The 72089-nt window shown below is 46.4% G+C and overlaps 1 protein-coding gene and 1 long non-coding RNA gene across 2 annotated transcripts; both read right to left on the bottom strand.

The window, feature by feature from the left end:
* Positions 1-17363: 17363 nt before the first annotated feature.
* On the bottom strand, positions 17364-20563 carry LOC311203853. The gene is made up of 3 exons (XR_014617987.1): positions 20374-20563; positions 19957-20011; positions 17364-17465 (listed from the first exon to the last, which is right to left on the bottom strand). It is a non-coding gene; the product is annotated as an uncharacterized lncRNA (long non-coding RNA).
* Positions 20564-30394: 9831 nt separating this feature from the next.
* Positions 30395-60246, bottom strand: RCL1 (RNA terminal phosphate cyclase like 1; the record flags this gene model as incomplete). The annotated part of the gene is made up of 11 exons (XM_084278390.1): positions 30395-30759; positions 35639-35742; positions 41522-41678; positions 44460-44585; positions 47468-47592; positions 48798-48872; positions 54260-54435; positions 55174-55245; positions 57622-57800; positions 57939-58063; positions 60187-60246. The coding sequence occupies 11 exons, from the start codon at positions 60244-60246 to the stop codon at positions 30609-30611; spliced, it is 1350 nt and encodes a 449-aa protein (XP_084134516.1). The 3' UTR covers positions 30395-30608.
* Between the last annotated feature and the right edge of the window lie 11843 nt (positions 60247-72089).

The raw sequence follows: 72089 nt of genomic DNA, 5'->3' as shown, positions 1-72089 counted from the left end.
TCCCCACACTTGAAGACAAATTCTAATCACAATACTAGACCCTTCCCCACTGAGGCCAACAGAACTGAGTCTTCTCACCATCTATTTTTCACACACAATTTGTTTCTTCCACCAAATCAAAGCTGATTTCCTCTTCAAAACCAGCAACAGCTATTCAATTGACAATCAATTTTCCCGCCTCCCTGATAACTTCAATATAGTTTAGCCCAGCTTGCAAATATATTTGTCAAAAAGTTTCTGACCTTACTATCTCTTTTATGTAATGTGGTTTTGGATTATTTTATTTTCTTCCCAATTTCCCTTTCAGGAACACATAAAACTTGTCTGGGGAGTTTACGGCAGCAAATCTGAGGACAACAATGGATCCAGAAAGACAAAAGGTTGTTTCACCAATGTGAACTGAAAGATGAAACACTTGGCTGGATTTGAGCCCTGAAGTTTGCCTCCAAGTAGGTCAAACTTTGACTACTGTCAAGATCAGAAAGATTTCTTAAAAACTACTTGACTCTACGAACAGCTAATGGCTCTTTTATTAATGGAACCAGAGGAAGGGCTGCAGGAAAGCAACAAACCCACCGTAGGAGAGATGTGACTGAACATGGCAGAAAAGTTCTGAAAAAGAATAGTAAGAGGTAAGGACCACAGAGGTATCTGGAAGGATGAAGGCACTAATACTTGCTCCCTCCTTTACCTAAAGCCATTTTATTTCCAGAATCCTACTGAGTTCCTGCTTCTGCCTGCAAATACTCCTGCTTCACTACTGTGAGGAAGGAAAGCACCAGTATTTTTAGTGCTGTGGGAAAAGAAGAAAATTCATTTTCTTACAGCACAGAAATCTTTCATTCAAAACACCAGAAGCAGGAAGGATATGTTATGGTCTCCCCACAGTGCCTTTGACTGAAATTGTCTATTTCTGTTTGTAAGTTCAAAACAGTTATCCTGTGCACAGTGCAGTATCATTCATATTAGAAAAACACATTTTTACAATTAAAAAAAATAACTACTTTTTCTAGCATCTGCTTTGTACCCTTAATAAATTAATATACAAGTTCATTTAACTCTGTTGCTGCATACGTTTTAGTTTTGGGTCTTCTCGCCAGCGAGGCTTTTATAATGTTTTCATTCCCCTAGTGCCTCTTTCCTCCCCATAATGTGTTATCAGGGAGGATGATTTCCCATCTTAGTACCCTGACAGCAAAAGGATGTCCATCACTTGTTTCTTTCTCTAAAGCCTCAGTGAGTAACTGGAAATTATGTCAAGATGAGAAAGATACTGCACACCAAACAATAGGTAAGTATTCTCAATGCGTTGTAATGGGTTATAGTGAATTAACAGTTAGATGAGAATTTATATTTGCTTTTGATCAGAAATAAGCAAAGATGGCTTTCAACTAATAACACCACAGAAGTAACACATGCATGCTTACTGCTTCAGAGCAGATAATTCTTTTCCTCTACTTGAGAAATACAAGACAAACATCTGGCTTATCAATTGCGATTTCTTAAAATTTCCTCTTTCCCCATTTGAACTAATCTTAAATAATCAAGAAAGCCACACAATATTTCAGCTCATCTTAATTTCATAATAGAGGCAACAACATGACATTTTAAAAGCAATATAAAGTGAAGAGGAAACAAAAGGCAAGTTTTCTAATATTACATACATAATTGTCTTAAGTACAAGAGTAAATCTCAGTAAGAAATAAAGTAATTTTAGGAATATGAACAGTACAAGTACTTATTAAACAAATTTAGATAGTATTAAATGATGCAAAAAATGGCATACTGACTCATGATTCTTTTATGTTCCTCAAGGGAAGAAACTTATATTTCACAATTAACTTTATTAGTAAGCAAAGAGGTTATAAGCAACTGTTAATAAAGGCAAATGTTAAAGCTAACTTGACTTACAAACTGATACTCAAGAATCCACCCTGATAAAAGAAGCAAATCCCACCAGCAAACCCTTGTAACAGGCTGCGGAAGGCATTTTAGCAAAACAGAACCCATTTGTCTCAACTGGCTGAAGTTTAATGACTTGACAAAAACAAAAGGCTGCAAAACTGCAAAAGTTCTTAACAATCCAAGAATCTTACAGCACCAAAAAAACCCCAAAACTATCACATTTATATAAACTATATATAATCAAGTACTCAGCAACCTGAGGGCAAGACTTATTTATTCAAATTAATTTAAAATAGCTTAAGTTATTATTTAAATTTAAGATAATTTTAATATAAACCGCACTTTTTGCACATTTATATTTTTTAAGCTGTTGTTCCACACATTTAATCAGTGAAGCTTCAAAAAGTTCTTTGAACTAATTTTTTTTTAATTAAACAGGCACATTATATTGCATTTTTATATAGTAAGTGGTAGGATTTACTGTATGCTATCTTTTACTTTTAATTATGCATATAAGCACATTGGCTATGGTTTTCAAGACAGTAATTTTATACTTATTTCTGGCAAGCTGCATTTAGAAAATTGAAACATAAGAAATCTGGATAAAACACTAAAGAAAGAATCTACAGTTAATGTTATTAAATACATTTCTAAAGAACCACTGCATAACCAAATACATTTATCAAACCACATTTTACATTTCAAACAGAGCAATTCATTGAAGAAGGAAAACACTATTAAATATATGAACTGAAAAGATTGCATTGGTCACAATGTCGTTTCAGGATTTAAAACCAATCTCTCTCATAATCTTATGGTTACTTTTATACATAAATTGGCAGAGGAATATGCTGCCAGTTTGGCTGTTGAGAAGTCTCAACTGTCCTAACTTTTCTTTAAGAACTTTGCCAATATTCCGATCTTATCTGAATTAAGGATTCTGCGTCCACTCCTCCAACACAGAACAAACACTGACAAACAGGAACGAGCTGACAGCAGAGGCCACCAACACGGCTGGGGACTGTAGGACAGACCATGTGAGGACAGGCTGAGGAGTAAAGCCTCCTCCACCTACGGAAGAGAAAGAAGCCTTCTGGGAAACCTGACAGCAGCCTCAACTACCAACAAGGAAGTTTCATAAGACAGAGCCAGACTTTAAAGAATAAGAGACAACAGGCCTTGTGTTGAAACATCAGAGGTTCAGAGAGGACATGAGGAGAAAGTCTGTCATCCTGAGGACAGCCCAGCAGCGGATGTGCTGTCTCCATCCTTCGAGGTTTTTATCACCTGACAGGATACAGCCTCGAAACCCTCTGTGGCAGGAGTTTGGAACAGAAACCCACTGAGGTCCCCTCCACAGTAAATTATTCTGCGATTCTATGAATAGTGTCTCTATTTAATCAAAAGTTAAATTATTTGGCTAAATTACGGCCTCAGCAGGACTGCAATAATAACCACCTCCAAATGGTTTTCTTTAAACACTAATTTAGAGAAAACCTTTACATCCATATTAACCTCTGCTCCTGCTTTTCTTCTGCAGGTTCCCTGAGCAGGAAGAGACACCACCCCTTTCCCTGGGTCCACACATATTTAACCCACTGTTTTACAGAATGATAAAGGGCACTTAAGGTCACTTCCCCTTAGGCGTTCTCGGTCACAAATACTTCCACTACATTGTGGCAAGTCAAAACAATACTGGGTTTCTTAGCTAAGACAGACTTCAGACGTGGGAGAAGGCAAAAAGTACTTTGACAGATAGACACAAAGTACCAAGCACCCTGCATGCTGTTTAAAAGTAAAGCTTTCCCCTGTTTCCAAAAATGGTTTCAAGCAATCTAAATGTAAAGGTCCCAAAGATGCTTCACAGAACTTGGCAGGTCAGTCCATATGGCTGACCTACCACGGGAAGAGGAAGCCAGGCAGACAATGCTTTCCAGAATACTACAATATATGGCGAACTTGCTGTAATATCAGGTAGTGACAACCTTCAAATTCTCTTCAGAAAAGTCTGACTGTTAAACAAGTTATTTCGCACCCTGCACAGTCTTCTAATCACAGCATATGTTGAACGTTGAAGAGAGACAACATGTATTATCAACTTGGCAAAAAAATTTTGCCTCAAGTTCAAGAGTTCCAAAAATCATGTCAAAACTCACCGTAAAAATTGACAAATATTACAATTGTTTTTACAAAACAAAGTAAAAACATTTTAACATTTTAAAGTTGGTTTAAAACTCAGTTTTGTGAGTTCACAGGCAAAAATATTGATAAGTTATCAGTCTGAGCAAGTGGCAGAGCTCCTAGAAAATAGACTTGGAAGAGTACCAGAGCCTACGAAAATTATGCTATGGCTCAAGTCTGCTGCAGTCAAAAGATATCCCTCTAAGCACTCTTAACATACCTGAATGAGCTTGGGTTGCAAAAACAAGGAATTTGCAGTATCCTGTGCAATTCATGCTCTCTGACTTCCAGCTGCTGAAATATGAGCTAGTTCAGGTACCTCCATGTGTGACAGAGTCATGCATGCAACTGCACTGCAGAAATAGCTTCAAATTTACTTGGTTCTGACTTAAACTGGTGTAATCTCATTAGCCTCAACCAAATACAGCTCCTGGTTTACTAATTCTCCACTTTGGCCTGCACGCCTATTTCATCACACCACTTCTAGGTTTGCTAATGCGCCAACACAGAAAGAGTCCAGCTTTTTACATCCACCTTGCACGGGGCCGTAAGTCCTACTAACAGTTTTACATTCTCGTTTTCACAAACTGAACTCTAACTTGTTTCTCCAACTTCTGCAAGCGTGTTTCCAGAACGGTGGAATTCGATGCAATGCCTTCACACCTCCAGTGCCCAAAACACCATTTTAGTGTGTTAGGCTCCAGTTTTAGGAATCAAGACTCGTAGGAACATAATGTAAGCCAGCTATCTTGAAACCACCTTTAGCTAAAGCCAGGTTAAGATGAACACAACCAGAAGTATTCATTCACAGACCCCCTAACAGCACAGTTAAAGGTTTGTGAAGACCCAGGTATACAGCAATTAAAAGATAACCATGCACCTATTTACACAGTTGTTAGAATAGTTCCAAAGTCTCAATCTTTTGGAAGCCAGCTGTTGGACTGACACATACTTTATTGCCCACAGCTGAGGATCTGAGTCTTATGCAATCCTATGTCCTCAGATTCCACAGGGAACCCAAAATTTCTTTTGTAGCTCAGCCCATCTTTGGGGTTATCCAGGATGTGGTTACACAACATTTCTCTGGCACTGCAAACCAGCTTAAGTAGATATCCTGTCCATTCCCCTTCCCTCACAGCACTTGTTCCAAAAGAAGGGGAAAAAAATAGTAATAACCTAGGTCACAGTTGTGATACAGTTTACAGCACAGCCCTACAAAGAGCTGTTGTGTTTACAAAGCCAATGGAGCAGCAAATGCCATTGTTACTGAGAGGCTGAGGCAAGAAACATCTTGTGCACCAGAGAGTTTAAGATGGCACTTAAAACACATAATGAAACTACAACAACTACCTTACTCTTAGATCTCTGCAACGTTTAAAATTCCTGACAAAAAGGACAAACCTCTTTCTCTGTTTGTATTCCCACACATTTTCCCTGGCATTAGGAATTCTCCTGCCCCTTGGTCATCAGCTGCTAAATAGGTAAAAACTGCTTTCTAATGCTCTAAAGAGCAAAACCCCAAGGTAACAAAATATATTAAAAAAGAAACCAAGAGAGTGTCACTAGTTTACTCAGTATAGAATTCAAAAATATGCATGGCATACAATTTGTCACTAAAATAAAAACAAACTTTTCACTTAAAAACTGCATATTAAAACTGATAATACATGGAAGTGGGCAGTCAAATCTCACACAACTAATCTGAGACTCTAAAGAATACAATCTTGTAGAACTGGCTTATATCTAATTTTACAAAACAATAAAAATGGAATATATTCCCATGTACACACTATTATATGACCATAATATATTTCATAGTACAATAAAACCTCTAGTGGTTCAAAAAAATCCAAATATGGAACCTGTACTGCCAGTGCTGCAAGGTATGGCAAAATCATGTCACATGTAAGATCAGAAATGCCAGTTAAAATTTCCAAAGTCATATTGTACGAGAAGCAGTTCTCTCCACATGAGGTACATCTCACAGTGAGGTGACATGTTTTTAGTAGTTTGATGATGAAGTTGAAAAACATGCAACCTTTCAGGTTTACCAGTTGTCTTGGCAGTCTTCACACAACCTATAAAATGGAAATTGTTTGGCTTTGTGTCCACTTCTGATTCCTTCAATTGTAGGGAAAGTGTTGTAAAGGTTTCACCTAATTTGACTCCCTTTATTCCCCGTTCCCTGAGTACATTTGCCACCTTTATCTTTGTAGCCTACAGGATGGGAATAAGAGTGGTTTTGGTTCTGCTTTTCCCTGAGTGAATGCCACCTCATAGAGACCTGTTGCTACTTGGCCTCAGCTCCAGAATGGCAAGCACAAAGGAGCACTCCCTTCACCGAACAAGCACCTAAGCAACTTTATGTTCCTTTGGCCCTCTGGCAACCTTTTGTTCCTTTGCTTTTGAGACAGGGAAAGAGCTGGGGATTGGTCTCCCTTGCAAGTGTAAGATAGGTAACTTACCAACAAAGACAATACAGTGCTGCTAAAATTTGCAGAACTGGCACCAAACACGAAATCCTCTTTTGCAGCACTTCCCAGTCATGGAGAAGATTCCTGCTGGTGTGTATTGCCTGCTGCAGTATGGGCTGCACCAACACCACCACACCTCACAGACTTAATTTTTCTTTTTCTGAACATCATCCTCCAACAGGAACCCCCACTTCAAAGCTGCATTTTTAAAGTCACATAAAGAAACTTCTTTAATGCTTAATTATATATGCAAATAAATGTAATCACATCACTTTGAACTTATATAATACATTCACTTGTTTTAAGAGACTTACGAAAGGCCTCCTCCAACCCTGACATCTGCTGCAACTGTTTGAGGGCACAAGCAAAATGATAAAGTGGTATCAGCCAAGATAGCTCCACTAGGCCAGCAGCAACACCTCTTGTGTCACAACCAGTGCACAGTTCAAGAGCTGAGGTAAATATGAGAAAGAGTTCTACCCGTGGAAGAAGCACCAGAGCAAGAAATACCACGCTACACAAACGTACACAAGCATGTAAGGACTTCCAATGTCTTGTAACCCATCTTCAGTTTAAAAAGTCCATAAAAATGCTCCAACTCGACCTCCTAGGCCTGGCACCAAAGATCTTTTCTGGCTCTCTAGTACATACTGAACAACTACCTAAAGACGACCTTGGTGACTGAGTAGGATCAAAACTGAGGACTAGCTCAGCAGAAAAACAGAAGGCAGGTAACATGCAATGTCAACACACAGAATGAACTCCTGAAGGAGTAACTTGCTGCTATCCCCATGTGGCTTTGAGTTTTATGACAAACGTAAGCAGATAAACAAAATAACCATGCAACAGGACGTGCAGCTCAACAGAATCCCCGCTTAACACAGGCACATACAAGAACCAAAGTGTTCCCATGAAGAAAGAACATTTCACCTGGAATATTGTATTGTGTGACGTCACAGAAATTCATAGATTTGTATAGACAAATGATCATGATACTAGGAAGAAAAAAAAACCCACCAAAACCCCAAACCAACCAAAAAACAGAGGAAAGGCCAGGAGGGACAGCTGTACAGAAAATCAAGACATCAAGAGCCTGTGCTTCTCTTCCCAACAGAAAGCAGCGTTCAACCTGGATTGAGAAAAAGCAATCTACTAGCAACAAAAGGAACTGTGTGATACTACTGTGAAGTCACTGTCGAAGACACAGGTGCAGAGATAGCTCACATCATAAAAGGACAATGCCTGCATTGATTTAAAATCAATAGTTTGCTGCACCACAATGGATTATTTTTTTTCCTACAAGTCGGATTTAAATAATCATATTTGACTGTGTGATGCAGTGACTGCATAACCAAAATTAGATAGACGATTATCTTCCAGGCAAGCCATTCTACTCGTCCACTCAAGAAGTACTTAGATTTTCCTCCACAGAAAATTGCTTTCTAGTACAGATCAACAGGAGACAAAGATAGGAATTGCTTTCAAAGATCAAATCAGCTGTACCTCAATACCCATGATAACACAAGAGGACTGAATCACTGTCCTTATGACTCAGATCTCTCTGCTTTCAGAACTGCATAACTCAAGAGAGCTTAACACTGGAATGAGGCATCAGCTTTTTTTCTTCCAGCATTTCACAGGCTGCAACTGCCAACAACAAAATACCTTACACTTGCACCTTGTAGCTTTCACCCAATTGTTAGGCATATAACCTATTTAAGTGAGAGATATACACACTAGACCAGCAAAGCAGGCAGCAAAAAGCACCTATTTACATGCGGCAAATAAAACTGACTACGGTTCTTCCAGCAGAACTCCTACAAAGAAGCTTCATTTAATACATACATTTTTGTTTTGGTTTTCAAGTCCCCATAAAGACAAATATACCTTATGGAATAATCTGCAAAGGGTCATACCCAGAAATTCAAGAAAGCTCCTCATTTACCTCCTGGATAAAGAAATTACACCTGAAGCAACTGAGAGAGATACAAATGCAAGCCTGAGTTCAAATGTTGACTCAGATCTTACCAGTCTTACTCAAATTAGTCATCTTGCTGGGCTCATGCTAAGAACCCTGTGGGTAGACATACGAATTCATATGGAACCCACTGAATCCAGTACACAGACAGGGCCAGAGGCTTTGAAACAACAGCCCTGTCAAGTGGAAAAAAGTGTAACTGTACATTGCCTAATAACAGTGTTGATATTTGCATAAAAGCCTAAGTAAAAGGGAAGCTGGTGTTGTAACAGAAATGCTAGCCTATAATAGCATAGTAGCAGTAGGATAGGATAATTTGGATTGAAAGGCACCTCAGGAGATCATCTGGTTCAATCTCTGACTCAAAGCTCCAGTTACTTTTACCAAAAAACGCCACGAGGTTTTTGTTGCCTTCTGACACATCAGGCTTATTCCAAAAAACATATTTTTAAAGTTACTGCATGTTTAATTATGTTAATCTGCTTTTCAGTGAAAGTGTTCTAACTTTTGATAGTAGTTGCCTTTTATCTGTAACTAACGCCGTTTAATCCATGTATTTGTTTAATGTCAGTGTATTTCTGAATCTTGGGTATTTCCCTCAAATTTCTTTCAGCTGAGATGCTAGATTATTTCCTGTAACTGCAAACATCATCGCTTGTGTTTACATAAGGTCACGCCGTAAAAACACCCCAGAGCAGAGATAGAGAACAACAGCAAAAATGACAATCTGATTCAGTAACTGCTGGTCTTACAACATCAGCAAGACGACACCGTTGCTAGCACAAGATGCTGGTGACGTTCACTTTCGCAGTATTCTGTGATCACGCATAACATCAACATCACATAGCTTGGAAACGCTTATTCTACAGAGATTTAAGCTTTGTTTCTCGTTAGGCCAACCACCACTCTTAGCAGCTACATGTGGGAAGCACCAACAGTCTCCTTTCATTTTCCATTCTGCAGTTCCAGCCAATCATTCTGTAAACTCCCTACTCATTAAACTTCCCCTCCCAGCAGTGAACACTACTTCCTATGTTGCTGTGCTTGGCATTTAGGAAAACGAGAAACTCTGTAAATAGCTCAGATTTAAGGCTTCTCTGGAAAGCACACTGCTGCTTAAAATCCCCACCATTTCACACTACAATACTTCAGGTTTTTACTACAAAATTTTCCACTTGCACCACTGAAGTCACTTGGGACTCCTTCTCATCAAGCAAAAGAGGGTGATGGCTACTGTGTTCCTACTCAACACTCAAATGCCTGTCACCAACCCTAACCAGCAAAGATAAAGCGGTATGCCTAAGGAACATCCCTACAATATCACTCCCGGATCAATTACTCGGAAGACTAGGCAGAGTGGGATAGGAAAAGAGTTAATCCATGCACCTGATCTACTAGACTCCCCTGTTTCACAGGGCACATAATTTTTCTACCACTTCTTCTCAATATTGATTTTTCCATAAAAGACAAACCATAGAAATATTTGTCTCTCACCAAAACAATATATATATATATATATATTAAATGTGACTAGCAATAGAACCAATAAAGAAGCAGATAAACTGGAAACCTGTACAGGGCTAGGATGTTATGAACACTGACCGTCGAGCAACTATCTCAAGTATAAAATCACACCTAAACCCAAAAGTAGCCATCACTGCCTTCCCAGTTACACTTCTCTCTGCTCAACAACTAAAAAATAATACAGCCTCTGTCTCTCCAGCAACAACTAACTGACGAACAACCAAAGCAAGGTGTGATTTTCTCACCTGTCAGAGGCTGCAGAGGTGAGAAGGGGAAATCTGAGGACGGAGCCAGTCAGGTTCTAATTACACTTCAGTTGTGCCAAGGGGGGGAAAAAAAAAAAAAAAAGAAATAAAAATCCGGAGAAGTTTCATCCAAAATTGCTTTCCAAAAAAAAAAAAAAAAATTAAAAAAAAAATAAAAAGAAGAAGCGTTGCAGACATAAAAGAAACGCACTAACGCACAACCCACATCTAAGGGGCCGTTTCCCCACCCAGAACCAAATTCAATACAGACGTACAGAGGGAAACCACAGATGCTTCTGTGACTGCTCGCCCGCCTCCTGCGCCGAGATGTTTCCTAACGGCACAAGTACGCGTTCTCGAGGAAGTTCTCCTGCCAGGCGACCACCTCCTCCCGGGCAGGGCAGCCAGGAGAGGGGGAGCGGGATTCGGGCGCGCTGCGGCCAGGTCAGACCCGCGCCCGTCCCGCCTCCCGCCAGCGCTGTTTACGCGGCGGGGACACACGCGCGCGGACACACGCACGCAACAGCGACCTGTACACGCGCCGCCAGGCAGGCAGGGAGGGGGCTTCCCTCCTTCTGCCCTTCTGCCGCCCGCCCTGCCCTGCCCTGCCCTCCCAGGTACAGCCTGCAGAGAGGCGGCTGGCCCGCCGAGCGCCGGCCCCGCCGCTCCCCGCCCCCCCCCCCCACTCTCCCGGCGCGGGACCCCACCGCACACCTCTGCCCTCTCGGACCACGCACCCGCAGGATCCGGGAAGAGGCGGCCGCCCGGCCGAGCTCCCCGCCAGCAGGACGGGACGCGGGGCACGCCGAGGTATAACCGACACCACCCACACCACCCTCTCTCTCTCCCGCCCCCCCCCCTCCCCCCCGCACGCCTACTCACCCCCCACCCCCCTCCCGGCCTCTGCGGCCAGCGGGCTGCGGCCGCCGGGCGGCGCTGGCCCCACTCACCCCGGCGGCGGCTGGGCAGACCGGCGCGCAGGCAACTTCCCCCTCGGCGCCCGCTCTCTCTCCATGCACGGCGCCGGGGGACGCGGCGGCGGCGGCGTGCCGAGCCGCGCTCTGCCCACTGCCTCGGCACGGCCGCCCCGCCCTCCCGCGCGGGGCAGAGGAGGAGGAGGAGGGGGGGGAGGCGGGGCACCCCGCCCCTCCCGGGCGGGACGCGAGCCGCGAGGCTGCGTCATCACGCAGCTACTAGGCGATGCGCGGGGCGTGGCGCGGGTGCCGGCCGTTACTCCGCGGCGCCTCCCCATTGCTTTCCCCCGCAGCCGCCCCCCGGAAAGGCGCGGCGGCTCTGAGGAGAGGGAGGCCCCGTCCCCCGCGGCGGGGTGTCGCCGGCCGCGGAGCAAACCCTCGCGGGAGCCGGTTGGCAGCCCCACGGCTGCGGGCGGAGCGGCGAGCGCAGGGCAGGGAGGCGGCCGCCTCCACCGCAGGCGCTAGCGAGGGGGCGCGTAAGCGCGGGCGGGGGGAACCCGCTCCTGTGCGAGCTGCTCCTGCTCCTCTGCCCCGGGCTCCCCGTCCCCGCGGCGAACAAGGGCTTACTTGTCTCCCTCACAGGTTCCCGTCTGCCCTCGCCAGTGGGAGCCGCTGTGAGGTAAAAGCTGAACTGAGGCAAAGGGCTTTGGACTAGCCAGCGCGCCTGTGAGGGACAGACCTCGCCTTGTTCAGCCCTGGTACACAGCAGCCGCGCGTCTGTGCCGCGGCCTGGCTTCGCCGCGGCGTGAGGGTTACCCGGGCCCCGGGAAGAAGCGCAGGCGGTGGGGGTTCGTTTGGGGTGTTGTAAGGAATGCGTGCGGGTTCTGTCCCGGCTCCCGGGGTTTACCGCACGGTCTGAGCCCCGCAGACGCACGTTCTCGTGCCGCTTCGCCGTGTGGTGACTCCGTTCCTATTCTCTGGCCCGTGCCAAGTAGGAATGCTTCGTTTGAGAGCTGTGGGACTAGGCTGCCTGTTACAGACTTCTGCTGCAGACAAGCAGAAAAGGTTTGGCTGCTGACCCGAGGAGATGGCAAGTTAAGGGAAGAACACCGGAGCCAGAGGACTGGACCTGAAAATATACACTGTGAAGTCTTTATCCAGGAGGCAAAGAAAGCAGGGACAGGGATGATCTAAGAAGCCATGTAGAAGTTTGATAGATGATGAGTTTCAAAACTACCAGACTGACTTACGCAAGCTGTTAACTGTCAGCTAACAATCTGATACTGTCAAAGAAAATGTTCTTTAGGTACCAGCTTATCCCTGTCATTTCTACACTGTCATCTGAGTTTTCTACCTCTTTGAGCAGAAGAAAAGAGCATGCCCGTGTTGTATCATCTTGAATACTCAAGTGCAAAGGATACCTGGTGATTTTGAAATAAAGTCCATGAGAGCATATTCTGTGCTAGTGTATCTGGTCCCTGATCTCATTGCGAGTTTCTGTGGTATTATATCCTCAAATAATTTGCTCACCATTTCTAATGTATCCCTTTCCAGGTTGCAGTGTGGGAAGTACACACAAACTGCAGTGACACTGAAAACTTATCACAAGTAGGGAAGGGAAACACTGCAAAATAAAAATGACCTGGTGCCTTCCAAATTTAATCACCTAATATACCACCGCTATCCAGGCGGCTTAAAAGGCTGGGGGAGCATTGTACTATGGTGTTTATGCTTGCTGAGTATCCATGGCTGCTGATCAAAATGTCTCTGGACAGAACCCTGTAAATGCAAATAAGTAGATGGGAATTCCTTCTATCACTAATTTTCAACATTTTGTCTGGACAGTTTTGAAGGTCCAACTAAACCTGCCCCTAACTCTTGACTGGTAAAGCACACCATCATTTGATGAGATTGTGAAAGTCCATCCAATCTATGTTGGGACTCCAAACATTGCAGCTTATCTAATGGTACCAGGCATTTTTACTTCTGTTTGTCTCCTACTGTCATTGGCTTAAACACATTTTAGCGTAGCATAGCAAGAAACGCTATTGTCCTACAAAGTAACTCTTTCACCAGCTTGTTCAGGGTTGTTCATAACTTCCAACAGAGTTCTTGCTACTCTGTTAATTTTTATCAAGCTCTTTCAAAACAGTCAGCCCCCAGAAACTGCCAGTGTCTAAGACTTGCATCTTGCTAGCAGGTAAGCATCCCTCTTTGTTCAGTGACCGTACACGCTCTCCAGAGATTTGCATGTTGAAGTGCTCGGATGTCAGCCCCGTGACAGGTGGGAACTGGTAAGTACTGAAGTGTTGTTTATATACATCCTGTTTACACATTTCACTTCACTTTTTCACACCATGTCAAACGCAAGTATGTGTGGGGTGTAGTAGCAGGCATAACCACAGAATCCTAAATTGAACAGGGATATAACATACCAAACATAGTAAACACACCTCCAAATGATGGATAAAAATACCACTAGCTATACCCAAAATGTGATTTTTACAACTGTTGTAACAACTCCCCTTCAGAGCCAGTTTGCTTTTCAAAGCAAGTTACAGAAGTTGCCATCTGTGCAGCAGGCTGAGTTTTCCTTTCCTGACGGGGTTTGATAATAGCTCAAGTTATTCTGTGCTCTGAATTCTGAGATAAGCATACACACCAGGAAATAGATTTTGTTTCATTTTCATATTTGAACAGCTAAAAATGACAGAAGCGGCAGTTCATGTTCTAGTTCAGAAATTCTCACAGTTGGATTTAGATTTGTCACTTTCGGCTGAAATTAAAATCAAAGCACATTCTGTGTTCAGGATGGGGAGGGATTATTTGCAGAACCTTCACAAATTAGAACAAGGTGAAAGAAATTACTGATTTAGGTCAAATCTATCAAGTCTGTCTGCATGTGTTTCACTTTTCCTTCTCCTTTTGGAGTAAGATACAACGTTCTGAACGGTGTAATGGTTCTTCCCTCTATGTAGGGCCAGAGACAAACATATTTTGGTTGGAAACGCATTTCGCTTCTTAACTCTGTAAAGAACACTTGAAAGAAACGAGCAAGGTGAGCGAACACTCCTTCCCAGAGGAGAGGACCTGTAAGTACAAGTTTGCATATGACTCAGCTCCCGAAAGGAGCCAAACTAGGAAAAAAGCCACCTCGTGGCTCTGAGGGTCCCAGCAGTTGGCCTACGTTTGTCCCAGTCTAGACATTGAGTTGATAACTGTTGCTCTGAGGGACAGCAGAGAGCGTCTGAAGTACCACTGCAATGCATTTCTGCAGAATGCGTTGGGAGCACGTGCCTAGGACTGCAAAATTTACCTCCCCAGGTGCCAGTTTCTACTCTGAACGCCACTCCTGGTGGAAGATGCGCTTCTTGGACGCTGCTTCCTCTGACAGCCCCCCTGCGCTCTCGGTCAGGCACAAAGTACTGCACCATACAGCTGTCCCAGAGGAAAGAGAAAATTTCAAGGGAAAAATCAAAGAAAAACAACCCCCAACCCCCCCCCCCCCCCCCCCCAAACACACACAAACCCACCCCCCAAAAAACTCACAGGAAAAAAACCCAGCCTGCAAGAATGGGCGTCAGTTCAGCTGCTGAGTAACCCAGACGCACTCAGGCGGTGCAGTGCGCGTCGTGCAGCACAGCGGCTTCCATAAACCAGCGTGGAATCAAATCAGATCCCCTCCCCTCTACCAGTACCTGCCACTGCCCTATTTCCCTGCCACAGGGAAGCCCCTGTCCAGGGGCTGCGTAAGCTGTGGCTTTCCAACAGCTCTCTGGGATTCCCTCCAAGCAGTACGGAGATGAAGTCAGTGAGGCAGCCCACAGTGATCAGGAATAGTGCTCTGCCGGACAGGTCCTCGGTTCCTGTGATGGGACCGTGCGTCTGCCGGGCGTGCAGTGGCAATACAACTTCGGTTATTCTGGCTTTGTTGGTTTCAATAGCTTCTGATAATCTTCCTCTCCTTGCAGAAAAGCTAAGTCATTTTTTTTTTTCACTCTGTAGTGGAGCTGATTGCCTCATGCCATCAGCCCGCACCGGCGTCCATGCCACCCTTATCTCCATGAAATGTTCCAAGCCTCAGAAGCCTCTCATCCATGTGGCTCAGCACAGGTTGGTGTGGATCTGATCTGGAGATGAAGTAAATTCATTTCTTGCCAAGTTAGTTGAGTCACAACTGAGCAGCAGCATGGGACTTCCATTTAAGGAACACGTGCCTTTCTCCTATTAGAGGATAAAACCCAGCATGCAGCCAAGCCTTGTGTAGCTGGAAAAAGCAGGCAGGCAAGTAAGTGCAAGCAACTGTCTTAACTATTGAACTTCTTCACAATAAATCTTGAAATACAGTCCACTGATGGGAAAAGGCTTGGTACAAATGGCATTACAAGCAACCACAAATGCAGTATGACTCTAAAAGTCTTTTGCTTAACATGAGAATAAACAGATAAACATGCTAGCACCATCCAGTGAGGAAAGGTGTCAGCAGGAAAAGTTTGAGGTTCTCATTCCTTACCCAAATCTGCTAACAGAATTGAACAAAACAAGATTAATAAAACTGGAAAATGTGTTGGAGAACCTTGAAGAGTACATGCTGCAAACTTAGATAACATTTTTCTTGCCAGTGGCTCTGTGGTCAAAACAGTCCATCAGTATAGGTCTGCACTATATATAGGTCTGTACATATATATATATATGTACAGACATACACACATACATATATATTGGGTTACACTTTATTTCCTAATCAAATTTTTCTTGCACAGGTTTTGTTTTGGGTTTTTTTCCTCCAAGACTATGTCATCTTTAACTGGTGCCTAAACACAATGATATACAATATTTAATATTTTTTTTGTTATACTGTTATACAAATTCAATGTATTTATGTTCATAAGAAAGAGGAGCTGAAGTTGTGCCTTCCCAGGTCCACCTATCACCAGGAAAATTATAACACTCTCCAAAATGCATTTGAAAATCCCTTGTGATTAGGGAAGTCTACTGACTTGAAAATCTCTTGTAACAGATTTTGGAGGGGGCAGGGGTTTGGGTTTTTTTTCTTTTGAAAAATTTAAGGCAAATCACCTCATGTTTTCTTAATGTCAGTCAAACATGGGAAATAGCTCACTTCCCCACATATACAAATATTTCTACTCTCAATCTTGGAGTTTCCAAACATTTAGAGGGACTCAGAAATTGACTAGAAGTACTCAAATACAACATTAAGTTTCCAGCCCAGGTTCACGTACATACCTTCTCTAGCACTGCATGCTGTTCAGTGTTCAGGGATGCATAATGACTTGGGTGGACCTGGCCTCAGTTTGTGGAAAGGAAGTTTGTTAACTTCAAATAAATATTTCCACACCTGTGCACATTATTAGAAGTTTTCCTTATGTTTCAGGGTACCTGTGGTCATTTAGATGGCAACTTCAGTTAAGGATTTTTCAAATTAGGGTTTCTGCAGGTTAAATATTTACTGATCAATGACACCTGATTTTAAATGCAATGAACTGCAGCTCTGTTAAGGTGCTTTTGCTTTGCATTATTATGGGAAGTTAACCTTCCTGAACTTGTTTGGCAGCACTTACCTATCTGTGAATGTCAGGAAGCTTCCAAAATTAGTGTTTACATAAATTCATTTCAGTTAGTAGTTTCTTATCCTGTTGGGGTTTTTTATTATTATTATTATTTAATCTGTTCATGTAATTTAATCTGCTTTAGCCAGCGTGACAGGATGTGAGTGTGATACAGCTAGAAACTAAAAGGACATAAGACAATAGAACAGGGCAACTGAATCCTTTAAAGGTCAACTGTTGAAATTTTGGAATTTCCTCACTGGACAACTCAACCTTAAAGTTATTTTTGAATGGTGTTTTGTTTGCATTTTTTATATGATTAAGATACAATTACAAGGTGGCTTGAATGCAATATGGAAACAAATGTCATAAAGCTGAAACAAGTTTATCTTGTATGTTTTCCAAACTGCCTACTGTGTTCACATCAACCACCAGAGACCTTAAAGAGCAAGAACCTTTAGTAAGCACACAAATATTTGAAGAACCTTTTATGAGTTGCTTCTAAAAACTCCTTAAATCACTTACAGTAAATATGAAGTGAAACATTTAATTTGTTTGTAGTTACTTGTTTTTTGACTCTAGTCTCCTCTTAGTGAAGCAAAGACACGGAGTTTCACTTTTGCTTCTACTCAGTCTTACTTCTGGTTGATGGTATAAAGTTTGGATTCACAGTCCTGGGAAAGGATGAGCAGAGTTTAATTAAAGTCAGAAGCATATTTCAATTTGGGGTAAAATGTATTGTTCTGATTTTCAGAAGCAGTAAGTAATTATTGCCCAAATGATAGTTAGCATGAGATGCTTTGCTTTATCAGTATTTTGGAAAAATTAAGTTACTTCAGGAAGCATCCAGACACCAAGTTGGTATCACGTGTGCACAGGGGCAAAACTGCAACACTGAAACACTTTGTGTCAAAAATAAATTATTAGGGTAGAATAGCTGGTTTGCTTTCAAATCTTTTGCCTGGTTTCAGTTGAAACTAGCAGAAGCAGGGTGGTTTCACATAGAAGTGGTCTCCCTGCCTGGAGTCAGGAAGCTGCCCTGCTGGTACCTGTGAGAGCCACCTGAGAAGCACTTACTGTAAAGGGAGAGGCCGGTCCCGCAGGCCTCCGCTTGGGCAACAGTGCCTCAGTTAATTAATTCTTGGGTCAGGCTCTACGTCATTTTAATTAACTAGTACCTTTCATTGTTGCTTTGGAATTACTTTGGTACAAAGAACATCAAACCTGTGCCAGTCACTGTTCTTTTTTCCCTTCGTTTTTTAATTCCAGTCACATCAGTTAGGTCTTTTCTTTGTAATTAAAACAACAAATCAAGTCCAGCTGTTTTCATTCCTATTTAAAAACAACGGCACCCAGCAACTATTGCGTTTGAAAGCACTGGTTCCTCATTCCATTTTTTTTTTTGTAAAAGAAATAAACCACATATTTGAGCTCTCCGGGAGAGCATTTAAAAATGAAAATGCTTCCACAAACTCCTCTTCTTGGAGGAGGAAGATACTTAGATAAGCAGTTCCAGTAAGTGTTTCCTCAATGCGAGACAAAACATGCAAAATAAAGCATGAAAGTCCTCCCTGGGGTAAAGGAATATGTATCAGTAGCTCCTGAGCTTCCTAACCTGCGTTCTGTGGGATTGTAAAAGACGCTGCTGAGGTAGTTGTATACGAGGCAGAAACCGAATAGAAATTCAGTTTGGTCCTCGCAGGGAGTAGCTTCAAAATATGTCATTCCCAAGGTAAATTTCATGTGAAGGACCAGCCCAATTAGAAGTGTTTACCTAGCTGCTTGAAAGAGTACAACTAGTTCCCATCCACAGAAATGAAGGAAAGCTATTTTTCATCATTGTTGCTAAACACCCTATCCAGTGCTGAGCATTTACCTAATTGCTTGAGAGAGTACAACTAGTTCTCATCCACAGAAATGAAAGAAAGCTATTTTTCATAATTTTTGCTAAACGCCCTATCCAGTGCTGAGCACTGTTGCCTCTGGCATTCCTGGGGCCAGAGAAGCGACAAGAATGCCCTGCAGCCCCCTTTGATGCAACGAGAGCTGGGGTCCAAACCTGGCGCCCGGAGAGGGGTCACATACTTCCCAGTTTTCAATGTCTTCTGCTTCCTCTGCCCTTACACAACCAAGTCAGGCACAGGGTGAGAGCCCGGAGGTACCAGCAAACCCAGCTGGAGGTATTTTTGCTCAGCAGAAATTGTGAAGACGGGAGGAGTTGGTTAGTGTGGGAGAAACACTGCAGCAAGTGGCAGAGAAATACTCCACTGATCTGCAGAAGGACTACTACGGGTAAATGGCAGAGGAAGCAAGCTGTAAAGATTGCAAAGGAGGCTGCTTTTACTCTGAACTGCCACTTCTCTGCTTCCCCTCCAAAAGTGAAACTAACGTATTATGCCACACACAGAGCTTGCTAAGTTTAGTATTTGGCTAGCAGCTGCAGTAACCCAGCAGATTGTCCTGAAAATGGTGGGTGAGATACAGCTACTGAAATCCTTAGCATCTGCATTTCTAGTTTTGATACATGAGCTAGTGCTGAAAAAATATTCTGGCAAGGGTTGTGATTTTGTTGTTGTTGTTGTTTTGTTTTTTACTATTCCCTCTAAAATGTTGGTGTGATAAAAAGCAGTATTTTAAAATAGTTTTATATATTTTACATAGACGAAGATAATTGAAACACTAGTGCAGTTACACTCATTTCTTCCATTGTGTGGTTTCTATCTCTGTGACCTTTTCCCCCACTTTTTTTTTTGCTAATTTGTATTCCCTACCTTGCTTCTTTGAAAAGCAAGCAGCTAAAACATAGTCCCCAGAACTTCTACTCTTAAGCCAATGCTGTCTTTGTTTTGGACATAGTCTTCATCATAGCAGCAGAAGACACCTTATACAATGAAATCCGGTCCTGCTTTCACCAGAGGAAGGTTAATGAGAGAAACCACGCAATATTGCTAAGTAAACACCACACTAGGTCTGCGTCATGCTTTAACTGTGGCCGGCAACTGAGCAGCACACAGCCACTTGCCAACGCCCCCTCGGTGCCAGGAGGCAGAGAATCAGAAGGGTAAAAGTGGTAAAACTCGTGGGCTGAGATAAAGACAGCTTAATAGTTAAAGCAAAAGCCCTGTGCACAAGCAAAGCAAAACAAGGAACTAATTCACCACTTACCATGGGCAGGCGGGTGTTCAGCCACTTCCAAGAAAGCAGGGGATTACCTGGTTACCTGGGAAGACAAACACCATCACTCCAAATGTCCCATCCCTATCTTCTTCTTCCCCCCCCCCAGCTGTATATGCTGAGCATGACATCATATGGTATGGAATATCCCTTCTGTCACTCAGGGTCAGCTGTCCCAGCTGTGTCCCCTCCCAATTCCCTGTGCACCCTCAGCCACCCTGCTGGGGGGATGGGGTGCAAAACAGAAAAGGCCCTGGCTCTGAGTCAGCACTGCTCAGCAGTAATGAAAGCATCCCTGTGTTATCAATACTTTTTAGCACAAATACATACCAAAGCCCCGTACTAATTGCTATGAGGAAAATTAACTCTATCCCAACTAAAAGCAGCACATAGTGCATGCTTACTTACATCATGCTCAGGTCCCACGCTATCCAATACAACCTCACTAACCCCCACCCGTCTTCCCATCCTCCAATGCAACACACAGGTATCATTCCTTTAGCCTGTGGACTGGCCCTGTAAAATGTCTTTTGAAGATGTCCACAAATGTCTATGGAGTTGATTTAGTCCATGCCATTGGTCTCCATCTTACAGTAGTCACTCAGGACAGGAGAGGTTGTGTGTTGTGTGGAGTTAGTGGGCACCAAGGTCAGCTCAGGTCTGGTCACAGCTATACCTGCCCTGCTTCTTGTACAGGTTGTCCTCCACTGATTCAGGTGGTTCCTGCTATAGAATTGCTGTAACACACAACTCAAATCGTGGGTTACAAAAATTTAAAGGTATTTCCATTACTGTCTCCACCTCTGGACCTTCTGAGCCAGACCATTTGGTTTAACATCGCAATGAACTTCTCCTCTTGCTCCTGCTCCAGCTTGGACTTGCCCACGGACAGCAGTCCCTAGGGGTGTACCTGCTCCCAGTGGAGCTGTATCTAAGAGACACAGTCTCTTCAGGGATACACCCGCTGCAGCATAGACCTATCCACAGTCACAGTCACATTGAGGTGCACCTCTTCCTGCCTGGTCTTATCCATGGGCCAGAGCGCCTTCATAGATAGACCTGCTCTAGTGTGGTCTTGCCCACAGCCACAGTCCCTCCAGAAATAAACCTGTTCCAACATGGCCTTACCCATGGCTGCTGTCCCTCCAGGGGTGTACCTGCTGTGGACTTATCCATTGCCATGGACTTTGAGGTGCTCCAGCATGACCTCATGCACAGCCATTGATGCTTCAAGGTGTACCTGCTGCAGCATGGACTAATCTACAGCCAGAGGTGCTTCAAGGTTTACCTTCAGTGTGGAGTTATCATTGGGCCACAATCTCTTCCAAGGTATACACAGTGGGGCGCAGACATAACCACAGCCACAGATGCTTTGAGATGTGCCAGCCATGACATGGACTTATTCATGGTCACAGATGCTACAGGGTGTCCTGCTCCCACACGGACTCATCCACAGGTCACAGTCCCATCTACTTGAGCTCACACAGGAGTTCCAGCCTGTCCAGTACAGCAGCACAGAAACAGCAGTGGATCTCTGGCCATCTGCCAGCCCGGGCGCGTCGCCATTGCTGCTATCAGAATGTTCCCAGGCACAGCACAGGAAGATGATAAGCTGTACAGCACTACAGCAAGTAACAAAAGCAAAAATCAGCCACTAATGAGCATGAGACTATGTTATACAGTGAGGCAAGTCTCATGGCAAGCACAGAAGCCTGACAATTAATAGCTACACGACAGTAAAAGCTATAAAATCAGTCTGTCACGTTCCGAACACATCTGTTATCTCGAATCCTTTGAGTCCCACCCTGGGTGTCAAAAAAGACTGTCATGGTTTTGCCCCAGCCGGCAGCTGAGAACCACACAGCCACTCACTTTGCCCTGGTGGGAAGGGGGAAAGACGGGTAAAAGTGGGAAAATGTGCCATTTGAGATCAAGACAATTTAACAAGCAAAAGCCGTGCACACAAGCAAAGCAAAACAAGGAACTAATTCACCACTTACCATGGGCAGGCGGGTGTTCAGCCACTTCCAAGAAAGCAGGGGATTACCTGGTTACCTGGGAAGACAAACACCATCACTCCAAATGTCCCATCCCTATCTTCTTCTTCCCCCCCCAGCTGTATATGCTGAGCATGACATCATATGGTATGGAATATCCCTTTTGTCACTCAGGGTCAGCTGTCCCAGCTGTGTCCCCTCCCAATTCCCTGTGCACCCTCAGCCACCCTGCTGGGGGGATGGGGTGCAAAACAGAAAAGGCCCTGGCTCTGAGTCAGCACTGCTCAGCAGTAATGAAAGCATCCTTGTGCTATTAACACTGGTTTTAGCACAAATACATACCAAAGCCCCGTAGTAATTTAATGAAGAAAATGAGCTCTACCCCAGACAAACTCCGCACATTTTGCTTCCTTAGCAGCAGATCCTTAAAGGACACAATCTTACGGCCTCCTAAGCGTGGAGCTGTATGTCAGCATTTTCTCTTGCACAACCCATAGCCACAGACAGGCTTCTATACGATCATGTCAGCTGTTTAGTGCCATGATGTGCCACTGTTTTTTAAGCAGTCCATAATTTTTAAAGCAAGTTAGCAAGAAATTTTGATTCTGAGCATTAGTAAATACTCTGCTTTCTTGCTGCACTTGAAAACTCAGAGGAGTCATCTAGAAGACTTTGCTTCTGTGTGTCAGTTCAGACTGATTCCAAAGCAGAAATCTTTTTCCTTTGAGGCCTTTCACATGTTCACAGGATGGAAACATACTGGATCCCACAGGGCTCTCTAGCACTGTAAGAACCATGACCTGAAAGCTGACCAAGTAAAATAAGTACTTGTTTTGAGACAGCGAGTGATTAAATGCTAGAACAAATTCACAAAACTGTGTAATGGAAATGACGTGTCTCAGTTTTCCTGGGGAAGACTGGAGTCCCTTCTGAAAACTGTTGTTTCCCTTGAAGGAGGAAGAATATACTAATATAGAGGAGTTCAGACTCTGTGTGATTAGCAACCCAGCTTGGTCCTAAACATTCAGACTGCAGGATGGCACGCCTTCAAGGAGACCGCTGAGAGGGACGAGGAGAGGACGACGATTTGTTTCCACAGCAGGGCCTGCTGGGGTATGTTTTGTTAGAAGAACTGCCGTGTACCTGTTTGCTTTTCCATTTCGTGGATGAAGGTCCCTGCAGTAAGGCAGAGCGGTGACTGCTGGATCAAAGAGAGAGAAGTCGTTTGGGTGAGTGGCCAGGGAAACAACCTGCAGAGAGATCCCTGTATGTGCCAGGAAACAGAGGAGGGAAACCATCCACCAAGTGAGAACTTCAAAGCAGCGTAGTGGGGCCTGTTCTTCCAGCTTGTATGATGGGACGAGAGGCCTTGGAGCTAACAGGAGGATGGAGAACAGATCAGCATAGATCAGTACCACAGAGGAAATCCCTCTCAAGTAAAAATGGCAGAATTTTGTCTTTACAAGAATCTTATGAAGACAAAATAACCAAAAAAAATCCTATCAACAAAAGAAAAAACCCCAAAACAACCCAGAAAAAGAGCAGAAATATGCCAGGGAGGTTTGGGCTTACAAAGCCACAACATGCTTATAGCCTGCATAAGGTGAGGGGAATGGCAGGGGCACAGTTTAGTGGTGGAGCTGGCAGTTTTATGTTAATAGTTGGACTTGATGATCTTAAGCATCCCTTCCAACCTATGTGATCCTATGAGTCTACAATTCTATGAGTCCATGATTCTGTGAAATGCTTGCACAGACCTGCGAAACTGTGGGTCTTGGTATTTTCTAGTCTAGCTCCCTGTGGGATACAAATGAGTCACTCCATTCTTCCATCCCACAGGCACAAAGGCAGTTCTCCAAAATAAAGTCTTTGGAACAGAGGATAAAAATCCATAAAGCCAGGAATTTCATTACATGAATGCAAACAATGCACCTTTTTATATGCAGATGCCTGTGACTTGGCAAAAACAATTCAAATAGTTCACTAATTAATAGCATTGTTCTCTCGCCTGGGGAAGACATAAGGGGGAGGAAATCAAGGAGGGATTTTACTGCACTCTGCAAGGGTGAGAAAACAGAAGTTTCGGTCAGGTGATTCACAGCAGCTCTTTCTTCGAAAGCTGGGTCAGTAAAGAAAATGCCATGAATATAAGCACGGTTCAGTTTTTAGTCAGTGTTTCAGTGAGGCAAGTGAGGACTCTGGTAATTTTCTGTATTTTCCTTAAAATGTTTCAACATCTTTTCAGCAATTTCTGACTGAATGGCTATTTTCTCTGTAAACCTGTGGGGATGGGGAGGAAAAAGAAGGGCAGCAGAATTCTATAATATCCATCTCCTTGGCTATTAGCTACACCTTCTTTTCATTAAGTTCTTACCATAAATTTCAAGTCTTGAAAACCATCTGCTTACACTGCTTATTTAACGCTGCGAGACAAAACAGATGTTCGTTCTTTATTTGTACTTCAAAACTGAAAATTAACAAGAAAAACTATTTAGGCAGCTGCCACATTCTTCCTGTGACAAGGCCAGCCCCAGATGGTGCAGCTTCAGATTAGCACCCCCACCCCCATCATCCTCTCGTTGAATAAGAAGCTGTTAAGGACCTGTGAGTTGTGTAATAGCCTGCCCTTCTAAGATGTTCTACATATTGTGGAAAAAACCAGATCTTTTCAAATCAGCTCCTCTTCCTTTTGAACCCATACACCATTACCTAGAAAAGACTAGAACAAGATCTTGACACCATTTCGAGGGAAGACTTGCTACTGACGTTGTGAAGTGTGAGGAAACAGTACTTTTATAATAAAACAACCTAACGCATTTCCAAAATGGATGGGAATGACATTTTACAGGCTGTCTTATTTAACCCTGATTTACCGTGGATGTTTTCTTTGAAAGCCCTTTACCTACGTTACGCAAGTCCCAAAGAACAAGTGACATGAAGTAGTTAATACAGCCGCGGCATGAATTACGAAGCAAGTTTTTACCTTCAGTGCCCAGAAATATTTTGCAGCAGAAACCCTTTCCTGCAGTCATGTTCTGAATCTGCAGAAGTGTCTCTAAACACACATACTGAAACAAATCTCTCAGGACCCCTCACTGAATCAGGCACTGTCTGAATGCTGCCGCACCAACAAGCCGTAAGGGTTTATGTTCTTCTTTCGCTCCGGTGATGTTAAAAAAAGAGAATAGTCAGAAATCACACATCCTGTGATCCAGACCCAGCTTGCAGAGCACAGTATTTTATACCTAATCAAATACGCATTTCCAGGCAGGAGGAAGGGAATTGTCTGCGCTGGGTGCCAAGGGATGACCACTCACAGAATGTATCTACATTCATCACAGGCTAAAGCAACTTTTTTTCGTATCCATGGAGACGGTTTAGGATTGGAAAAGGTGCAAGTAATTTTCAAGGAGCAGCATGGTTGCAGGTTAGCAAAGCGGTAAGGAGGAGTAAAGCATTTTGTTCTCAACTGGTGTGACTTTCAATGCAACCAGCAAACACGGGTGCCCTGCTGAGCCTGTCACATATTGCATAACAGGATGTGTCACTAACAAGTAGTGATGATCACTGGAATCAAGCCTTTAATCCTACCAGCTCATCCACAGTTAAGTGCCAGGTACCCCCGTGGATCAGTCTCCACAAGGACCCGGCAGACCCTGGGCTCACGGGCTCACTGTTGTGTGAGCACCGCAGTGGAGTGGCCCGGACAATACAGAGAAGCGGGGGCACATGTGGGCCAACAGGCAGACATACAGTGTGAGGGTGGGTGTACAAAGACACCAGCCCACCCCTGGCGTGCACAAAGCCCACCCACCCCAAACAGCTGTGCAGGTTTACAAAGGGTTTGCCAGCAGTGGCTGGCTCCTGACCACTTCACTTCTGTGGGGCTCCCAGCCACCGTTCACCCTCATGTAAAAAGCTGCTTTGGGCCATTGTTCACGTGGGGTTACATCCTTGATCAATACCAGTTTATAAAAAAACCCCATTTTCTCCATGGGTCTCCTTACAGCTACCTCCACAATCACAGTTCTTTCTATATTCTCTCATTTCTGTACACAGGGAATAAAGGTCCAGGTACCCTTCTTGGAATGTCCAGGAGCCAGGGTAGCACTCATGCCTAACATCTATGGCTATACATATAAATATACTGGAAATCATGCTAACAAATCTATCTCAGAAGAATGTCATGACTGAATTTTATCTAGCAAAACTGCCACTGGGACATGGTGATGCTGTGACACAGCGCGTGACTTGCTGTCATTACACATACACGGCTGTCACTGCACAGCTCAACCCACACTCTCCTCCCTGCAGGACCTTCTGGTATTCTACCCCTGCTAGTGGTAACAGGTAATTCGTGTTTTTCAGAGCTCATCAGAGACAAGCAAAACTATACATATCGCACAAGGACGCTCTTTTAAGACAGATCTTACACCATGACCTAAGCAGCGGCTGTAGAAGATGCCCTTCCCCCTTTTTTCTGTTACTTGGTTGCGCTGCCACATTTGAGTGTCTCGCTTGGTACCCCCTTGGGATCTAGACTTAAATAGAAATGCTTTTACCAGACATACAAAACAGAAACATGGAGATCATAGAATCATAGAATGACATGGGTTGGAAGGGACCCCAAGGATCATAGAGCTCCAACCCCCCTGCCGCAGGCAGGGCCACAATACAATACCATACAATATCAAAAAAGAAGAAACTCATAGGAAAAATCATGCCTCCTTAAAAGCCAGTACTTTTTGTCTTTTTTCCTCCTGTTGCTGTCTCAAGAGCATGATTGAAAAACAGGGAAATGAATACCAGAGCTTGCAAGCAGCAGAATTATACCTCGGTAGCTTGAAACAAAATCCATCTGACTCGTAATATCACCTGTAGAGAAGAGGAAGAAGTGAGAGCGTATCTATGCTCTGGCAGTAACATAATCACCATTTTGAAAGCATTACCCAAGATGGCCATGTACTTACTGTTTGGGCCAAGCTAACTTACCTGCTGTGTACTTTCCCAGACAGTTATTGGTGCTGGCTTCTAGCCATATGCCTTCAGTGAAGCGCACTGGCTTGGACTGAGGCAATTTCCCCATCAGCATGATCAGTATTACTTCAGAACCCAGCCCACAGCAAGTTAACATGACCACAGAAGGTGCAGTCAAGTTACCACCATAGCTTAGACGTGGAAGAGGGTTTGAAAACAAGTATTACAAAAGTGGAGGCAGGTGCAAGGTAAATGCACATTTTGCAAATACTTTTCACACCTCCACCGCTGTAGCAACCTTTCCTGTTAGGCAAGTTTAAAGGAAGAGAAATTCTCCATTTAGTGAGGTGATCTGGTTAGTTCTCCCCCAAACCATTGCTCTGTGTGTGCTTCACCCTCTCTCTGTATGTTAAAATTATTGCAATTAAAATGCACATCACAAAATACTTGTTAATTAGTCTTATCCCACACCTATATCTCCTTATGTTGCAGCCTTAAAGCTTTCTGTAAGGAGAAAAGTTTCCAGTCACAGCAGCAGGGTGTTATCAGAGTGGTTCACCCAAAGGGATTAACTCAGTTGCCGATGGGAAACTCAAAGGGAACAGGAATGCTTACACACAGAATCATGAGGTTGGAAAAGACCTTTGAGATGATCAAGTCCAACCATACCCATCCTTTACTAAACATATCCCTTTTAAAACATGTCCAGGGTTGGTGACTCAACCACCTCCCTGGGCAGCCTGTTCCAGTGCCTGATAACCCTTTCAGTGAAGAACTTTATCCTAATGTCTATTCTGAACCTGCCCTGGCACAGCTTTGTGCTATTTCCCCTTGGCCCTTGGGTGAAGCGACCATCACCCACCTCTCTACAGCCTCCTTTCAGCTAGTTGTAGGCAGCAGTAAGGTCTCCCCTCAGCCTCCTCTTCTCCAGGCTAAACAATCCCAGTTCACTCAGCTGCTCCAGCCCCTTCACCAGCCTGGTTGCCCTTCTCTGGACATCCTCCAGGGCCTCAATGTCTTCCTTGTAGTGAGGGGTCCAAAACTGGACTCAGGCGCGTCCTCACCGAGCCCAGGGGCACTTCCATGGACCTGCTGGCCAGTTCAAATTCAAGTCATCTGAGTACTGAATCTGCCATCATGGGCTGAGATGAAAGATGCCTCTCCTAGTAACTAGCATCCTTACTATGTCTGTGGCTACAAAGGGTATGAATTGTCTTCACCAAGAATTAATGTCTCCTGTCCAGCTCTAAAATGGAACTATCTTCTTGTGCAATCAGTCCACTAAAACAGATGTTAATCACCGCTCTGCTTTTGTCTGCAGGACTTCCCAGTAAATACTTTTCACAGAATCTGAAGGTCACGCAGTTTTAAGAAATCTCTTACTTAAAACCTCCTCTGGAATAGTTCCTGTTTCTCCAGAGACTGGCTGTTCTAGAGCACGTATTCCTTTCAAATAAGTACCTTTTTTTTTTTCCTGTAAAGCAACAAGCAATTCTGAGTCACAGCCTGTGCTGCAGAGCTATGTGATTCGCAGCAGGGCTCGGGGCTAGCAGTCTAACTTTAACGCTGAGGTTTAGCCAGGCACGGATAATTTTGTGACATAATTACTCTATTGCTAAAGAATCTGATACCTGGGCAACACACTGCCCTTTCTATCTTTGGTGCAAGGAGAACATTCAGAGAAGCTGTCACAGCTTCAAAGTGAAGAGCTTTGAAGATAGATGATAAAGATTTGGATTGCTGAAGTTGTGACAATGCTTCCAAATTTTTTTGCCTCGGACAATTTTTGAAATCTGAGCTGTGCTACAAGCTTGTATCTTTAATTAGTGTAAGCTTTATATTTTTGTTCTGGTGGCTATTGATCTCAGCTTGTACATTTCACTCCTTGGATCACTGGCCACCTACATTCAGGGTAATTTTGCTTTGGAGATTTTTTAGCTTTTTCATTGCATAGGTGACAGACAGGAGCAAGGTAAAAAATTCTTCCTTGCCTGGGTACTTTTTTCTAATGTAAGTTGAAATTTAAAAAATATAGTCTATTTTTTTACATTCTATTCTTTTATTTAGGGTTTCCTTAGCTGCACGTGATACTTTGGAAAGCTAGAAAATTCTGTTGAGCCTCACCCTCTCCCTTCCTCCCACCCTGGCAACTCCCAAAACTGCTCTTTTGATGTATCCATTCAAAACAGCCATTCATCTTTTGAAATGCCATCTTACAAGGCTGGAGAAAATTTTTGGGGGGGGTTCTCTGTTTTGTTTTAAAGGGAAATAAAACCTTATTTAGGAAAAAAACCATACTTTATTTTTCCAAAACATGTTTAGACAGATTGCAACAAGAACAAAGTACAGTACAAAAATGACTCACACAGCCTGTAATAGTTAATAAAACACTAATCAAACACCTAACTTTTTGTCCAAGTCCTTTTGGGTCCAATCTACAGTTTTCATATTACAGAGGTAATGCCCACTTTACAGTGGCATCAGATAAAGTTTTTAAGACCATTATAACACAGTCACTAGTACTTGTTCATTTATATATATATAAATATATATGTATATATATAAATATATATATACACACACACCAGCTTTTGACATGGTATTATTTTACTCCAGACACACTGATTATAGCCTGAAGTGTAATTCTTTTTTTCATTGTGTATTTCAGCATTAACCTCAGCAGGTTTGCACGGAATTTAGTACAAGCCTTTCTTGGATAAACACTTATATCCCAGGAGAAACATTCTGTATCCGTCAATGCAAGCGGTACCCATGCACCATTATCCCCTTTTTCAAATCGAGCAGCTGCACAAAGGGTGATGGCATAAACCGTATGTATTTTTCTCCCTCAAAGCCTACACAGGGTTTTTTGCCACCTTTCACAATTAATTATGAACTGCAGCGTGTGGCCTGCCAAACAAACCTAAAAATAATATATGCAGTAAGTCAAAAGCTGTCATGGATGTTTTCTCCTCCCATGCCTATTGTTGCAGCCGAGGCAAAAATGTCGGTTTAGGCTGTGATCTCTTCTACAGCATCCTAATGTCATAGAAAATTAGAAGACAGATATTTATTTCTTCCTGTGAAACTGTAATTTAGCCATTGTAAGCAGGAGTGCAGCACTTGACAAATTTCTATACACATGCAATATATAAAGGAAGAATTATTGCCACACCTTTGCTTGTATTTTCCACGCCAATATTGTCTCTGCAATTACCTCAGTAATCTAATGTTTCTGTTGTGATCATTTGTTTTGCACTGCAAAGCTTGTTTTGGTCAATCTTGTTTTCTTTTTCCATCTAAACCTTTCAGAAAAAGCTAAGGGTGAAGTGAGTCTGTAGACACACAAAATTAGAGCACCCACTGCATTAAGGCTTGAGGGCACAGGGACGTAAGAGGCACTTGTCTCCCATACAGTGGAATACAGTGCAAAGAGCCCCAAGCCAGCTGCGACTCCAGCCAGCCATTCCATGCAGCCCAGAATACTGGCATTGCCTTTATAAACAGCACAGCTCTAGACAGGCTAAAGTCAGCTCTATTGTTTACGTGCAGCAAGCTTGGGTACCTCTGCACTGGAACCGTCACTGGTTTCCCTGTGCCGGAGTAAGTGTGGGGAAAGGCAGGTTTGATCAGATCTCTCTCTGCAGCACTCCCTGTCACCAGTGTTTCTTATCTTATAGTTTTGCTGAGGTTGGAAAACCCAATGCCAACACATGTCATTAAGACCTTCTCCCCGCCCATGTGCTCTTCCTCAGGGGTCTTTGTTTCAATTTTAAACATGATCTGGAAGAAGCTTCTCAGGTGTCGCAGAAACTCAATTCTGAAGAGAGAAAACAACAGAGTTTAAGAAACAAACCAGAAAGCTCATTAGCAGTATGTATTAATGCTGATTCCAGCAACAAACAGAGTGAACAGAATATGAAAACACTGCTTAGCAAAAAGAAACAAGCATACAGGCTTCAAGCATTGTTCTGACTTCTGTTGTAGAAGCGGCTAGTGACCCCTACAGAAACCATCGCGCTCTGTAGGAGCGGAGAGGGAAGGCAGCATACCTGGTAACACAGCAAAACAAAAGCTTGAGGGAAAAAGAAAGGAGATGTAGCCAGGCAAGGTCTCATGCTGCTGACTCCATTCGGGCCATATGAACATCATACCAACCTGTGGTACTCCTCTCCCCTCCCAATGTTTACAGCAGGAATTAAAGACAGACTGGGAGAGACAAGAGGTCGGCACTGGGTGTGCACACTAAGAAGGTACAGCAGAACTTGAAGCATGTGTTCGACTTATGTTACTAACTCGTCCACTTCTTAGTTGAATGTTTCATTAGAATCACATTCAGACTCAGAATTCTTCCCGTTTTCTTTCCTCATTTTCAGAAAAAAAGCAGCAATTTTCCTTTCATCATTGCAGAATAAAGAGGTACAAAGAGACTAAGCAGGCACAATGCTCCTAAGTGCACACTGTCTGGAGGGTGAGTGACAGGTAGAACTACTGAAAAGTATAAAAAAGAAGAACAAAAATAAAAACAGCCAAGAAAACATTCCTACTGGCTTGTCCAAAAACAGGGAACAAACAATTACACCAAAAGGTTGCAAACATAAAATTGGTAACTGCTCCTGGTAGAAGCCTGTTCTCTTCTAGTTACAGCCACAAGCAAGTCTGCAGTCTTGAACAAAGGTTTAATCTCCTGCAGCAATTGGTATGTGCCCTTCTTAGGTTAAGTTTAACCTTTAATGAAAGGGAATGTGCATAGCCAGTCCACACATTTGTTTGGCTGGCAATCTGGAAAAAGCCTCTGCTCTGCATGCTGAGAACATAATCACACATGCACCAAATGAGGAAAAGGTGCCCATGGAAACGGGACATGGTAGACCAGGACAGGACTGTCCCCACTGCAACATCGTGAGGCCTCTGAAAGCCTCCTGGCAGCTCCCACATGCAGAAACTGTGAATAAGCAGAACAGAAATTGCAGGAGCAAAACTGCCTTACCCACTTTGGTTGGGAACGCTGCTGCTCCTGCGCTTGGTAACGTGCATGGGGAAAGGAGGGAAACAGCAGGACCCAAGCGAAGGCTGCTGTTACCCACTCTAGTCCGTGCTTGGCAAGATCTGAGCATTGCCTCTGGGGCAGTCAGCCAGAGTGTGGGCACATGGGTCTCCATGCTATGTACACAGTTCTACCACACCTTCCTGGGCTGGTAACTGGCCTCAGCACAGACAACAGCTCTCTCATCTCTCAAATACATTAACGGTTGAAAGAAAGAACTGAAAAGTGCCTTTTCGTCCACGCCTCCCCAGCTGCAAGGTTTCTGGTTGTTGCTATAATAGGCAAATGGGCATACACTGGCACAAATGCTTCAGTAAAGCTGACAGGCAACAAGCTCTGTACCAGCCTCCTCCTTAGCTGGGTCCTTTCCCAGACCTCTGGCAGTGTGACAGGAAACCAGCCAACCCCAAAACAGTAGGAGCAGCGTGCTGGACTGCAAGGAGGGCACAAAATAAACTGTACAAATGCCGGAGGCAGCATGGAGCCAAAGGCTCGGGGGAAAATCCTAAAAGCTGATCAGCAAATTTGCAGCATGTTGGTGGGATCCGTTCAGCCCACACTTCTCTTTGCATATACGTGGACTATCACACTTCTCTACCTCCTTTTTGAGTAAAAACAAAGTGACAAAAAGCAAGAGGGCTTTGCCACAACTCTTGGGCCCATGGGAGAGGCTCACGGGAGTGGGAGCAAAGGGGAGGCTCCCTGGGGATGTTGGGGGAGGTTTTGGGAGCAGCAAGAGGCTAGATCTGTCTTGCAGCAGTAGAAGCACAAGTGGTAAGAGCGCTGGAAATGGGAGAAAGGGGCAGGGGGCAGCGGGGGGAAAGGCAGGAATATGAGACAAAACCGCAGCAGTAACCAGGTCTGTATTAGCTTCAGGCTGATACAGGTTGTGTGAGGGAATGTGTTCACCTCAAATAGCATTGGAGGCTGCACCAAACATACACACACAGCCTGTAAGACTAAAGGAGGGGGTGAGGAGTAGAGAGAAGTTTTATTTTCCTCAACGTTTAAATCATGTGTTCAGGCAAGGACAAGGCAGAGGTGAACACCCTTCTTCAGGCCCAGGTACAGCTACATGAGCCACACTGGCTGTTTTCCTAAAAATAATAAAGGCCAAAAAAAAAAAGAAAAAAGAGAGGGTAAAAAGGAAAAACAGGAGGGGGGAGAGAAAAGGGGGAGAAAGGGGAAAAGGAAAAGCAGGGTAAAAAGAAGGAAGATAAAGGGGATAAAATCAAAAGCAGGAAGTGTGTTTAGTGCTCTCTTTCGCGGTAGCCTGCAGCCGGCGAAGGCTCTCCGGCAGGCACACACCCGCTCCTCACGGCTCAGCTCGCTTTCAGGGCAAAGCCGCCACCAAGTCGTGGATCGCTGCGGGAGAAGGCCCGCGCGCTCGCCACGCCGCCATGGTCCGACTACCCCGCAAACAACAGCGGGCGGCACGGGCTGGCAGCGCCGGCGGCCCCGGTGCTGCTCCCCAGCGCCCCGCCGGGGCCCTTCCCCGGCCGCTGCCCGGCTCGAGCGGCGGGGAGCCAGGGGCGACCCGAAGCTGCTGGGCGCGGCCTTGCAGACAGTGCGCGGACCGCCAGGGGGCGACACGCTACCGGCATCGCGCTGAGGGAAGGGGGGAGCCGGGCCGAGGGGGGGCTGCGGGAGGGGGGAGCCGGGCCGAGGGGGGGCTGCGGGAGGGAACAGACACCGCCGGGGCCGGGGAATAACCGATAGAAGCGGCCAGGCCGGGCAGGTGCGCGGCTCCCGAGGCAGCCCCGCCTTAGGCGGCGGCTGGCCTGGCCCCGACCCTGTCACCTGTGCCTGAAGCCCCAAGACCCTTTGCAAAACCAAGGGAAACCAGGGGCACTCCAGCTCTCCCGCTGCACTGGCTCAGGCCGCTTCACCTGCACGCACCCACCCCGTCCTGCAAGGCTCATCCCTACGAGGTGGCAACACGGCTGGCACCCTGCGTTTGACTTTAAGCTCAGCTTGACAGAGAGGTGGGCACACACTTCTGTGAAACCTGGAGCATTAGCAGGAGCAACAGATGTCTCCTGTGGAAATATGGAAATACACAGGTTTGGGAGACACTTCCCCATTCTGAGGGCTCTATTCCAAAGCACCATGTCCCCACATGATGCTCTCATCTGCCAGCCGAGCTGTCTCAGTCGTGCTACACTGTGCTAGACCAGGAAGCCAATTGACTGTAAAAGGACTTAGAAATAACTTCGGATTCTGTAGGGTCAAAGTGTTAAATGCAGGGATGTCACAGGCCCATAAGAGACAAGAAAGGACAATACGACAGTACTGCAATTTACTTCAAGAGCCTGTGCATCCGGTGAGCTGCGTGGGAGCCAAATTTCCCAGCCCTTTAGAAGCTGCCTTAGTGAGGGCACAGGGGTGCTGCAGAGAGAGCTGTGTGGTCTCTGAATAGATCCTCACAGAACTGATGAGTCACAGAGTCTCACATAATCACAGATTTTACCATCTTGTCACACATGCTGCTTCAGGATATATTCTCTTGACCTTCACCCCTGCCACACACTCCTAGTTTGGATGAAGTGACAACCCACTCATGTGAGATCAGTCTGCTTACAAAATAAACTAGTTGCCTGTGTGATATTCATAGTGTAGAAGACGACAAAACGCTGGGCAATGACAAGTGATTGGTTTGTTTGGCATGCTTAACTTGTGCACTTCGAACACTGATGCTAGTCTTTGTAAGCCTTTCACATGGATTCTTAGTTTACAGGGGATTAACTTCACCCATGTGCACTGGGAGGCTTGCCTGTTCTCCCCTCGAAATGTGATGAATGCCGTTTCCAAGACATCATGGGTTGAGAATAACAGTTAGGAAATTTCTAGCTCTCACGTGATGGCACCACCATTCTTCAGTTATCACAGTACTGTACCTTTCACGTATACAGCACCGGTACTATGATAACCGAAAAAGGACAGTTCACAGTCTTACTAGTTGACCCTATTGTCCAATAAACAACCCTTCCCTCCATTTGACTGAAGGAAAACTGCTCGGTCTCTAGCAGTAACTGTGACCTAGTCAGTCCCACATCAGACTGACAGAGGAAATGAAATTTTTTGTACTGGATGCCCTTCCCCAAACTTCCACGTTGCTAAGAAATCCAGTCTTTTCCTATCCTCTGAACTACTACCAGCTGCAGACAAAGCTTCAAAAAACTGTGACTGAAGGACTATACAGAAGTCTGCTGCCCCATAAAGGGTTGCACATAGCTCCAAGATTTGCACTTGAGCTGCTTCCTACGGACACCCACAGCTTTAGCGTCTGGCTGGCCATTTGAAACGTGCCGCGTAATGCCACCGCTACACAGACATCGCTAGGAAAACACATCAATGTAGGCCAGGCAACAAAAGGCAAACGAATGTACAAATACCATCCAAGACCAAGATCCAACAATAAACCCTGTCTCTGCAACTCTGATAACCAGGAGTAGCAGAGCAGTAAGGGAATCACCTTCTAATGTGTAGAAATGGACACCGGGCAACTTACTCCTCCTGTCTGATTTGAAGACGGGAACAACTTGTTTTATTCATAGCCACAGGCAAGGTCTTCCATACATAACAGGTAGCTGTGCAAAGAAACTAGCAAATTAAACAAGACTGGGTAATTAAACTGAACAAAACAACTTACGTGTATGGAGACAGAGGTCCTAAGAGGACTTTGGAAACATCCCGTTGTCCAAGGGTCATGAGGAGTAAAGCAAGGCTCTGATTTGTTGAATCTACACAGCCTCCCTGCACAACAAAATGTTTTAATAATTAATCTCTGTACAAAACAGAAATTGGGATAGGAGGAGAGCAATGAAGGAGAAAGGCACACTTAAAAGGCTGAATTACTGGTCCAAATTTTCAAGGGCCAAAAAGATAAAAATCTCAATTTTGTAACAATGACAAATTAATTTCACATTACAGGGTGAAAAAGGAACAGAACTAAACCAAAACTCAGTAACAAGGTCACATTGAACAACCCTCCCATCCTTCCCAACCCGTTCTCTGTTAACATCACAGAATGTAAGCACTGAGGAATTTCTTGCAGTAAATGAAAATTAAACATTAATTATAGTTCATGTACATTTGAAGATCATAAAAAGTTACATTTGGACAAATAGTTGAGTGTTAGCAGATGCGAAACTGCAGGTTAAAAGCTGTTTCACACACATCCATCTAAGCTCTTGCTGCTAACTTATGTGGTTCTTCTACATGTGTAAAATATTTTCCCCCCTCACACTTAAAATCGGAAGATTTTGTTGTTGTTGTTCCTGTGTGAAAGAGCCATGCATAAAATTGTGTAAAACTACACATACTCTTTGTCGTGGTTTCACCCCGGCTGAGGGACAAGATCCACGCAGCTGCCTGCTCCTTAAAGGAAAAGAGCAGGGAAAAGGGAAGGGCGGGGGGGAAGGTAAGGTAAGGGAAAAGGAAGGGGCAAATAACCCCAAAACCAAGAAATTAAGAGGCCCGTGGGTTGGGATAAGGATAGTTTACTAAGATAACAGAAAGATACAATATAACAATGCTAACAGGACTTTAAAGCAAAAATATATGAAGCTGTTGATACCCAATGCAGTTTCTCACCAAACCACACAACTCAGGCTGTGCCACCCAGAGCCGTCCCAGAACCCGACCGTCACCCAAGAACCGCGCGTCCCGGAGCCCCCAGGCCTTCCTCCCATCAGCCCCCGATATCCTGGGCAGGACGTAACTGGCGTGGAATACTCTCTTTGGGCAGTTGGGTCACCTGTCCTGGCTTCGCCCCTCCTTTCTCATGAAGATCTGAGAAAGTCCTTGACTGTCTGACAGCAACTAGAAACATCAGGGTGTTATCAGCACTACTCCCATTCTAACTCCCAAACACAGCATTCATCCGCTGCTACAAATGAAATTAACTCCATCCTGACCAAAACCAGGACACTCTTGCACATATTTAACTGTCATAAGTCATACGTGCATGGTAAGTGGTTTGGTACGTGGAAGGTGTTAACTATGATGCATACGTAAATTGGACTTGGAAGACTTTGTTTACAAAGCTGGAACAGAAATTAGTGGGGATACTTTTAGTCAAGACTGCTGGGGAGAGAATTTACCAACTATTACACATTGAAAATGACGTAACATCATTTTGGATCGTCTGTATATTCATCCTGATCTACAGCCAACAGTCTTCCTGCTGAATCAGGCCTAACGGTGAAGTTTTCTGAATAGGGTCTCTGCAGAGAGCATAACTAAAAAATCATCCTTTAAAAACTGAATTCTTTAATGAGGTAAACTGACCTAACCTAGCAACACCCTCCTACAGGGGCCCTTGCCCCTTTAATTGCACAGACCTGCCATACCGACGTGAAGCCCATCCACTCAACCTATTGCCCTCCATGGGACTGATAAAAAATTGTGCTTTATCTTGAGTGCACAGGGTACCTGTAGAATCTGCCAGTGTGATCTACAGCCACAGCTCTCACCAGCTCTACTGTCAATTTGAAATACATACAAGAAGCAGATGAGTAGGGAGTATTCCTGACATGGGACTTTGTGTATTTGTAGTTCACTTAGTAATTCAAAATGCTTTTTATCCGTCAGATGAAAACTTTGCATTTTTTGAGCTTGTCTACATTCTTCTCAAGCTAAAAACATTATAAACCTTTGATTTTTACACCCAAATTTATACAAAAGCTTCAAGCAGTATCGAGACAACCACATCCTCTTGTGTTGTGCCAAATGAAGGACATGCTGCTCCTAAGGAGGCCAACTTTTTTTCTCTCAATCCACCTGCCATTTAGTCAAGAGTCTAACATCAAGAATAACCCTTCCAAGAGAAATGTGATGGGCAAAGTACTGACATTTATTCCAAAATAACTGGCACTCGTTGCCAACCTAGGGTGCAGCTTCTAGCCCACAGTAATTGAGTTTACAGCAGTTTCTCTATCATTGTCTCAATTGACCACAGAGCCAGATCCATCTGGATGCGACAATTAGAGACACAGATCACTTAAAATCCCATTCATTTTGAGATGTTGTTATACAAATACCACATCTGGCACGCATATACAAATAATACATCTCCAGGAACTGGACAATAGTGCTTTAAAGAGGATTATTATTCTAAGCTGGACCCCGGCTTTGGTCTGGTCTTTTTTATATTATGGCATACACAAAATTTCCTCACCTGTACCTGTGTGGTGCAATCTTGTATGCCTCAATATTTTGTTCTGTGAAATGCAGAAGAGTTTTGTTTGTTTGTTTTCCCCCAGAAGAAAGGAACAGAGTGTTGTCACACTGAATTAAGGCTGTCTTGAATATCAAGCATTCAGTGAAATCCTTCTCTCACTTTAGTTGTAGCTAAATGAAATGGTGTTACTCACCCAAGCCCCCCTTATCAACTCTTCTTCATTAAAGAACTCAGGCTCAAATAGGTATTGTATCAGTGCCTATTTTTCATAATCACAAGGAAGAAACACATTCAACCCTTTTCCAGTTCTTCCCAGCCTTTCAGTTCTGCCAGTCACCTGCCGTAGCTAACACCTTCAAAGAGAAGAGGAAAATCCTTACTGGCTTTCTACAATTTAGCTTAGGTAAGAACTGCCCACAGATTTGTAAATGCAATGCTAGTCAAGTCACTCCATGCCCCCTTTTCACTGTAATTAGCACCATGTCACTTGTTACTAGTCAATTATCTCCAACATCTTTCCCTCAACAAGTGTACAGCTTCACTGATTCCAAGAATCATACAATCCCTTTAATTTCTTTTAGACGGCTTAGTAAAAGGGACCACTTAGAACTTCACACAGCAAGACTGAAACCCTTTTATTTCCTAGGTGGTAAAGCCCACAAAATAGTGAGCATTTAGCAAGCACCTTGAGAGATGTCCCTGGGCCCCTTTAAACAGCCATGGACTCCAGCAGATTTGCGAGTGACCCTGACAGCTAAAACCCTTCTACAGAGAATGATCTCCAGTGCTCCCAGGATGCCCTTTTCTGGTCAACCCTCACTGGCTCCTTCAGCATGGGACCTACAGGTAAAGACACAGATGAAGAAATGACCTCATGAAGAGAGAATCTAAACACAAGGGGAGAAGTTCTCTCTCGAGCACTGCATTCAGTGAGCAGGTGGTGCAAAGAGAGTGGGACTTTAAGAGTGCCCGTTTAGAGCAACCTGTTCTTGTTCCATGCAGCGCTGTCCCAAATTTTTAGTGTTTCAACAGATGTCTTATCTACTCAAAGAAACTTTATTGGAAAAAAAAAAAGTATCTTCAAACTGAACAAGCACTGCATGCTTTATAACATGTTTTTACATCCTCTCTGGGGATAACACTAGATCAAACTGACCTAATCTCAAAAGGGAGTTAATAAAAAAGATCAGTGCTAAAGCCCACCATCCCAAATTCCTGTCCAGCACCGTGTAAGCATGCATGTCACACACAAATTCAAGCATTCATTCTGAAGACTACAGAAAACCCACCATATTGCCCATGAGAGGGCACTGAATTTATCAACAGTGAACAAGGATTGAGCACAACAGTGAATAAGTGGAACAAGAGTCAAAAATGCTCACAGCTTGTCCACCACAAGCTGCTGCAATGGAAGACCACAAGCAGTCTGTACACTGCTCAGCACTCGTCAGTCACTCTAGGACTGAAGTGGCTCAACCATAAAAGAGCCTTCCAGGAGCACGAGCAGTATCGTAGCAAGCCACAGCTATCAACCTCACTTACTCAGAATCCTGTCTTCAAAGATACTGAAACCTCATGGCCTATCATTTTATCATTCAAACACTTGCCTGACCCTGTTTCTGCCTGAAACACCTTTTATTCTGTTGTCCCAAGAGCCTCACTGTCCTGGTGATTGGTAGAATTTGACTCTCATCACATCCAAGTGGGTGCAGTACACTAAAGCAAAAAGCTTCCTGGTTCAGGCCTTTCCAGCCCTCTTCATTTCACAAGTTCTCCGACATCTGCCTCTGAGAGAAGGCATAGTATCTGGACAAATTCCCTTGCCAGTTTCATACTGCAAGTGCCAGATGGTTTTCAAAGGAAAGTATGCCTATGGCTGCTGGTAAAAATATGTACAAATTGAATTCTTATACCTCGAATCATCTGACTACCTGAAGATGTTTTTTCAAGAGGTTTACACAAAGTAACGAATATACTAAATTTTTACACAGGGGTTTGCTGGTGAGTAGGGGTTTTTTTGGGGGGTGTGGTGGGGGGTGAGGTGTGCTTTGGGGCTGGAGAGGGGAGCTGAAAGATGCTACAATTCACCCCTCAAATAAAAATAGCTACCTGTCACTATACAACTGTAGAAACAGACAGATGTTTCGGTCACTAGTTGTGACTACATTCTCCATGCCTGCTGGATTTTCAAATACAAGGGGTCTGGACTGTACCCAGAAAGAGTATTCTTTTGTGGTGTTTCTCTAACAACCCTGTGCTAGAAAGGAAAAATTCTCTGTCAACATGGTGCTTATACCAAATAAGCAAAGAAAAATATTAGTGGAAGACTGGAACAAGTAGGCAAAAGACAGGTGAAGGGTTCGCAGCAGGGAAAGGAAAAGGTAACATGGGCACAGAGGAACAACATACCATAGGCATGGATGTGATTTATGAAGGGATGCTTTTATAGCTGACCATTACCTAATTCAGAATCTCATTAATGACATTTTTAAGACTTTGCAAAGTCCTATCAGGTTACTCCAGTTACGAGCAATTAAGAGAGAATTTGTAGCTGACTGCCGCCTAAAGGCCAAATATCTTCGGTCAGTACTAGCAGCTACTTATTTTAAACAGCTGCTTATTTTGTAGAGATACACAACGATAGTGGGTAAGTTCTTTAGTAAATCAGAAAACCATTGTGATGCTAATTGCAAGTAATTTGTAAGGCTGAAAGCTGTTTATCCACTACAAGTCTCACCACAAATTAAAACCATTTTAAAACAAAGAAAACCCCCAAACATAGAGCAGAAGGCTGTGATGGGCTTAAGATTCCTGTGCAAACACTGTCCTAGCTCCTTTCCAATAAAACATTCTGTCAACTTCTCACACAAACAACAGATCTTAGCACATTCAATCGCAATCTTCACCATGAAGCAGCCAGCAGCAAGTCTAGCTGTCTTTCTTCCTTCTATGTTCCCCAACTCATAACGCCCACCACTCTTACCACTACTGTAAGAGAACTGACTCTATTACCCATCCAACCTGCTATTAACGAAAGTAACAGCCCTCATGAAGCCACCTGAACTCTGCCACACAAAGCAAGCAGCAAAAGAAAAATTTGCCACTACTGCTGTGATTCACAGCAGCATCTCCTGGACACGTGAAATAACATGTACGGCTCGGTAAGTCATCACACAGCTAATGGAACCCTTCAAAACTATTCCTTACCTGCACGAGGTCGACACTGGCAGCATCACATCATTTCCCTGTTTGGATCTCAGCCTGTCTGAGGGTGCCTGCAAACCACCTCTTCCTTTACCAATATGCCATCACCCTCTACAACTATACCCGCAAAACATAGTGGCCACTTACCCTGAAGACCTCCTCAAGCAACAGCTTAGCGCAATTCTGTCCAAGTTCCTCAGGAAGCACAGCAGCTCCCTGGCCCTGAGGGTTTGAGGCCAGCTCAGCACTGAGAACAGTGCCATTGATGGTTTCTGCAGTCAGGCACATGCCAAAACCTGGTGATCTGAAGGAAAGGGAAAAGCGCATTTTATTTAAGGACAAAAGAATCAAGTAATGAGCCAAGAACCACTCCCAGCATATCTCCGCCCCAAGTCACAACAGCTCCTCTCATAGGACAATCCTGGGATCTGGACTTGCTGACAAATAGCCTGCTACATACATTCAATTCACTGGAAAAAAAAACAAACCACCATTTAATTGTATTTAAAAGCTAAACCCACTTGCCTCAAACCCACTGTACTGGCAATTCCTGGCACAAGTGATTCTAAAAGAACAAAAGAAAAGGAAGAAAAAGAAAGAAAAAAAGAAAAAAGCACAAACCACCATGTAAAACTCAGAAATTCCTATTGTATTAAAAAAACCCAAACAGTTCTTTTGCATTTATTTTTTCCATATTTGGTAAACATTTCACAGGTATCTGGTATCTTGGTTTTGAGTGTTGAAGAGATTAACTTTCTTTTGGGACTGAGCCCTTTCCCTGGGAAGCTTTGATATTTAGCAAGGTTAGACCACAGCTATAGCACCAAGCAGAATTTTAAAAATTTAAAAAATTTAAAAATCATCCACATTACTTCCACTTCCAATTGCATTTTTTTACTTTCAGTTCAGTACCATCCAAATCATTACAATGATGTACGAATTCTGATCATATGATTTGAGGAAACATCCCCCCACATCCCATTTCCTTAGAGCTCAGGACCCTACAAAATGCTTTCATGAGAGTTAAGAAACACTTCTGCTATTAAGAAAGTCAAAGATGGCTCATGTCGTCTCAGCTTGCTGAGAAATCAGAAAGTTCTAAAGAAGGAAAAAAACCCCAAAAGTCATAAGATTCTCTTATTTATAGGCTCTGGAAGAGCACCAGTATCTAGCCATTCAAAATAAGGTTAACTTAACTTTACTCCATGTTCAGGATTTATTGTACTCCTGCTGCCTCTACCACCCAAACTTTTTAATTAAAATAGTCACACTGACCCAAAACTGCAAGCAATGTCACCAACATCAGTACATGACAAAAAACAAACCCAAACACCAGAACACAGAAACTCTCCAAGTGCCAGAAAACTATTCTTCCAGAGGCATTTCAGAAAGATATCAGTGGTTCCCACCCATATTTAACTGCCTGCACTTGCTGAGCAACACAGAAGGTATGTTAAAGATGTTTCTCTTCTCCTTCCCTTCCTCTGAAAGAGACAGATCTAGACAACAAGACAAGAATAATGTCGAAGATGTTATTTTTTTGGCCAAGCTTCCTTTGATAACTATACCCCCTTCCAGATTTTGTCAGTGTCCAGTAACATCTGGCATCTGCGTCAATAGAGATTTAAATCAACTGGTGCCTCATGTATGTGCAGGCCATATTAGGAATCATCTGCATGGACAAACTTTTTGCTGAAAATCCTCAAAACAGTACTGAGAATTTGTTCAGAATTAAATTATAGGTGGCAGAAGATGCCCAGATAATGTATGTCCTGAAGCTTTTGGCACTGTGGAAGTCCAACACTTCTTGTTCTCGGGGCCTGGTTTGGGCTGGGCACAGATGGACTGAACTTGTCCTTGCCAGCCTAACTCATCACCAAAGGCAGCAACAGGGCATACAGCAGGACAAGGGAGCAAAGACACAGGTGCTCACAAGCACTGGGAGCCAGGCAATAGGAAAAAAAAGATAGGTTAGTATCAGGTATATTGCAGTTGTACTGGCACCACACTGCTCTGGAACGTGACATCACAGCAGCGTCGCAACACCGCAGGCACCAGTAAGGTGGGCTGGGGCCGGGTTCTGTTCCTCTCCCATGCTGTTGTTTATTCCTCTGTGTGGGCTACCCATGCAAGCAGCAGAGGAAATGCTGCTGCCCCAATTCTTCTGACTTTTCCACTTTTCAGACGGATAAAAAACAAACTAGGGCCCCAAAGGTCCCAGAAACATTTCTGCAATTCTCACTGCTGTTAACAGTCTGGAACCCAAAGATTCACCAACCTGGGATATTAAGGAAGATTAAGTATTGGAATAGAGACTTAAAGCCAGTCAACAATTTTTATATGTGTATACTTGCAGACCTAACAAGTTTTCTTTCAGGTAGCATTCCAAAAAGGAGAAGCAGTGAAAGAAAACATACATGCTTGTATCTGAGCATACAGACAGAAGATGAACAAATTAATTACCCAGAACTCCTTCAACCTTCAAAGAAAGGTGACAAGAGGACAACAAAGTAAAATTGTCTGAATCACATACATCACTTCTGTATTCTGCTGGCAAACAAAATCTGTGGAAGTACACTAAATTCCTGTTTCAATTTTCCAGTCCTTGTGGGTGAAAGGGCATTCTATCAACTATTTATAGTTATGTAACAGTAAAGCAGAAGACAATCCATACTGCTCAAACACTTTCTAGAACAGTTTGGTTCCATCCTTAATACCACCATTTCCATCAGAAGGTGTACAGTCAAATTGAGTATTAGTTTTCACAACATACCATGGCAACACTGAATTTAATCTTACTTAAAAGTGACATGTTAAAACTGCAGAGCTCGGGTTCCTTTTAGTAGCAGTACTGTTGTATCACATTCCTTGTTTAAGAAAACACACAGCTTCCATCCCTCTACCACAAGAAAAACAAGTATGTCCAGTGAATCATAGCATTTTTTCCCCCCTGTGAGGAGTATTTATTTCAAGTCAGGAAAACAGAAGATCGTGGTCTAAAACTCAATAAAATTAAAGATCAGAACACCCCAGCAGAACAAATGCAGAATTACATTTCTATTCCCCGTATATAATGGATACTCACTTTCCAGAGCTGACCCCCTTCATATGATCTGTATAGATATAAATGTCTGGGAGGAATTTATTCAGGATGCTCCTTGCAGATTCCACCATTCTGTTTGCTATCTGTGGCGACACCCTGACAGAGTATCTACATTTCCAAGCTAAGGCACTCATGGTCACAGAAGAAATTTGAACCAGAGACTGACAGAAGTGGCCAAAAGGTCCCAATGCATTATTTCAGAAAACACGGGTTTGCCTGTACACCCATTCATGAACACTGACCTGTTCTTGACTTAGAGAAGGATATGTGTGGAAGTGCTTTCTACTGTCTTTACCCTGACAGACCTTGACATGAGGTACACCAAACACGTGCAGAACAGCTTATGAATCTTAAAAATGCCCTTCAGTAATTTCAATTTGCAGTTCAATCATCCTGTGCTTTCTTATGATGGAGAAAAGCATGGAATCACATATTGGTTTGTGTTGGAAGGGGACTCAAAAGATCATAAAGCTGCAACCTCCCTGCTATGGGCAGGAACACCCTTCACTAGCCCAGGTTGCCCAAAGCCCCATCCAACCTGGCCTTGAACACTACCAGAGAGAGGGCAGCCACAGCTTCTCTGGGCAGCCTGTGCCAGGGACTCATCAGCCTCACAGGGAAGAATTTCTTCCTAATATCTGATCTAAATCTACTCTCTTCTAGTTTAAACCCATTACCCCTTGTCCCATTACTACACTCCCTGATGAACAGTCCCTCTCCAGCTTTCCTGTAGGTTCCCTTCAGGTACTGGAAGGCTGCTATAAGGTCTCCCTGGAGCCTTCTCCTCTCCAGGCTGAACAACCCCAACCCTCTCAGCCTGTCTTCATAGGACATGCATGCTCTGCACGCTCTGTTCTTCATGTGTTATTAAATGATGGCGACAGGAGAAGTTCCACTGAATTACCACCAAGAAATACTGTCTATCAGGGAGAAGTTGTGGATATGAAACCAAAGGCTGGTGTTTTAGCACAGAAACCCTTGAATTTTGAAAGGCTAAAACCCACTACCTTCACTCCCCGCAACTGTTTTGCAGTGGTGTAAAGCTACCAAACTCACTGGCCCTCTAATCACTCAGCATCTGAAGGGAACACTTGCAGGAAAGAAGAAATTACTAACTTCCTGCTCATCCCAACCCACCTCCTCACAGCACACAAGAGACGAACTTTCTTTGTGCTCTTCTACTGAGATGCCACTTCAGTGATATTCCCAACAGGTCCTCAGATGTACAAAGGACACTGTGCTCCAAATTCCATCCCAACTATACTACAGACTCACGCTCTGCACTTCTGACCATCCATCTGCACTTACATGGACACTGCAATGCGGGGAAACACACTCTCAATCCTCCCAGCAGTCAGATAGGAATTTCCTTTTCTACAAATTTCTATTGCATTCTCTTGCTGGAGTATGTAAACCAAAAGCTTAAAGATCTTAAGGGCAAAATCAGTAAATAATAATGGCAAAACAGATTGTCCTGCAGTTGATGCAGTCAGTACTTCAGATGACTATAAAAGGTTGCTGCAGCACAAGCTCCCAAGCTGTGAGGAAGCAGATTTGCTCAGCTGAATCTTGAAGGAACAAAAAAACACGCATAGGAGACCTAAGCACTTATCCTTCCAGATGTTTTATTTTCTATGGGCTTGAAGGACTACTGAATGGCTAAACTGAGACTGCCTCTCACCAGGCTAAGTAAAGCCAAACCTTCACCCCTGAGAAAAACCCCAGGAACACCTAAAGGAAGGCTGAAGTTTAAAAACTTGCAGTTCACCAGCCGTACCCAAAGTGTCCCAGAATGGCACTGTGCACTGATGTCAATTTAGGAAGATGGCACTAAAGCCTGACCACCGCTTCCTCCTTCACCAAACAAGAAACAGATATAACTACTTGCTACAGGGGCCTAAGGAAATTACCTCCTTCATGGAAAGACCACCAAAAGCACAATGAGCTGCCTCCTTTTTATTCCAAAGCATATGGACCCAGAAAAGTTGCTCTGACTTGGCAGCGCTGCACTCATCCGAATGCCGCAGCTGGAAACAGAGGTCAATGCGTCCTGTTCTCACAGACAAGTATGATGGTATGCCATAAACAAAAAGGAGGAACAGCTGCAAGTCTGCACCTCTGGCAAGAAACCTGCCCCCATTCCTGCTTTGCTTTTGAGTAATCAAAGCCAGATCATGTTAGGGACTCTCACAATCACAAATTAAACTACAAGTTGGCCAATGCTCAAGAGAGAGCAGGAGCTCATGAAATACAGCTACAGCCTTCAACCTACCTTGCCTCTAAGAGGTTTCTGCCTTTTTTCTATGGTGACAGAAGGCTCATGACAGACACCAAATAAAACCACAAGAGAAAAATAAAGAAGAAAACCCCATACCCTAACTAGGTGTGCAATTCTGTTTGCAAAGAGTACTCCACAGCAGTACACTTTGCCCTTATTTTTGTGCAGAAGTAAAGCCTATTCCACTTCCATCTCAAATTATATTACTGAAGGCAAAGAGGAAACTAACTTCTCGTAACACAACAGAAAGCTCAGTTTACATGTGTGCAGTGAGGTGTAACTGAACCAAGATATAAGCTCCCATCTAACAGTCCGCTAGTCTCATTAAAAGCAAAGATGCTACCTATTCAGTGCATAACAAAACTACCTGTTACTACTAGATTTACACACGAGGCAAAAGTGCTTTTAGAGCTGCTACGTTATGTTATGGAAAGTATTTTAAATTTTTCTTTCTACTGAAAAGATTTTAAATAGTGCTGTTCAGTGTAGAATTTATTTGCCTGTGTACTGATGGTTTTTGCACACCAACATTCTGAAAAGAGTTTTGAGACATGCTCTTGAAAGCTAGTTGTGTGACCCCTCTGTGTCATGTCACCCTCTGCTATCTGGATACATGATCAGCAACTTCAGTGTACCTCTGCAACTTCAAGTTGGGAGTTATCTTCTTTTAAGGCAAACTCGTTTACACAAAGGAAAACAAACAAAAGGATACGCAGTTCCTCTGATGCGCTTGATTTTGCCAGGGTCTGTGAACTGAATAGGCTGCAAGACCTTTCTCACTGGGCAAGAAAACAGTATCTCTCCACCTGCCTTGGGAGGCATTCCTCTCCGGTTGATCTAGAAACAGTAACAGAGTAAAAAAAGCTGGTTAGTAATGAACATGAAGAACATATTTACACACTCAAAAGTGATAGCTTTCACTTCACATATAATCAAATCTTATCAGTAGCTGTGTTGTGTGAACTTAAGGTGATCCTGAAGGCAGAAATGGATTTTGCACCAAAGCTGTAAGCAAAAGTTGATTTCCCCACCCCGAGTAGAGCAGGGCATCGCTTCTCAATGATAAACAAAACAAAACCAACCAAGCAAAACCCCAACATCTTTACCAGGAATGCAACCTTGGCTTGACAGAGGTCTCCAATAGCAAATCTGTACTTCACTTCAGAAGAAAGTCTAGAAGTGTCTGATGCTCGGTATGTATCTATGCACATACTGGCATGAACTCTTTTACACAAACTGGCCTGGCCAGCCTGACCCTGTCCCACTGCCCTAGTCAGCGTCAGCACAGATGGGGATGGGGCATGGGTCAGGGGGTGGGTCTGGCTCAGGCAGCCCATTGCTGGGCTGTGGGGAGCTGGACACTGGCCCTGCTGCTGGGTCGTTGGAGCAGGGGCTGACAGTCCCAGGGTGATGACGTTGGGTCCTGAGACACGGGCAGGGCAGGGGGAGGCACCCAGCAGGGGTTTGGCAGAGCAAGCAAAGACTAGAAGAGTAGCTAGGGGCTTTCATACATTCTACATGAACATTCACCAAAAGGCTGTAGTTTCTTTCTTCGACTTAAAAAAAAATAAACCTATACTACATCCAGACTTACCAGGCCTGTGAAGAGTATTCAAAGTTTCCTTCCTGCATTTTTTAAAACAGAGGCAAAAGATTCTACTATTACTCAATAGCCAAAAGTGCAGGGCAGGGCAAACAAGTGGAAGGAGAAAACAATTAAATGAACTGAAGAGCAACAAGAAAGTAAAAAGGTTTCTTAGCCTTAATTCAAGAATGTAGGCAGCTAAGAAAAGTCACTACCTTCTCCCTGCTCTCTCCACTCACAGCCTTTGCAGCTCTCTCCTACCACGTCCTCAATCGCCATGTGGCTGGTAGGCCATTTAAAATATGTCAAGAGGCAACTTTAGAAATTAGCATAGCTAACTAGATAACTAGTTATCTGCTAGAGACAGACACCAGCAGCGAGCATGTAGCTCTGCAAAGCAGTGCAAAAGCATCATTCCAACATGTGGTAGGAAAAAAAAAGGAACAAATTGTCTTACCTTGATTTCCAGACTTTCACCATCAATTCCAAACTTCTTCAGTAAGGGTAGAGCTGTTGCCTTAAGGACATCAACCTACAGAACGCAGAATTTAAAAAGGAGACCCTTTATTGGAAATTATGTCAGTAATTTAAAAATCATTTTGTTACGAGGTGTCTAACAAAGATAAGGCTTCCCCACACCAGTTACTCTGTGGGAAGACATGGGAATGCAGCACAGAGAGCTTCAGCTACTCTTACAGACTACCACAGTATCTCATTGCTCAAAACATTTGCTAGAACGAATTACTGAAAGATGGAACGAATTTCATATTCAGGATTTCTTCCTCTGCCTGATTTTTACTCCTATTGTGGTTCAGCTAAATCAGCCCATTTGTTTCTCTGAACACAATAATTGAAAAAAACATATTCTTCTGTCATTGCTAAAAATTCCTACAGCTAAATAAACTAGGATTGCAAGAACCTCTGCATTTTGGAGCAGGCGACTTGGTAGGGAGAACTTCAACCTTCTGTCTGTCAAGAACTTCCTTCCATCTGAGAATGAGAAACAGAAGCTTCTAGGTGACCTTCTGTTAAATACTCAGAATTGGAAGTGAGTGACACATCATCCACGCACACCCTTTGAGACAGATGCTCACCAGACCCAGGTCTAAGCAGAGCTTTTCTTGCCATTGCTCCTCCTAATTGTGGACTGAAGACAACAGCAACTGCTGTCATCTTCTCTCTGCTGAAGCTTTAGCAGCATTGCCCAAGGTGATAGAAAGGATGTAGCAGTGCAATAGCAGAGTTACACAAGACAAGCAGCTTGACAGAAACAGGACCCGGACAGCATGACCAGAGAAGAACTAACTTCAGGTGAAGGAAACAGGCGTGCAGGAGACAGCAGTTGAGGAGGCAGAAAAAAACCACCCTTGTCCCATTCCTTCAGCCAGAACCCACAACTCTTTTGTTCCATTTTCTGTGCTTTGCAGAGTGCAAGCCACTGACAAAGTAGTAGCACACGCCTCACCTGTAAAGCTGTGAACAACCTGTTAGAGCCACCTGAGTAGCTGCTACAAGTGTACACTGTGGTTCTCATTCTTCGAATCCTCATGGCCAACGCACGTCCTTTCTTACAGAGGCACTTGGTGGTGTTTTAATGCTAGCATTGACACTTGGATCTTGTCATTAAAAAACCAACTCAACCAACAACTAAGTCAATGGTTATTTTTTTGTATTTGAATATTTTGTATTTTTTACAGCCAGGCTACCTCAATTTGACTCCTTTGCAGGATTCACTAATCCCACAAATTAGATTTTTAGTGCAAAACTTCACAAACATCTACGTGCACAGATGCAGACACTTGTGCCTACCACTGGCAGAAGTTCCAACAAACAGATCTGGTTCAAGTTAAAGTTACAAATTATTTCTCCCTCTTCTATATGAAATAAACCGTTATCAGTGGGGGAAGAAAAAGGGGGGGCGGGGGGGGAAATGCTTCTTTTGGTTTAGAAACTCCACTTATCTCCTCCTTCTCCACTTTTGCACTTCTTTGGAGCGAAGTCTGTATCTCTGGAGAAATCATGTTGTGCCAGCATTAGAAGCTGGATCATTTTTGAGTCTGGTTTATTTGTTTCCAAAGACTTCAAGACTTGTCATGGTTTTTAGTCCTCAGACAAATTCCAGGCATGATACTAATCAGGCACCAGACAGACACATAGCAAGAGACTGTCTCTATTCAAAATTTGCAGCATAAATAGAGAAGGTAATTGGCAGTATTTGAAGAAGTAGAAAAGACTGTTCTGTTTAGCAGACAAGTGGGAGTTCAGACAGGACAAGTACTTCAAAGTAAATCACAAGATGTTAGCAGAACTGAGACCTAAACCTGTATTTTCTAGTCTCTTGCTACACTCAGCCAGAAAACCACCTTTCAACTCCTCTTGAAGGGCAGTTATTCCATCTCCAGAACAGACAAGACAACACCAAGCTGCACCAAATCACATGCATCATACAATTGCGGAGATACCTCACCACAAATACAACTTAAGTTCCACAGACATTGCTTGGATGTTAAATAGTACAAATAAACACCTTTTCTTTTTAAAAAAACCTGCAATAACAAAAAAGAAGAAAAAACAAAACAAACCCCCAAAAAGTAAAAGAAAATTAAAAAAAAGAAATGTAACTTCTAGTGTTTTGCAAGCATGAGCTGACCTGCACAGCCATTGTCACTGCACTGAACAACATTTATCTCTGCCACACATACAGTTTTGTTTTGGGGATAAGGACCTAGACTTGGGGGGAAAAACAAACATTAGGAATGATTACTCTAAAACCAGGTTAGTACAGAGCAGAAACACGTTAATTAGAACAGCAACATATAGACAGGGAAAGGAAAATAAGAGCTATGTGTCATGGTTTTACCCCAGCTGAGAGCCGAGATCCACGCAGCTGCCTGCTCTTTAAAGGAAAAGAGGAGGGGGAGAAGGGGGGGGATGAGGCAAGGGAAGGGAAAAGGAAGGGGCAAATAACAACCCCAAAACCAAGAAACCAAGAGCCTGTGGGTTGGGATAAGGAGAGTTTACTAGAATAGCAGAAAGATACAATATAACAATGCTAACAGGACTTTAGAGCAAAAAATATATCAAGCTGTTGATACACAATGCAGTTTCTCACCGAACCCACAGCTCAGGCCGTGCCACCCAGAGCTGCCCCGGAAACCGACTGTTCCCCAAAAACCTGTGTGTCCTGGAGCCCCCCCACTCCTCCTCCCACCAGCCCCCCTTTATACTGAGCAGGACGTAATTGGCATGGAATACTCTCTTTGGCCAGTTTGGGTCACCTGTCCTGGATTCGTCCCCTCCTTTCTCCTGATTAGAGAAATACGAAGAACTGAGAAAGTCCTTGACTGTCTGACAGCAACTAAAACCATCAGGGTGTTATCAGCACTGCTCCCATTTTAACTCTCAAACACAGCATTCCATCCGCTGCTACAAAGGAAGTTAATTCCATCCTGACTGAAACCAGGACACTATGACTTGTGTGCCATCTCTACTCTCTTCAAAAAGGCCTTTACACAGACACCCCCTTAGGTACATATCTATAGAGAGAAACTTGAAACTAACTGAACCTGGCACCCCAGTTCCACATGGCTGGTCCCACAGCTATCCATGGTCAGGTCTCCACAGTGGTCACGAAGAAAAACATCAGACAGAAGTAGGCTACTAGTTAACAGAGTTCAGGCTGGTACTCCAAATCCCCATCTCTTCCCAACAAGCTCGAGCAAACGTTACCCCTCTCACTCATTTTGGATGCCTCACTCATGCACTTACCACCACAGCCCAACGTGGAGCAGTGCACACTGCCCCACATGCCAGTGGCTGCAGTAGTCTTAGAGACCAGCACCAGCCGTCTCAAGTTTTCCACCACATCCCACTGAAGGGCAGTTAATGTATATAAACATATGCTAACATTAACACACACTGAATTTATACTCCAGAAACTCAGCCTGACCTGTGCTTCACTGAAGTCAGCCTAAGCCTCTCCTTCCACATGCCATCCTTTAGATCCAGACAGCCTTCCTCTTGCCCTCATCACTTGCGCTCCCCCTGCAGCAGGAGACCTGCCATGCCCTTGTGTCCTGCCCACAAGGGGCTCTCTGGCAAAAAGCAAACCTCAAAGCCAAACCCAGCAAGGATACCCAACAGGGTATCTTCGGGGCTGTGCAAAAGCTGAGAGCTCAGTGCTGATAGTGGATTTCAGGAGGACCACTGTGTGCACCAACCTGCTCCCTGTTACCCTGAGGGAAAGGTCCCACTTCTGTGGCCGCACACACATGGCTGCTCCTTACCTCATGGATGCCTCCATAAGAGCATGCAGGAGGGTTACAGCTCTCTGCCATTTTGAGAATTAGCTGAACTGTCGTCTTAGGGAAGGCTCTGGAAATCATCTAAGGTATTAGAGTACACAGGGCTGTATGGCTGAAAGCAGAAGATATGGAGGGAGAATGGGCAAGACTGCCTTCTCCTTTCAAGCACAAAGGGAGCGCTACAACATCGCGTGTGTGTCCACGTGCATCTTGATATATGTTTTCTCACACAAGTATGTGGATTTGTGCATTTCTCTTCAGATGACAGATGTTGAATACACTCAAGCAAGGATATATCTGAGTTCATCTCGTTCCAAGATAAAGACATATGTTTACAAAACATGACATCCCTTTTACAAAACAATAAAAATTTCTCAAAGCAGATAAATGGGTGCCTTGCATATCTGTCCTAGTTTTGACAGGGATAGAGTTTATTTTCTTCTTAGCAGCTGGTGTAGCGCTGTGTTTTGGATTTAGGATGAGAATAATATTGAAACACACTGATCGTTTTAGTTGTTGCCAAGTAGTCAAGGAACTTCTCATACTGTCCTGCCAACAAGAAGGTGGGGGCCACCCAAGAAATTGGAAAGGGACACAACCAGGACAGTTTACCCAAACTGGCCTAAGGGGTATTTCATACCATATGATGTCATGTTCTGTATGTAACTAAGGGGTGGGCTGGTGAGCAGGGTAGCTCAGGGTCTTGTGGAGCATCAGCTGTGGGTGGTGAGAAAATGTGCTGTTCATCACTTGGTTTATTACCATTATCTTCCTTTTCTGTTCTATTAAACTGTCCCTAGCTCAACTCACAAGTTGATTTTTTTTTGGGGGGGGGATGGTGGGGGGTGTGTGTTCATTTTCAATTCTCTCCCCTACCCCACTGGGGTGAGGGGATAGGGGGAGCGAGTGACCAGCTGTGTGGTTGTTTTAGTTGCCTGCCAGGTTAACCCACAACACTACTGTACCTACTAAGTTGAGATAGAGAGGCTCTTACAGGAAAAGCAGCAGGGAAAATTCCATCCCCATTTTAAGCTACACATGGTATATTTACATAAACCAAGGCAAGCATTTCTCAGCCCTGTGAACTACTACACCTTCTAGCAACTTTCTGAAGAATCAGACTTACTGCGTATTTTTGATACTCTAATTTCATGGGTTTCACGTGACTTCTGTTTTCAATAGAAAGAGGATCTCACAGCAGCACTGGTATAACTATGTTCAGTATCAACCAGAAAAGAAAGATTCTGTCCTTGCTGCATTCGCATTTTAATGATAATTTCCTCTCTTTACAGTAAATATTTGTGTGGAGTGGGAAAAACAACCTGATTTCTAAGAGAAGAGGAGAAGCAAACCACATCACATTTAAGGGGAGTTTCCAGGCTATAAGACAGAAGCAGCACAGAATTGAAAGTTAAATGTGGATCACAAACTGCAGTTTGGAGTGTGAGGCAGAAAGGGAACAGTTTAACAGATGCCTGTTTGATTCGGAGAATTTGCTGGTAGATACTTCTGGATGAGAGGGATGATGAAGATGCAGCATGTTTCAGACACTTCTTACTAATCATTTTCACAAGGGAAAAACGTCCTCCTCTAGTGTTGAGAATTTATTACTTACCGAGGGATCTACTTGATCGTTTGTGACTCCCCTCAGGACAATCTTCAGCGGATGTTTCATGAAAGGTGCCAAGCAGAGCAGACTTTCCAAATAGTAGCCAATACTGCGACTGGGGCTGCAGTCATGTTCCAAAGAGCCTCCGTACAGAAGACCAGGCTGATAATACAAGGTGGTACCTGGGGAAGATGCCAGGGGAGCAGAGCAAAGGACACTGCTGTTAGCACACTGACTGTTGCTGCAGCTTAAAGGCACTTTGCAATGACGCATACAGGCAAACCGGAGACAAAACAATACACGAAAGATAGCATGTGCTATTTCTATGTCTGCAGCTAACACACAGTCAAAACATTTTAGTGCCTGTCTGTCCTGCACACCATTTCTCCTCCTTTCCCCTTCTCCCTAAAAATCAAGGCTGTCTTAGTAATCCTCAAAATGCTGATACAAGCAATTATTATCCTCCACAGCAGTTAAATCTTCATTGGGCCATCAGGTCATCACCATCTCGGCACATCTGGTGGTAGTTCATCTACTCCACTGACAAACATAATCCTTAAAATCCTTTTTTCTTTCTTTTTTATTTTTTCAAGGACAAGAACCAGATGCAATTTTTATGTGGAATGCTTCTCCCTCAAACCAACCCCTTTTCTGAGCATCAACCAACAGGCTCAGACTAGGCATGACTGAATTTTAATTCTTAAGCAATACAGTTACCTTAACTCTGCATTACAGTGTAGCACTGATCTTCCTGCATGCAATCAACTACTACACAAATTCTCAGCTTGGTTATTTCTGACCTTCTCAGTGAATGGTATCTGAACAATTAGCTTTGTCACAACAAAAGTTTGATTTTACTGCTGCAAGTGACAGAGCCCAGAAGACCAGAACATGGGAAGCAGAGAGAAAACCAATCTCACCTGTTTGGTTTATCTCAATCCGAGAGCCATTGGTCACTTTGTCTATCAGGCGAATGAAACTTGCTTCAAAATCTAAGGAGTAGAAGAAAGATAGAATTGTAAGTTCCTTAAGCTTATCTATGAAAAACACAAAAGAAACTTTGACACCATACTTGTACATTTTCCCTTTCCAGCCTTTCATGACAGTAAGGCTACCCTTGCTCTTCAACCTGCTGGAGCCCAAGTCCCATGAGGAGGTGCTGAGGGAATTGGGTCTTTTTAGTCTTAAGAAGAGGAGGCTGAGGGAAGACCTCCTTGTGAGGAGACCCTCACAAGGAGGGTGCAGAGAGGTGGGGGTCGGTCTCTTCTCTCAGGTAACACAAGGAAAGTGTCCTGGTTTTGGTCAGGATAGAGTTAATTTCATTTGTAACAGCAGATGAATGCTGTGTTTGGGAGTTAGAATGGGAGTAGTGCTGATAACACCCTGATGTTTCTAGTTGCTGTCAGACAGTCAAGGACTTTCTCAGCTCTTCATGAGAAAGGAGGGGCGAAGCCAAGACAGGTGACCCAACTGCCCAAAGAGAGTATTCCACGCCAGTTACGTCCTGCCCAGGATATCGGGGGCTGATGGGAGGAAGGCCTGGGGGCTCCAGGACGCGCGGTTCTTGGGGGACGGTCGGGTTCTGGGACGGCTCTGGGTGGCACGGCCTGAGTTGTGTGGTTTGGTGAGAAACTGCATTGGGTATCAACAGCTTCATATATTTTTGCTTTGAAGTCCTGTTAGCATTGTTATATTGTATCTTTCTGTTATCTTCGTAAACTATCCTTATCCCAACCCACGGGCCTCTTAATTTCTTGATTTTGGGGTTATTTGCCCCTTCCTCTTCCTTTTCCCTTCCCTTACCTCTTACCCCCCCCCCCCCTTTTCCCTTTTCCCTGCTCTTTTCCTTTAAGGAGCAGGCAGCTGCGTGGATCTTGGCCCTCAGCCGGGGTGAAACCACGACAGAAAGACAAGTCACTCTAAAAAGAGAGATGTCAATCTGAGCCTCGACACTTACAGGCATCTCAGGTCCGCTGAGATGCTTGCATATGTGACGTCAGCCTAGCCATACTCCTCTCCCCGGCACACAGGGAGCAATACAAGTTGACATGTCTGATGACAGTGGCCAGAGCCAAGCCCAAGATAAAACCTTTGAGAATTTAGTCTTTGTTCAGCACAAAGCAAAACATATAAGTTCTAGCACATGGGACCCTGTCTAATTAAGCGGGACAAACTAATAATAGCTTCCCATTATTCTCTGCAGAAGCCTTAGTTTAAAAGAAAGGGATGTTCTGATGTGAAGTGCTGTTGGGGCACAGCTGTTTCAAAAGGTACTTGCAGACTTCTAAGTTTTCCATTTCCAAAGCCATCACTGACATAAGGAGGCCGAGAGACACAAGTTTCCCCGTTGCTTATGTGCTTGCTTACTGTGTACACTCAGGTTATTTATGTGGGACTAGCTCCTCAGTTTCTGCTGTTCGTCAGGATCCTTCTCAGAGGCACGGGGAAAAAACAAACATATTTAACAAAAGGGGGGGGGGTGGGAAGGGAATATTCTAGTATTTGGGCATCTCAAGCTGGTACAGACTCAGTACCAAGGAGATATGTGAACACAGGCAGAGCTATCAACCCAGGTAGTCTGAAGGACCAACTGCACCCACGCTGCAGAACTTTCTTAGCAATAACCTTGTGTTACTTTTCAAACAGCAACCAGTTTTCCTCCTATGCGAGCTTCTAGGATGCAATTATACCTGAGCCACTGAACTACCTGTCGAAGTTACAGCTCACGACCATCGGCATAACGCGGCCGATGACCCAGGCAGGGACGGCGCTGGTCCTGCTCTCTGTGGCGGGCGGGTCAGAGCCACGCTCGGCATCTCATCCCGCTCCCCCACCCGCGGCGCCTCACGCCAGGCGCGGAGCCAGCCGAGCTGCCCGGCCAGCGGGCAGGGCCAGAGCCGCGTCCCACCGGGGCGGCTGAGGGCAGCACGACCGCCGGGCACCCGGTGCGGCGCGTTCCGGACGGCTCCGCGCTGGGGAACGCGCGTGACCTCGCGGAACGGCACCGCCGCCAGCGCCAGGTCTCTCCGGGCTTCCACAGGAGCGAGAAGGCTGGTAGGCGACAGCATCCCTGCTCGGGCCTTTTCCGCCGCCCCGCGCCGCTCCCACGCCTCCCCCTCCCAAAGCCGCGCCACCCACGTGTCCCAGCCCCACCCGAGACGGCACCCGCGACCAGCAACTCGCACCGGGCGTACGGGCCACCCGCGGGAGGCGGAGGCACGCAGCCGGGACCCGACCCCTCGGTGCGATCCGCCGGGAAGGCGCCGTGGCGCTGCCCCAACCCCCCGCAAGCCCCCCTACCGCAGCAAGAACCCCGCGCCGCGGCACCGTACCCCCCCTCCCGCCTCTTCCCCGGTGCCCCCGCTCACCGCGGAGGCCCGGGTCCTCCTCCTTGGCGCGGATCTTGCGGATTTTCAGCGGCCGCCCGCTGAGCGTGGACAACACCAGGCGCTGCCGCAGGAAGTTGCACCCTGCGTAGCTGAGGCACTGCGCCTCGCCCGCCATGCCGCTGCCCCCGCCGCGCCCACGTGGTGGGGAACAGGAAGCGCTGGGGCAGCGGCGGGTCAAAGGGCAAGGGGCGGCCCGGCGCGGGCAGGAACCAGCGCCGCTGCAGGCGTTTGGGGTGCTCGGCTCCGCCTCCGGCCGCGGCCGGGGCCGGGGGGTGCCGTGCCGTGCCGTGCCGTGCCGTGCCGTGCCGTGCCGTGCCGCGCCGGCCGCGGGGCTCTGCCGGCAGGTCGAGTCTGTCGCGACGCCGAGCCGCTGGGTCGGGTCAGAGCCGGGTGATAATTCCCGCCCGGGCTGCCGCTCTCCCTGCCCGCGGGGTTGCAGCCGCAGTTAGACGGGTCTCGCAGTTTCGGGTTTGGGGGTTTTTTCGGTTATCCGGAGCTCGGTGCCGGTGCGGCTGCCGCGGGCCCTCGCAGCCCCGCTTCTGCGGCAGGAGCCGGCGCACCCGTCGCTGCCCCGGGTGCACCAGGGCACGGACCCCGTGTCAGAACCGGCTAGCTTCTGGGGCCGCGTTCCTTCAGGCAGCCCTCTTCAGTGATTTATCCCTGTGCTGAGGGATACTGAGGAGAGGAACGAGTGGGATTTCCAGCCCTCAGGCCAGAATGCAGCATCTGGACGTGTGACATTTCATTGCATTAACCCTACGACTGAGGTGCTGTTGTCCCTGAAGAGTTAAAAGCACATCACAGGTTGGTGTCATCAGCCATAAACAGAAGGTGTCACCTAATTTTCTTTGGTAATAACAACACTTTTTTCCAGAGACTGAAACATTAATTTCACCGCGATAGGAAGTTAGGAGTCAAGATAAGGACGGGGAGAGATCATTCTGCAATCAGTGTCATGGGCAGAACAGACTCAACATGGAGTGAAAAAGAAAACTCATTTATGACACTACACTGCACAGCCAGTGACACCAGAGTCGGGTAATGAGAAGTGTGACCAGACCTTAAAGCACCTCCCCTCACCCCTCCCTTCGTAGCAGACTTCACTAGTCATTTCACTCTCTTCTTCCCCGCCCCACCTTACCCCGCACCCTCTGCATCTTGGCACAGGGAGGGGCAGGGAATTTGGGGGGGGGGGTTGTCAGTCAGTTTCTCATGAGTTGTTTTGCTTCTTAGCGAGGCATTCATTCCACACACCCTTCCCCTGCTGCACGGTGTGGTGCCACCCACAGGAGGCAGTCCCTGACCCTCTTCAGTGTGAGTCCTCTCCCACAGGGCTTCAGCTCTTCACCACCTGCCCCAGTGCGGTACACTGGGGTGCAGTCATACATCATGGAATGTCTCTCAGCCTCTTGGGCTCAGACTGCTCCAGCCTGGTCCCCCATGGGGTCACAAGCCCCGATCCCCCAGCAAACCTGCTCTGGCATGGGCCTCTCTGTATCTCTGTCCACAGGCTGCAGATCTGCTGCCTGGAGCTTGCTCCAACATGGGTCACAGTGTCTTCCTTAACTCTCCACTCACTCCAGCATGGGGTCTCTCTATAGGCTGCAGGTGGGGTCTCTGCTCCCCATCATCTTCCATGGGCTGCAGGAGGACAACCTGCTTCACCAAGGGTTTCTCCATGGGCTGTGGGGGAATCTCTCTCTGGCACCTGGAGGGTGTCCTCCCCAACCCCCCTTCACTGACCTTGATGTCTGCAGAGTTTTTTACATCTCACCCCCTTCTTAGTTAGCAAAACATCCAGTTTTGTTTTGTTTTGTTTCTCCTAAATCATAGAATCATGGAATTCTTTGGGTTGGAAAAGACCTCACAGATCATCTAGTTCCAACCACCCTGTCATGGCAGGGGGACACTCACTAGACCAGGTTGCCCAAATCCTTCCAGGGATGGGGCTTACCCAACCTCTCTGGGCAACCTGTTCCAGTGCCTCACCCCACTCATAGTAAAGAATTTCTTCCTAACATCTAACCTAAACCTATCCTCTTTCAGCCTAAAGACATTGCCTGTAGTCCTCCTGCTACACTTGCTGGTCTTCTCCCACTTCCCTGTAGGACCCCCTGAAGTATTGGTAGGCCACAATTAGGTTACCCTAGAGCCTTCTCTTCTCCAGACTGAACAAGCCCAACTCTCACTGCCTGTCTTCATAGGAGAGGTGCTCCAGCTCCTTGATCATCTTCACGGCCCTCCTCTGGGCTTGCTCCAACAGCTCTATTTCTTTCCTGTACTGGGGACCCCAGAGCTGGACGCAGCACTCCAGGTGAGGTCTCACAAGAGCAGAGTAGAGGGGCAGAATCACCTCCCTTGACCTACTGCCCACGCTGTTCTTGATGCAGCCCAGGACACGGCTGGCCTTCTGAGCTGCCCACGCACACTGCCAGCTCATGCTGAGCTTTTCATCGATCAGCACCCTGAAGTCCTTCTCCTCAGGGCTGCTCTCAATCCATTCTCCACTGAGCCTGTAGTTGGCTTGAGATTGCGCCAACCCACATGCAGGACCTTGCACTTTGCTTTGTTGATACTGTCCATCATCCTTCTCTTGTCCACCATCTCTGTTACTCCATCATAAAAGGCCACCAGATTTGTCAGGGATGATTTGCCCTTAGTGAAGCCATGCTGGCTGTCACCAATCACCTCCTTATTCTCCATGTTCCTGAGCACAGTTTCCACAAGGATGTGCTACATGATCTTAGCAGGTACAGAGGTGAGACTGACCAGTCTGTAGTTTCCTGGGTCCTCCTTTTTCCCCTTTTTAAAAATGGTGGTTACATGTCCCTTTTTCCAGTCAGTGGGGACTTCACCAGATTGCCAGCACCTTTTCAAATATGATGGAGAGTGGCATGGCCACTTCATCTACCACTTACTTCAGGACACACCGATGTACCTCATCAGGTCCCATGAACTTGTGCACCTTCAGGTTCATTAGGTATTCTCAAACCTGATCTTCTCCTGCAGTGGACAGTTTGTCATACTCCCAGTCCCTGCCTTTGCCCTCCATGACTTGGATGGTGTGGCTAGAGCTCTTGCCAGTGAAGACGGAGGCAAAAAAGCCATTATGTCATTAGGCTGGGCCCCCAGTGAGGCTGACGTCTTAGCTGGAGTTCCTTTGAAGTATTTTTCCAGTGGTTCCTGGTTGGTTACCACTGCCTCAGGAGTCTCTGGCTCACCACACCTAGGCTTCTGACATGCCACAGTGTGTCCAGCATGTTCTGGAGCAACAGGCTGAGGACCCTCTCCAGCACCCTCAACTTGGGCACATCCCTCCGTCTTGGGCACATCCCACAGCCTGCCACAGGCAAGGCTGAGGTTATCCCCCTCCCTTTACAAGCCTAGTTTAAAGCTTTGTCAGTAAGCCCTGCAAGCTCCTGGGCAAAGACCCTTTTTTCTCTTTGAGAGATGTGACTCCCATCAGGGTTCATCAAACTTAATGCTGTCTAGCCTGTCCCATTGTTGAAGAAGCCAAAGTTTTGGCGGTGACACCAGCCACTTGGCCAGGTGCTAATGGACTACATCCACCTATGCCTTTCAACACCGCTGCCCACAACCAGAAGGAGAGATGAAAAGATAACATGCACTCGGGACCCCTTCAAAGACCATCCCCAAACTCTGAAGTCCCTTTTGATGGCTCTGGCATTGCTCATTGTGGTCTCATCCCCACCCACGTGGATAAGGAGTAGCAGGTACAAGGGCCACACCAGGCTAGGGGGTTTCCTGGTGACATCTTTAACACATGCCCTGGGCAGGCAGCAGACTTCTGGAAGGGAAGGGTCTGCCCTGCATCTTGGGCCTTCCATTCCCCTCAGATGGGAGTCCCCTACAACTATAACACGCTTTTTTTTCTTGGTACAGTTGGTCACAAGGCAGGGGACAGTCCTTTCTGGCCTTGGTGCTACATTTGGTGTAGCTTGATGATGACCCGTGTCCTCCACTGAATAGCCTTCCATATCCAGAGTCTCATACCCTGTGAGAAATGGAAGAATGGCCCTGGAAAGGAGACAAATTGTGCTTGTTGGGGGGAAGCCCTGAAAGCAAGAAAAAAAGCTGTAAAGCATGAGATGGAGAGGCTTGTAGAGATGCAAAGTTGTGTGTGGTTCAGCAGGGAGGTGGCACGGTGTGCTCTGTAATGTTAAGGAAGGTGGAGAGAGACAGACTCCTGCATAGCAGGAGGTTGCCAGGGTGGGACAACCTTTTGTATAAGAAAGTTGTGGTTCTTGTGTTGATGAAAAGTACTGGAACCTGACTGCAGGCTGCTGCCTCAGCCATTGAGAGGGGAACCCAAGAAGAGAGCCCAGCCCAGCCCAGCCCAGCCTGCCTTGTGCTCTGCAGCCTCCCCAGTGTTAGCAAGGCTTTTCCCATACAGCTGTCAACTTGCAGCCACAGAGGTGCAGAGACAGGCCCAAGTATGTGCCCTGAACCACTCCCTTTTCTAGGAAATCTTACTGCCAGTTAGTTGGTAACTACAAGGCTTTTCTGGAAGTCTCAGCAGCATGGTGAAGCCTGGTGTTCCTGGCCTGAGAGAGCATGAATGAGCCCACTGAGGCTGTTAGCACTTGTCCTTGGGGGCTGTGTCCCCAGCCCTGCTCACAGCAGAGGGCTGATGTTCCTGTGCAGTCACAGCAGGTCACCAAGCAACTCTCCGAGGGTCTGCTGCTTGTATGGGAGGCAGGCTGTTGTCCTGTTTGTGTGACTGTTTTACCTCACAGCTCATGTACTTGTGCTTGGAGGGTTGAGGTAGGCTGCCTGTCCCACTTCCTCACGTCCTCTCTGTGGTCACGCAGGTAGAACCACGGTGTGCCTTGTGTTGTACATCCTCTGTATTTTCTCTCTTGAGAAGAGGGATGCTTTCTCCCTATAGCTGCAGCACTTGTCTGTATGGGTTGGGAGTTGAACCTGTTGTCTTTGAGGCACTGAACTGGTTTCTCTGTCGCTGAGGGAAAAGGAAATAGTGATAGTGTCGGAGTCGGGTGGCCAGTATAGATACTGTTGGTGCATCTGCGTCACCCCAGTCCGTCATTGCCAGCTAATTGGCATATGCTGCTGGTGTGCTTCCTGCAACCTTACACCACATGGCTGGGGTGCATCAGGATCAATGGGTAACCATGCGTTGTCCAGATCATAATAAATCATCTCCCGTACTGCTAATTCTCTCAGGTGCTGGACAGCTGTCGCTATGGTGTTCCACTTGGGTGTCTGATATGCAATATATTCTTTTATGGGATACCTTTCCTTCACACCTGACACTAGTTGCCTTCAGAGGCTGAGAGTTTCTGACCTTTTTCCAACCGCCTTGTCAGTGACTCCTTTCCTAGCGAGGGATCCAAACTGCTTGGCCTTCCTGCCTTCTAATTCCAGACTATTGGCCTCATTATCCCGGCATCGGAGCATCCAGGTGATAATGTGCTTCTTTGGATGGTGACTGTAAGCTTCTTGCATGCCTCGCAGCTCACTCAGGGTTAGGGATTGGGTGATGACCTCTAGTTCTGCCTCTTCCTCCTGGTCCTGGGTGGGACAACAAAACCTCGTGTACATACTGGCTTGAGCTCGTGATTGTTGATGTTATCGTATCATAGGCTGATATCACACAGTACAGTAAAATAAAGAATTGGAGCCCACTCCCAGAAGTAATAAAAACCAGCATTGTGTGGCCAGCAGGAGTAGGGAAGTGATCAGCCTCTGGTGAGGCTACACCTTGAGTGCTGTGTTTGGTTTTGGGTCCCTCCATAGAAGAGGGACATTGAGCAGCTGGACAATGTCCAGAGAAGGGCAACAAAGTTGGTAAAGGGTCTGGGGCACAAGCCTTATGAGGAGTGGCACAGGGCACTGGGCTTGTTTAGTCTGGAGGAGTCAGAGAGGAGAATTTATCGCTCTCTACACCTACCTGAAAGAGGCTCTAGTGAGGTAGGTGTTGGTCTCTCTCCCATGTAACTAGCAAAGGGACAAGGGGGGCATGGGCTGAAGTTGCATCAGGAGAGGTTTAGATTGGCTATTAGGAAAAAGTTGTTCACCGAAAGACTGGTCAGGCACTGCAATAGTCACCCCAGAGAGCTGGTTGAGTCAACATCCGTGCAGGTGGTGTGGCACTTCGGGACATAGTTTAGTAGACATGGTGGTGTTAGGTTGACAGTTGGATTTGGATGATTTTAGAGGCTCTTTCAAACCTTAAATATTCTATGAATCTATGAAGTGGGTATCAGGGTGTCATCACCTGTCCTCTGCCCCCTTCCCCCTGTAGCTCCCTCTGTGATGTCACAATCCCATGGCAGGCCTTATCCCAGCAACTGCTTTGGGGCTCCTGCTCAAGTGGCCTGCTCTAGGAGGAGCACGCTCTGCTCAGCGTGAGAAGGATACCTGAGCTTGAAGAGAAGCTTAATTTCTCCCCGAGATGAGGAGAAAGGCTTGTGGAAGAGCACAGAGTGCTGCCCAGGCAAGGACAAGGGTGCGCTGCAGCACAGACAGAGGTGTGGCTGAGCCCACACAGGCTCAAGAGAACAGGTATGAGGGCTTGCTCCTCCTGGGGACATCAGCTGGTGGGTAGGTACGCCCAGAGTCTAAAGGGGGTTGGGGAGACACAATGGAGAAGCTGGTGAGCGCTGTGGGCAGGTTGGCGCTACGGGGACTGTGGGCAGGGGAGTCAGACAAGAAGGGGTCTGTCCCACCCTGCTCTGCTGTTGCTTCTGCCCTGTCATGGTTGTGGTGGTTTAGCCCTTGCTGGAGGACAGACGCCCAACAAAGTCGCTCTATCACTCCTTGCCCCCCTCACTGGCCTTGTTGCCTGCAGAGTTTCCTACATCTTCTCACTCCCTTCTCTGGTGACAAAATGCCTGCGGTTTGGTTTTTTTCTCCTAAATGTGATTCCCAGAGGCGCTGTGACCGTCGCTGATTGGCTTGGCCTTGGTGAGCAATGACTCTGGCCTTGAATCCACTGATGTTGACTCTCTGGGGCTTGCAGAGAGCTTCTGGCTGCTTCTTGCAGCAGCCCCTCCTGCAGCCCCCCCCCTTCTCTACCAGTACCCAGCTATGCAAAACTGCAACAGTGGTGCAGACGACACCTGGGAGGCTTCCCAAAGCCTTGGCTCGTGTGCCATGGAGATGCAGCAAGGCAGTGCTCTCTCTTTCTTCCCCCACAGATGCACTGTCCCTCAGAAAGACCAGGCTGCCTGCTGGGAAGGGCTAGAGCACAACTGCGGTGCTGGAGAAAATGAGCGTAAGTTCAGTGCTGCCAGTCACCCCGTCTTTGCATCGGGCCTGCCTGGCTCGGCCAGGACCCACAGCCCTGCAGAACCAGTGCTGTCCTGCCCCGATGGAGGCCTGGGGCCACCTTGCCTATGTGGCCGTGGTGGAGCTGGCCACCATGCCCATGTCATTGTGAGAGTCCTCAAGCCTTACTCTGGTTTCTTTGCCCAGGTTTGGTCTTCAGCATTGCTTACAGCCTAGCCATGGCCATGCTCTCCTTCCAGAGATGCCTCAACACAGTCATCTCAACTCTGTGAGTACAACACGTGTCTGGTATGGACACAGAGGATGAGGGTTCCACTGGCTGAAGGTGAGCAGCGGGAAGTTGGAGGTGCTCCCTGCCAGGTGACCCTCTGGCTCCCCCGTAAAGTGCTGCTCCTCAGATTTGAAGAGAAAACCCCCCTTTGCAGGGCTCTGTCCTTTAACACTGCAAACATCAGGGCTTGCTCTTTTTTTTTCAGGAAAGACATCATCACCCTGAAAAAGGGGAGGCTCACCCCAGTCCTTGTCTGTATGAGCCTTGCTGCTCTCGGTAAGCATTCACGTACTGTCAGCAGAGGCACAGAGGTGCAAGCTTCCATGTGAGGGAAAGGCGGTGGGACACTGTGGGGCTTTTGTGACTGACCTCACAGACCTGCGTGGGTGGGAGGCTGCAAGATGCTTGCCACATGTGGGGGAACTGGGGTGTAGCTGTGGGCTACAAAGCATGCTCAGTAGCCAGGGATATGCAGAGCCCCGAGGCCCAAGGAGAGAGTCCTTGCTCGGAGCCGCAACCCCTCTCTGCTCCCTCTCCCCCTAAGAGACAGACTGTGTGACTAGGGGCATGGTTAGAAACCCCAGTCAAGTAACTCTCTCTTGGTGATGTGAATTATAGTTGGTGCTTCCTGCGGGACCTTGCTGCTGTTGTGGAAGCTGCGGGCAAAGAACGGGTCACAGGTCAGTGGGACAGGAAAGTCCTGCAGAGGAGCACTGCTGGCACGGGCTGGGTAAATTGTCCAGTCCTCAGGTTCCAGGCAGTGACCCACAGAAGTGGCAGCAGCTTCTGCTCTGCCTTCCTAGAGTGGCCAGTGCTGGAAAGCCCTGGCAGCTCTGGGACTCAGACTGAGAGCCTTTCCCTTTCAGGTGCTGCTGGACCAGCCTGCAGCCGAGCTGAGGTCCCTGCGGTAAGAGCCCTCTCCTATCTCCAGCCCTGCAGCACATTTGGTGGTGTAGCGGCAGGCATGCCCATGCTCGTGGCACTCCCTTGCACTGCACCCAGGCCTCATGCCTTTCCTCTCCTGCCTGAGCCTTTTGCTAAGCCTGGAGGGGGAGGGAGGAACTTGCAAGACAGGGAAAGCAAAGGGGTCTCGAGCACCTGTGTCTCTGCTCCTCCTGAGCTTGGAAGATCTGTCAAGATCTGCTTTCCCTGTGTGTCTGCAGGAACACGTTCACTGAAGGGTGGGACCAATCCCAAGAGATGAAACAGCTGAGGGATGAGGTGGTGCACCTGGCTGCAGAGATCAGCGCTATGATGAAGGTGATCGTCCATTCTGGGAAGCCGGGCACAAGGCCCTGCCCCGCCTGGGCCAGATGGCCTTTTCTGCTCAGCCCACACAGCCACCCTTTGCCAGGGGCTGCTGGTAGAGCTCTGCTCTAGAGCCCTTTCTCCTGGCCAGGGCTGACATGGTCCTTTCCCTGGTTCTTTTTGCCTTTCCCAGGAAGTTCGGCAAATGAAAGGGGCAATGTTGGCAACCACACAGACACCTAACTGGGCTCTGAAGAGTGCAGGTATGGACAGACCTCAGGTCCAGGCAGGCAGGCCTTGTCACATCAGGCTTGTGCTTGGTATTGCCAAAAGCAGGCCGTGCTGCAGGCTCTGATCTCAGAGGGAAAGGGAGGTGAGAAGAAATCACAGAGCCCAAGAATATGACTGCAGCCAAGCAGCTTCCTTGGGCTCACCCAAGCCCTGCTGTCAGAGCCCTCGCTGGTGCCCCAGCCAAGCCTCTGGCACATTTTGGCCCTCTCCCTCTCCACTGAGCTTTCCAGGGGGAGGAGAGCAAAGCAGCCAGATCATTCTTCCTTTGCTGTCCATACAGACAGGCCTTGGCTTGTGTCTGCAGGCCCCCTTCAAGTGGGCACTTGCTGTCTCCCAGCACCCGCAGACCTCTTTGTGCAGCTGGTAGAGAGAAGTCATCAGCGGGCTGGGGCATGCCCTCCTTTCCTGGCGCAGCTCCGAGGATGCGGGGCTGTGTGTGGGGCTGGAAGGCAGCCTTAGGAGTCGCCTGCAGGCACCAGGTCCTCCAAGCCTTGGGCCTCTTGCAGTCAGCTGCTCTCTTCTCCCTTCAGGGGCTGCCATCGACCTGCAGAGATCATGCAGCAGCCCTTCATGGCTCTGCAGGGTGTTTTCGTTCCTGTGTGCTCCACCCCATGTGGATACCTTTGTGCAGGTATGGTAGCAGAAACCATTGCTGCTGCTTCTCTTGCCTCTTAGAAAGTTGGGGGCAAGTCCTGGGGTGTCTCCTCTCAGGACTGTGGTATTGTTCAAGGCCATGGCACTGTTCTGGTGCCTGATGCTTGAGGACTTAAACAGGGCTTGGCTCCCTAGGAAGCAGCAGTTGCCCTCAGAAAGGGGCTGGGCTGAGCTGAGCTAGGCTTCCTGCCCACCATCCCTGGTCAGTGTTGAGTGCAGGGGCTTCTCCTTCGGTATCCCATTTCCCTGCCACAGCTCTGACTGTCCCTCTCCCAGTTGGGCAGTGGAGGGTGGGGGGAGGCTCCAGAGCTGCTGACTGTAAGCAGACATTTCCTGAAAGCCCTGACAGCAGTGTGGGGCATCAGGTGTTTCTGACTGGCTGGCTGTTTTCCTCTTTCGCAGGCCAGGAAGGCAGCCGGGCTCCACCTCCCGCTTGCCAATATAAGACTACATTCTGAACCCTCAGCCCACAGGCAGGGTGCTGCCTGTGCTTCCGGCTGCACAGGAGTGCAGTGTGCCCGATCATGCCCGCGCATTCATTTTGCTCTTCCCCTCTGCTTTCAGCCGGATGCTTCCCCAGGATACTGCTGGCCTTTCCAAGGGTCTGAGAGCGAGGTGCTGATCCGATTGCCCACACAAATAGAACCAATAGCCGTCACCATACTGCACCCCTCAAAGATTTCTTCTCAACTGGGGACTGCCAGTAGCGCCCCCCGAGATTTCACTGTCTCTGTAAGTCTCTGCCAGGAACTGGGGGCTGGAACGTGGCTGTGGCGGGGGCTGGGGGGGGAGGGAGGAAAGCTCTGATGGGGGCTTGCTGCTCTCTGCATGTCTGCTGAGTACTCCCAAGCACTGCTCTTCCCTGAGAGGACATTTCAAGGGACAAGTGGGGTGGCCTCACCCCTCCAAAGACTCGCTCAGCATGTTTTGGTCTGGTAGCTGTGGGCCCCTGAGCAACACACAGGGAGGAGGCTCAGGCTCACGGCATCCTGCGCCAGACCCTGCTGGAACTGCAGGAGGGGGGTGCAGAGCACAGGCCTCAATCTGGGAAGAGCATTTCCTCGTGGTTGGGTCAAGCCTGACCTGCTCCCCTGTGCTTTACCTCCAAGGGACTGGATGAGAAAGGCAAGGCCCGTACGCTGCTGGGGACATTCACCTATGTCATGCAAAAGGAGCCGACCCAGACCTTCCTGCTGGAGGTACGGTATGCAGGCAAGAGCCCAGGGCAGAAATGCTGTTTTGCCAGCGTCTGGCTTGCAGGAGGAATGTGGACGGTTCCCGTGGAGGTGGAGGCTCAACTCTGGGCAAGAGCAACATTGGTGGGATCAGGAGGGAGAGGCATCAAGCAGGGTGGCAAAGGCAGAACCTAGGCGGTGTTTGCCCCACAGCCACCTGGGAGCTGCCTGGCTGTACCCTCTGGCCAGGCAGTGGCAGGGATGGTGCCCAGCACCTGGCCCCTACAGCAGGGTTTTCCCCAGGCACCGGTTCCCTGGCACCAGGCATCCTCAGGTTTCCACGGTTGCCTGCCACACTCTCTGAGGCCATGTGTTTGCTCTGCATGGGCACTGGGGTCCTTTGGAGCCTGGGTGGGAGGAGGGAAGGAGGGAGAAGCTGCCACCTCAGCCAGGGCAGGAGCTGGTCCCGGAGCACCAGTGCGGGATGGTGGGAGAAGACGCACAGAGCCTGTTCTCTGTCTTTACAGCCCAGGAGTGACACTGCTTCTTGCCTCGGTTTCTTTGCAGAACGGGATCCCCAGAGCCTTTCGGTTCTTGAAGCTTGTCATCCAGAGCAACTGGGGAAAACCAGGATACACCTGCATTTATCGCGTGCAGGTGTACGGGAAGGCCGTGGGAACGAATGCCCTTACTGAGACACATGTGGACACCTCCCATAAAAAGAATTAAAGAGGCAAATGGAGAAGCAGACCAGAGAAGTGTGGCGGTTAGTGTGGCTTTCCAGAGGCCCTCACAAAGCTGCCTTTCGCAGGCTGAAGCCTTCCTCAGGCTTTCTGCTTTCTCTCCCCCACAGGGGTGTTTCCTAACCAAGAAAAGGAAACAGCGCTCTGGTAGCCCTTCTTTGCCTCAGTCACAGAATCACAGAATTACATGGTTGGAAAAGACCTTTAAGATCATCAAGTCCAACCATTCCCATCCTAAGCTAAACCATATCCCTAAGGACCTCATCTACCCTTTTTTTGAACACATCCAGGGAAGGTGACTCAGCTATCCCCTGGGCAGCCTGTTCCAGACCCCAAGAAGTCTTTCAGTAAAATAATTTTTCCTAACATCTAATCTGAACCGTCCCTGGCACAGCTTTGTGCCATTTCCCCTTGTCCTATCTCCTGTCACTTGGCTGAAGAGACCATTGCCCACCTCTCTACAACCTCCCTTCAGGTAGTTGTAGGTAGTGATAAGGTCTCCCCTCAGCCTCCTCTTCTCCAGGCTCAACAGCCCCAGCTCCCTCAGCCACTCCTCATAGGATTTGCCCTCCAGCCCCTTCACCAGCCTGGTTGCCCTTCTCTGCACTCGCTCAAGGACCTCAATGTCCTTATGGTGAGGAGCCCAGAACTGGACACAGTACTCAAGGTGTGGCCTCACCAATACCGAGTACAGGGGCACAATCACCTCCCTAGACCTACTGGCCACACTACTTTTGATACAAGCCAGGATCCCATTGGCTTTCCTGGCCACCTGGGCACACTGCTGGCTCATAGTCAGTTGGCAGTCAACCAGCACCCCCAGGTTCTTCTCTGCCTGACAGCTCTCCAGCCAGTCTCCCCCAGCCCATCGCACTGCATTGTTGTGTCCCAAGGTCCACCCCTGCATCCTGCCCCAGCAAGGAGTCATCAGAGCCTGGCAGCGATATGGGGTCGTGATCTCTTGAGCATGGGCCCATTCCATCCCATTCCGTTCTGGGAGCACCTTGGCTCTGGGGATGTGGTCTAAAGGGGGCCTACGTGGGTGCAACTACATCTGGGAGCCATGAGGGGTGCCTGAGGTGTGTGAGGAGGCCTGAGTGGCCTGATTGTAGGGGAGGGGGCAGCTCCTGGCTCAGCTCCCTGTGCCCATGTGTGCTTCCAGGCACAGCTGTCCATGCTGGCAGGGGCCTGGCACCCCAGACCATAGGGTCCATGCCACAGCACACGTGTGCAACGGCACACATGTGGGAGGGCCTGTGCAGTGTGCGATAGGCTGCAGGTGGCCTTTGTGGCATGTACACGCCTGGGAACAGGGAATCAGATTTCCAGGGGAAGGAGAGCAAGCAGGAGCCGACTGTCCTCACGTGCCGTAAGATGAATTGTTGGGGAGGACGACTGGACTGCAGGGAACATTTTCTGGGACTCAGGAAAAAAAGGAGAGTTGACCCCTCTCGGAAGAAGGGAACAGCAACTCAAGAACAACACAGGGATCTCATTAGGTCATACAGAGAGAAAATTAGGGAGGCCAAAGCCCAGCTAGTACTTGATCCCAGCAATGAATCATCAGAGCCTGGCAGAATTTGGGGTTGGGATTCCCTGGGCTCTAGAACCCTACTACCTGAGTAGGATAACCTAGAGCAGGCTGCACAGGACAGCGTCCAGGCGGGTTTTAATGTCTCCAGATGGAGTCTGTAATCTCTGGGCAGCCTGTTCCATTGCTCTGCCCCTGTCACAGTAAAGAAGTTTCTCCTCATGTTTAGGTGGAACTTCCTATATCCAAGTTTGTGCTCTTTGCTTCTTGTCCCATCACTGTGCCCCACTATAAAAGGACTGACCTCATCCTCCTGATACCCACCCCACCAGTATTTCTAAGCATTGTTAAGATCCCCCCTCAGTCTCCTCCAGGCTACAAAGTTCCAAGTACCCTCAGCCTCTCTTAATTAGAGAGATGTTATTGTCCCCTTAATATCCCTTTTTTGTACCCTCTCCAGTAGCTTCCTGTCCTTCTTGAACTAGGGAACCCAGATCTGCACACAATATTCCAGGTAAGGCCTCAGCACAGTGGAGCAGAGGGGGACGAGAACCTCCTTCTTCCTGCTGGCCACATTCTTCTTGATACACCCCAGGATGCCATTGGTCTTCTTAGCCATGAAGGCACACTGCTGGTTTCTGGTTAACCAGATGTCCACCAGGAATGACAGGGCTTTTTCCACAGAGCTGCTTTCCAGCAGGTCAGCTGCTAAGCTGTACTGATGCATGGGGTGATTCCTCCCTACATGCAGGAGCCTACACTTGTCCTTGTTGAATTTCATGAGGTTCCTCTTTGCCCAACTCTCCAGCCTGTCCAGATCTTACTGGATGGCACAACAGCCTTCAGGCATGTCAGCCACTCCTGCCAGTTTTGTATCATCAGCAAAGGTGCTGAAGGTACCCTCTGTCCCTTCACCCAAGTCACTGATGAATATATTGAACAGGGCTGGTCCCAGCACTGACCCCTGAGGAACACCACTTGTTACACGTCTCCAACTAGACTCTGTGCCACCCTCTGGGCTCTGTCTCTCAGCCCATTTTCAACCCACCCCACTGTCCATTTGTTGTAGTTTTGTGTGGCTGGGTTCTGGTGGAGAAGGGGGGCTGCCGGGGTGCCTTCTGCAGGAAGCAGATAAAAGCTTTCTGCGGGTCCAAGAGAGCAAACACCAGCCACTGACCAAGGCTGAGCCCATCAGCAATGGTCACAGCGGCTCTGGGAATCGCATTTCAGAAGTAAAAAACTGCTAGTAGCAGCTTTTTGCC

This window comes from Gallinula chloropus (genome assembly GCF_964237585.1).
Source record: "Gallinula chloropus genome assembly, chromosome: Z".
In the NCBI taxonomy this organism is placed as follows: Eukaryota; Metazoa; Chordata; class Aves; order Gruiformes; family Rallidae; genus Gallinula; species Gallinula chloropus.
The sequence above is the reverse complement of the archived record's forward strand: the minus strand, read 5'-3'. Positions and strand labels throughout refer to the sequence as shown.